This window comes from Coenobita brevimanus, chromosome 46 (genome assembly GCF_032717465.1).
Source record: "Coenobita brevimanus isolate Jiangsu-jjx chromosome 46, ASM3271746v2, whole genome shotgun sequence".
NCBI lineage: Eukaryota > Metazoa > Arthropoda > Malacostraca > Decapoda > Coenobitidae > Coenobita > Coenobita brevimanus.
In genome coordinates, this window is record NC_136999.1 from 37,392,042 (window position 1) to 37,464,130 (window position 72,089).

Consider the following 72,089-nt stretch of genomic DNA (forward strand, 5'->3'; position numbering starts at 1 on the left):
GATGAAATGAGAGATAAGCAGCAAGAAGAACCCATGTGGGATGAGTTAGCTTAGTACTTGTGTAGTGAGAAGCTCCCTGCTAAAAGACTATCGAAAGCTATGTTGAGCCAGTTCGCATTGATTGACGAACTATTATATTTTGCTCGTGAAACAAATGATGGTAGCATCCAATATTGTTTGGTGATTCCTAAGTCAATAACCAAAGAAGCTATAAAACACGCTCATGAAATCTCAGGGCATCTAGGTCAGAAAAAATCCATTAAGCCAAAGAACTATTCTATTGGCCAAATCTAAAGGTAGATGTATGCGAGTATGTGAAACAGTGTCTCACTTGTCAAAGATTCAAAGGTGAAACTGGGCTGCAGCAACCTTGGAAAGGTTTTCCGCCTGTAAGTAAACCATTGGAACATATCAGGATCGACTTGACTGATATGGCTGCTGGAGCTCAGGGCTACCGATATGTCCTTACTGTGATAGATCACTACAGTAGGTTTGTGAAATATTACCCACTCAGAGATAAACATACATCATACACTGTCTTGGGAAATACTTCACCGACTTTGGGATGCCACGAGGAATTGTGCTGGACAATGGAGGAGAGTTCACGAGTGGAGAGTTCAAGAAATTCTGCCGGAGGAACCAGGTGGACTTGTTCTACGTCACCCCTTATCATCCCCAGGGAAATTCCACCACTGAAAGGATGCATAGGACTATGAAAAGTATCCTAGCATCTCTCTGCAATGGACACCCCTTGCGTTGGCCTCAGCTGCTCCAGTCGTGCCAAACCGTCATAAATCAAGCGGTGCACTCGAGCACGGGACATCAGCCCTATTATGCCTTCTTCTCACGCCATCCCCCTCGCCTCATTGGTACCTTATTGCCTTCCGTGGATGCAGAGGAGGATGACCTGGCAATAGCACACATGCCATCAAGGGTATCCACCAGAAAATGACCAGGCGGTACCGGGAGGTGGCCAACAGGCGGAGGAGAGCGCAGAAGGTTGGAGTCAATAGCTTGGTGTGGGCGAAAAAAGAGACCATACAGCCGGGTACCTGTAGGAAACTGAATGCCAAATGGGATGGCCCGTATAAAGTGATGGAAGTGCTACTAAATGGAAGTGTTTATATCATTGAAAATGTATTTAGTGGAAAAAGAATACAAAGGGCTGCTGAAAAGGTAAAACCATATTACGGTACCGAGGAATGGCTCTTAGAACCGTTGCAACAGGAGCTCGCCCCGGAGCCCGAAGATGAGCGATTACCACCGCGAGTGAGGAATGCCCCTCGGAGGCTCATAGAGGAGTGTTAGTTAGAAAAGTAGATAAGTGCATGAGACGAATGTTGTGAAACATAACTGCTTAAAGTTATGTTCCGGGTGGACTCATCCCCGAGGAGAGGGTGTAAAAAGGAAAAGAGAGAAGAGTTCCTGTTGGAACCGGGAAGTGCCTTACTTCGAGGGGAGTGATCAATCCCCTCACCTTACAGTTAGCACAGTTTGTGAGGTAGTGGAGTCTTCAGGACAGAATGAGCGCTCACCTCTTGCGGGAGGAAAGCTGGAAACAAAAGAGTAGAGTGAATGCGAATGCGAATGGAAGAGTGGAAGGAAGTGCCTCCCGTGGTGATCTCACTCTCGAGAGACCCTGTCGAGCTCAGGTGAGCGACAAGCTATCCTCCAAAACCTGAGGCTGACTGGGGCATAAATTCCCTCATAACATCACGTGTAAGGAGTGATCATACCTCCTAATGAAGTGAGTAAGCGACCTTCCGAGGTACGCATCAGGTGTTTAATGTGGACCGACAGGTGCCACCGATTGTGGGGAAAGGTATTCCAATTCAAAGTGTTCATAGCAGTTATCAGAGTAACAACATTCCATCCATGCACATGTCATAGATGATTGACTTGGGTAAAATTTGTCTTCCGAACGTGGGAGCCGTGTAGTGCCACAAATTTAGTATTCATGTATGTGTTTAGAAGTACTGTAATTTCTAAGTTAGATAGGGTGTAACCTGAATACTAGTCTATAAATTCCTGTCCTAAGTAGTAATTCATATGTTAATAATTGATGTTGGGTTAACTTTATTTCTATATGTATACATATCTGTATCTATGCATGGGTGATGTAATTGTGAGTGTTGAGCTATGGGAATTCCTCCATCTGCTCGAGTAATGAATAACAGATGCGCGCAGCTTTTCTCCTTGTTTGTGCGTCGTTGTTGGGCGCCAAGTTTAAACCTTAAACAGAATAATGATGGGTATACAATTCTTTCCGTATCCTAGTTGTGAAATGCTTACTAATGAAGCTGCTAGAATCCAAATATGTAAGATTAACAGTCGAAAAGGCCTAAATAATGTCATTTGTGAGGATTTAATTGTCCCGCTTGCCTTAGCCATCACTAGATGGCATAAGCTGCCCCAAAATTCAAGGCAGGACAGTGGTAAATTCAGTATCTAAATTAAGTAAAGATTGAATCCCAAATTTTCCCCAATTCAATCAAAAGTCCTGGCGTCATGTGTACACTACTAAATGAATTGTGAAGAGAACTGAAACCCACCATATTCCAAAAACACCAACTCATTTGATCTGGCAGTGGCATCTCTGGCGTACCCGGGGAGCCCCATTCGCTGCTCAGACATCGTGTGTAATGGACGTTGGTTCAGGTGAGCTGTCCATATTCCCCTTTCCCCCCCCTTTTTCCTTGTTTAATCCTTACTTAGTGTGAACCATATGAAGTAATATTGTTAAAAGCTTAACGTAAGATTTGCTGCTCAGACATCGTGTGTAATGGACGTTGGTTCAGTCCCCAGACACCGGCGACGCTAGAGTGTGCATGAGGCCTTCTCGTGGTATTGCCCATAGGCTCTTTCATACACACATTACACTACCCATGAATTATTTTATAAACCAAATGTAGTTGAAATGGTATCATTGATCTATCAAGTGAACTTCTTTTTTTTTGTAGATAAGGAATAGAAATTTAAAAGTGATGTGATCTTGTAACGGAAAGGCGAAATTCAAATTCATTAACCGTTTTCTTTCTCTTATATGAATGTGTTAGAAAATTAGGAGCGTGGAAGGGAACTTAGTGGTCCTGAGCAATAATGTGATTTTTGAATTGTTCCTCGAAGCTAAACAAGCCCGAGTGATTATGTATTCTTGGTGATTATGCGATTTTGAACTGTTCCTCGAGGCTACACAAGACCGAGTGATTACGCATTTTTGGTGATTATGTAGTAATGATGATTATGAACTATTAATAATTATGAGTTAATAGTGTTTGTGGATTATAGAGAATTGCATGATGAGAGTATACTATACGGACGAAATAGAACACGAGTAATTATTTTTATTGGTTCGAGGCTATGCCAGCCCGAAAAGACAACCCAAGCTTGTAAAAAGGCTATTGTCGAGCCCAAGAATAACTGGCAAAAAAAAAGTAAGGTACGATGACCTCAGAAATCGCTTGTATGTACCAAATTGTTTTCGCCTGGTGACAAGTTGTAGGAATGATCACCCAAACCATGGTTTTAATGTACAACCTTCTTTCATATGACAAAAGGTCATTTAATTAAACATGTGTTTTGAAAACCAGTATAAAATTATTAAAGTAGAATAAAGTATATGTAATTTTTTTTTTCTTGTCACACCTAATCAAGGGAATTATGTCCTCGTGCCTAACTCACTCCCCTTCCAATTCAAGATTCCTTCGCTTAGGGAACGACGACCACACGTGGTACTGACTTGATCTAGACTCGGCCAAGAACTACAAACGCTACCAAAATTTTCTTAAACAATTATCAACTACCATACAAGTCAAAACACCACCCCCTCCCCCCTTTTGTTTTATTGAAGTGAATTTTCTATTAACCAAGGAGGGGAGACTAAGTCGAGTACCATCTGTATTATCAATAGGTAAGTTAACCAGTACCAACAACCGGTAAGATTATAAATCCTAACATTACACTGATTGAAAAATAATGGTAGATTATAAATTGCGACTGTTACACTGGTGTCAACCGGTGGGATAAAATCTCTGGTATTACAAGATGCCTTACAAAAAAAAAAAAAAAAAAAAAAAAAAACTGATCATTACATCCTCGACCCTAAATCCAGCTTGATCTTCTCTTAAAATTTTATCAATTACTGGCTTTATTCTGTTCAACAAGATTTTTGAGAAGACTTTTGCAACTACAGGTGTCAAAGTTATCCCCCACCAATTTCCACACACACTTAAATCTCCCTTTTTTTGGTATTTTGATAATGACTCCATTTTTCCACTCTTCTGGAATTCCACCATTATCCCAAGCCACATTAAAAAGTTTCAAAACCACATTCATCAACTCATCATTTTCTGCCTTAAGAATTTCAGGATATATTCCATCCTTTCATAGGGCCTTAAAATTCTGTAATTACTTTATAAAGGAATGAATGTTATATTTAGTACATTCCAAAATTCGATATTATATGAAAACGGAACTTTCATAACTTGTCTTTAGTTCCCGGTGCCTTGAAGTACTGAAATTAAAGAATTATACCCACATCAAGAGGGTCTAACATAGGCTGAAATAGTCGTATCTCCCTATTAAATAGCTTTTCCAAATTTGGGTATAATATTCTTTTCTTATAAATTTCTGTGGTGTCACCATGAAGTAAAAAATTATAATCTTTGTTAGATTACATCGTCTATAGTCGCAGCGCACGACTCTGAGGTTGTCATTATCGTACCCTGGCAACCTACCACTCAAAAGTGCGTCTGATTTCGTATCATATTATACAGAATCACATTATTATGCACGAATACATTATACACGAATATTATTATACACGAACATATACACGAATCACATGCGTCTCATATTACACACGAAATCAGACACACTTTTGAGTGGTAGGTTGCCAGGGCACGATAATAACAACCTCAGAATTTCGCGCCGCGACAATAGTACAGGAGACTAAATGTAAAATGGAGTTAGGGCGCTATAAATTTTTGTGCCAAAGTCAATGCAGAATATGAGCCATTTGGTAAGCATATAAGCCTAAACATAAATTGCAAATGATAATTAGCAACGTGCTAAAGGAGGTTTTTAATTAAACTGTCAAAATGGGGATCTTGGATCACTTTGCCACAGTGTAAAATCATAAGCAAATTTCCATATATTATCAAATATTACTTCATTAATACTGACAGTGATTATAGCTGTATTGAAGTTTTCTTTTGTTATCACTTTAGTCATCATGCTAACCCACTTTCCCATTAAATACATGCGATGAGAGTGATCCAGAAACAAAAGCAGTATAAGTGAAAAGCTATAAAATTCTCAGAGCTCCCGGAAAATGGACCACATATCTAATCACTAATCATTCAAGTCTCGAAATTATTGACATCACCTTACAGACTAAATGATTAACACAATACAATATTAACATTAACTGTATTTATTGGATAAAGATCAGATGAACTATGCGAGATACCATTATTTTGTTTCCTAATTGATGCTTGTTCCAGACCTGACCCAGTCAGTGGCAGAGTTTCATGCTGCACTTGACGCATTGTTGGCCACACAGTTATGCAGGCACTCCTCCGTGTTTGTGGTGACAGATGGCTCGTACTGGACCTCCCTCGTGTCCAGGGTGAGTTTAAATCATGCTTCCCGTGTTACTTCATTACTTATCGATCTAAAGCAGACGGCAATAATTAGTTGTACGCTAGAGAAGGACGAGCTAAAGAGGAAATTATAATGCAACACAGGATGTAGGCATTTGGTGCTGAATGGTTGCTCACTACTTAGCCTTATGCACTTTCACCAAGCTCTCATGTCCCTGTTCAGCTAGAACAGAGTAGGTACAGTACTATTGCCAACTAAAGTTTTGTATCTACTGTTTTTCTGTTTACAGTCTTTGAAAATTTGTCTTGAATCCGAAGCATATGACACAGATGACACTGATCTATGGCCAAATAATCCGTGTCAGTTGCTGTAGAATCACCAGACGGATTTTCATGGTCCATGGAGACCGAAGTACTGTAGGACTGCCGACAGAATTCGCTGCCAAATGTATATGGACATAAATCGACTGAGCGAATCGTAATAAGGGGGAAGAAACCATCGACTCCTGATATACGCAAACATAAGACTCTAATTCCCTCACATGGACATTGCCTTTTCCCCAAACACCCCTTCCCAGCCCAACTTAAGCCATGTGGGATGTTTTCTTGGCCGTAAGCCTCCTAAATGTGCAAGTCTAATCCTACAGTGAACAATAAAGAACTGGTCTTTGTACATTTTATTTATCATCATATTTAAAGAGAATTATTTGATAAAGAGAGAGATTAATTGTGGAATGCACTGCTCTGTTTTTTTATAGTCTGTTCTATAGTTGTCATTGTTGTTATTGTTGTTGCTGCTGTTGGTGTTGTAACTCCAGGCTCATCTGGACGGGAATCCAGGACAGAAGGATAGTGGCCACTACAACCGGTCACTCCCAAAGATCTTTTGTTAGTTATGCTGAACGACTAAATGGCTTGCTATGGTGTGGTGGATGTGGTGAATTTATTATGGTGTGGTGGGCCGTAATGCAGTGTAGGTATAATGGATTGTGAGTTGTATTTTAGTTCGGTATTGTGGCACATGCTTGCAGCATATTTAAATCAGAAAAGAAACTGTATGTCTGCAAATGGCATAGCGTATGATGAACGGTAATTACAATATTATATGACATAAGTTTATCCAACCCTCCTCTGGAGTAACTGGCAAATAGCCGCACTAGGATCTAGCAGGGCAGGTAGAAGTGAACGACAGGTCTAATAAGGTATTCCACTGGTACAGGATCTGCCCAGGCTGAGAGCACCCTGGGGTCTGGGAGTTTTCGAGGGCAAGATTCATGGTCAAGACCAGAACACAACTCAGGAACATTTTACCAAGACTGTTAATGAAGCTCAGCAGGTAGGTTGTGCAATAATATATTAATGGTTACCAAAACATAATCTCACTCGTAGCACTATCCTAGCAAGGACAATGAAACTTTTATACTTATACCAAGCACAACTGAGTGGAACTCGCATCCCTAATATAGTTTCCCCCGTACTTAAACCTACAGCAATTCAAGTCCAACTGCTGCAGATTTTTTTTCTTAGTGAATGGAGGACACTATATTTATATTTAACTTCTTTTCCTTTCACTGTTCATCTTTTGTATATGTAAAAATCAATGTGCCCTCATTACTAACAAAATCGTATTTTGTCTTTCTTTCCTTCAGCTTCTTTGGAAAAATAAGAGTATCTGCTAACTTTTGGCCTGGGGTTCGACTATTATTGAACTCGAGTCGTTTCCTTTAAGTTTCCCGTTTGTAGTTTACTGCACACACACACACACACACACACACACACACACACACACACACACACACACACACACACACACAGACTGATACATATTCATATACAATATATATATATATATATATATATATATATATATATATATATATATATATATATATATATATATATATATATATATACACACACCAGGAAACCATTTACTATGCTGGGTGGTAACCATATATCCAAGTTTTGGCATCTGGTGGTTTAGTGGGTAATTATTGCGCTCCAATCGCATTGAGCCAGAGAAGGTTTATATCCAAGGGATGGTTGGGGTTTATTGCTCATGTAATGCCACTCAGGGATGAGTGAGGCTGGGCACTCTCATCTTAAATGTCAGGACCTACTGCCTAGCCCCGGGCTTCTACGCTCCTCATGGGGCAAAGAAGGGTTGGATGATGGATATATATATATATATATATATATATATATATATATATATATATATATATATATATATATATATATATATATGTATATATATAAATATATATGTGTGTGTGTGTGTGTGTGTGTGTGTAAAATGACCCAGGATTGACTAAAAAAATTTCTGCATATAGTGTAAAATCGCAGACTGAAGTACACATTAGCTGGTGGTGAAATATTATGGAACCCCCAACGCATACTTTCTGATATGCACACCTAAATTCTTCATTTTGTATAAACTTACTATTTGTCTGTCTGTCTGTCTGTCTCTCTCTCTCTCTGTCTCTCTCTCTGTACACATGAACAACACTGGATCGACTTTTTTTTTATTTTTGCCTTACTTTCTTAACGCATGATTATAGTCTGCTTTTATGTGGTGACTTTGTGTACTGGTGTTGGAATGTTTACCTTGGTATGCCGCCAGCTCGAACTAGTAAGCCTAAAAAAAAAAAAAAAAAAAAAAAAGTCGGATCAGTTATTTGTTTTTTATTGGATTACTATAGAATTCTTTTATGCTGTGACTTAGTGGCATAAAATAATATCGTAGAGTAGTAGAGATAACTGGGTCGGTAATACGGACTACGAGTATGCAGTTCTTAAAGCTGCATGATAAAACCATAAAGGTTTTTGAAAAGAAAATATGAGTTCAGAGATAAAATGGTAAAATTACCCATGTACACGGCGTCGTAAGTTTAGAATAAAGCTTGAAAACCTATTCGTGTGCAGTGCAAAACTTAGTAAATTAGCAAGAAAGTATTAGCAACCAGTAAGAACAGTGTGATATCAAATAGCTCTTAACATCCTTCTAATATCTGACACCATCAATAGCTGAGTGAGGTGGTGTGGAGCTTGACTGTGGTGGTGGTGAGTGATGACCCAGACTTCCTGTCCACTTTCGCCAAGTCGTCCTTCAAGAGTCACCTGCTGATGATTCAGCGAACGAGGATGCTCGCCTTCACTCGCCTTCCACTGCACCGCCTCCACACCCTCCACCACCTTCACAGGACATTCTCCCGCACTGACTCACTCATCGCCATTATCAACGACGACGTGACAACATTCAGGTAATCATCATAATGTGATACTAACCCCTCCGCTACACGGGGTTAAGTCAGGTATTTTTTAAAAAGAAGTTAACCACCTTTAGTATATTATAAGGTGGTATATACTCGTGCATCATGCTATATAAGTAAATCCACTTCCTTGCCTTGTAGCCTCCATGAATTTTCTGGACATTTTCTGCACACCTAGCACTTCCTGCTAAATTACGTGTAACTGGTAACTCAAGCAAGCAATGTTACATTAGCTTGATAATCACCGAGATGCCCAATAATTGTGTAATAATAATATTAAAGCACAAATAATTTGGCTAAGTATTGTTTAGCGATACTAAAACAACTGAATCTAGGGAAGGCGGTGCCTCAATCGGTAGAGAGGCTGCCTGCAGTCCTAATGGACCCAGGATCGAATCCCGGCTGGGGCAGGGAACAGTTTGAGGGTTTGAATTTCATAGAAGCACACTTTACTGATCTACCAGAAGACTCGTCGACATGTCATACAATTACCCCCGCTAATACCAGTACACCAATCCTGTATGAGACAGCCCTAGCATGTATTCAATATGGACGGTGGGTGTTTTAGCGCTGAAGTGGTAACATGTAGAGGTGTATGGAATGTAGGAGGATTACTGGGCCTTGGGAGCAGGCTGTGAAGGCTATGCCCAGAGTCGGACACATAAAAAAAAAAAAAAAAACATTGTTATGCATCGAGCTCTCATTACATTTTAATAAAAGTTGCCAAAGATCATCCTTATTCATTATACAGTGTTGTTTTCAAATGACTCTAAGCTACGTATTAATAGTCACATTACAGGGATTCGTAGCTCCTTTTTTGCAATTTATTATAGATAATGATATTCAACATTCTCTTGTATGCTATTTATGTCATTTTAATATCGACATTCATTACATCAATAACATACAAGGAAATACTGAGGTGTAAGGAGCAGAACAATTCGCTGAGGAATAAGTGACCAAGCCAGCAAAACCCATTATGACCCCAAATGACTAGCGAACCAAATAATTTCCTATAACCCAGAAAACTACTTACTATGCTGGGTGGTTGCCATATTCCATAAAAAGATGCCTGATAGTTTGGTGGGTCTGGGCGCTCCAACTACAAGTGGTACTTGTATATAAAGGCTTACATCAGAGGAGTTATTAGGTGTTTATATGCTTTTCTTTCCTTCATTCTTTCCTCTTCCTTCTGTCTAAGGGTGACACTACACTGTGTGACAAGCCAGATGGTTTCCTGTACACCAAGTGACCAATTACTACGCTGGGTGGTAACCATGGTTTAGTGGGCAGTTAAGGGGCTCCAATCGGATTGAGCCGGTCAAGGTTTATATCCAAGGGATGATTGGGGTTTATTGCTCAAGTACTGCCACTCAGGGATGAGTGAGGCTGGTCACTCTCATCTTAAATGTCAAGACGAACTTACCTAGCCTCAGGCTCCGCTTCTCATGGGGTAACACTGGATTAGGTGATGAAAGAAACGAAAATTTGCTTATATGCCACTCAGGGGTTTTGCAACTATAACCTGTTTACTTTAACGACCTAAACTTGCCAGCTCTCAGTCTTGAAAGCTAAGATATAGCAATAGGACAATGCTAGAATATGATGCTAGTCACGAAGTGTAGTTCCCTAGTATGGTGTTATTCTGCTACTGATCAAGTTTGAAATAAGCTATAAAAGAACAAAACTCTAGACCAAGTTGAGGTAAAAGGACTACAGTAACTAAAAGAAAAGCCAGGACTAAGTACCCTAGCCTCGAGTTCCTACATTTCTGATGGGGGTAAAAGTGAAATGATGATGATGATGACGGGATTACCTCGACTTGAGTAGGTGAGGCAGCTTAAGAACCTCTATGCAGTACTGGAAAATCAAGGTAAATGTGCAGTGGGAGTAGAATGTGGGATGTTCCTGGAAAGATAGTACTGGAAAATCAAGGTAAATGTGCAGTGGGAGTAGAATGTGGGATGTTCCTGGAAAGATGGTGACCGATGCCATGATAAGCTTGATACTAAGATTGAGGCCTGGGTGTGAAGAGTATATGAGGAGTACTTGGAGGTGTGTTACTGCAGTGTTCAGATCAACATATGGGCGAGAGTATTTTGCTTTGCATGAGGAGAAGTCAAACGTAAGAGCATTGAAAATATAAATGAGGAATGTGTGTGCAGTGTATTCAGTGATTAGAATAAGAAATACTGTAGATATAAAGTGCTTATATCCGCTGTCAGGCAACTTGTTTCTTAAGCCCTGCCCCTCAACCACTGCCCAGAAAGTAGCAAGCCATCGACGTGGCCACGCTTCATGAAGGGAACGGGGTATACAAGACAAGTTGCCTGGTGGCAGGTATATTAACAAAGCAAGGGTATATATGTTTAAGTGGTCTGGATTATGGAGACAATGATTGCAGACAGGGTGATGGAAGGATAAATTTTAAGTATATGACTATAGTAAATGAGTGTTTAAGAAATCAAGGTATGGAAATGGGTGATACTATGGATCTGACAGGGTAATGGATACGTTTGACGAAATTTTAAGGATGAACTCATGATGTTGTTCTGGTAAACCTTTCTAACTTGACTGTCGCTATCTGGCAGGTGTATGAAAAACACATTTGTAATAATTGAATAAATATTTAAATACATACAAATAAAGGTAATGTCTGATGGTTAGGTCTGCAAGGTGGTGGATCCAGGATTCCGCGGCTTTGTGTGACGTGTAAATGAATGTCCGGACAACTTCACTGCGCATGGTGTTGAGTTCTTATGTCTTGGTTTTTCTTTCGTTGTGTTGTGGAGCCTACCCCATCCTATCTTCAGCTGGGAAAGATGGTCAGGGTAATGACAAACAATCAATAGTGTTGTGATTTAAAACATCCTCTCGAAATCATCATCATTGCCATCATTGTCATCTTTGCTGTCGATGTTGTTGTTACTGTTGTTGTTAATATGAAATGAACTTATTTAGATCACTTTTATTAAATGTTTTCAGAGTGAGCCTGTACTCGTTTTTGCCGTACAGCGAATCATTTATCCCGCCAAAACGAGTGGCCACCTGGACTGCTGACAGAGGCCTGGTTCTTGCCCCCACAACCCAGCTCTTCCCTTCGAAGTTTGTGAAGTAAGTGGTCTATATTTAAACAATGGGAAAGTTTGCCAATGCATAAGCTTATTTTTCCTAATAAAATACTATATTACTTAAATAAAATATTACATTATAAAAATACAGTACTGTACAAACGAACACAATATTATACAGAGAGGGAGAGAGAGAGAGAGAGAAACAGTTCAATACCTACACAAAACTTTCCTGACTTTCCTTTTCTTCTCATCTGTTGAAGCATTTGCACACACACACGAACACATTTACATTCCCATTTTTCTCTGAAAGTAGATAATTCTCAGCTTCATCATCTCAGAACCTTTTACAATATCCATTGATCTCTTTGCCAAGACATTTTCATCAATAGTATTCACGTCTTTCCCATATCTCATACTCCTACTGCCCCTCACCTCTGCCATTCATCTGTCTTCTAATTCCCTATCCACACGAGCGGGCAACGCCTGACGGGCTCTGCCCGCTGACCGTATATCCCGCTTTTTTAGCAGTGTTACCAGATCAAACAGTTTCTGGCGGCCATTGGTCACCACTGGGCACACTTGTTTTGTTGTCCACACGGCAAGCATTGCCTCAACAACGGGCAAGGGTGTTATAGATAGTTTGCCAGTGGTTTCCCTGCTTATGACGTCATCTACGATCGAGCCCGCCAGCCACTTTTAAAATGTTTGAATTGCAATGTGATTTGTTATCAATGTTTGCCCGTCGGGCACTGCCCGCTCGTGTGGACGGGCCCTTAGATATCCAGCCTCGGACTCATGTTCTTTCTTATAATTTCTCTCACATCAGACATTAAGTTTCACTGACAACCCTCATGCCTGATAACTTCTCTCCCTGGCTTTTATGTTCACCCGAACTCAGTGGAAGTTTTTTTTTTTTTTTTTTTTTTTTTTTTTTTTTTTTTTTTTGAAGTCTGTACTGTGTGGGAGTGATGTCAGGATTCTTGTGACATGCAGCAGTGTAAATAAGAATCGAGCGCTAGTGAATTCCTTAGGAGGAACTGAAAGCTTTTGAGAAACAAAAGACCAGATTATTATTATTATTAGTAGTAGTAGTAGCAGTAGTAGTAGTAATAGCAGCAGTATTACCAGATGCAATAGCGAATCTGGTATTGTTTTCAATTTGTCTGTGTCTGTTTCTGTTATCATGATAACTTCGAAAACGCTCAAGATATCATCACATAATTTTACACGTGCGTAGTAGGGAAACCAATAAATCACGAGTTCGAAACTGGTGAATGTAGGTGAAGGTCTGTGTGTCTGTTACCACGATAACTTCGCAACCGCTCAAGATATCATCACAAAATTATACAGGTGTCTAGTAGAGATGAAAATTTCATACGATTGTTTTCATTTTGTCTGTGTGTTTGTTAGCAGGATAACTTTACAACTGCTCAAGATGTCATCACACAGTTTTACACATCTGTAGTAGAGATGAAAATCTCCTATGAGTTCAAAACTGGTGAAAGTAGATCAAGGTTTGTGTGTCTGTTACCATGGTAACTTTGCAACCACTCAAGATATCGTTACATAATATTACAGGTGTGTAGTAGGGATGAAAATCTCCTACGAGTTCATAGTTCGTGAAAGTAGGACAAGGTCAAAGTCATATTTCGAGCCGCGCTAGATATGTATTGGCTCGTAGCCGGTGTTATTCCCCCCATGGGGAGTCCCTTGTTATTATTATTATTAGACTTTGTGTAAATTAAGTGCTTGGTATTCACTTTTCTCTTTATAGCACTTCCTCAGACTGTTAACAGTGACCGTACACAAGCCTGGACACCCCTTTGTTATACTGTGTTTGCTCATTCTTGGTCCAGGCTTTTGTCCTTTTGCAGCTTATTTCAGGTAGCTATGTGGCAGAAGGAGACAATGCCACTAATATACATACTCTCCATAGCACCTCGATGTGACCAGCATCATAATCTAGTGTCAATATATTCCTACATCTCAGCATTCACGTCGGGGAGACAGAATATTTAGGCCAAATATGAGAAAAAAGATTATACTAATTCCTGCTCTTAATGCAGTACCTACAATTACCAAATTTTAATGATATTGCAGTTTCTTAATACAACTTATATGCTTTCACTTTGAATCACTTAAATACAACAGAGAAAAGTAAAGGCTCCATCCCATCCCAGGTTCCCCCACCGTCCTCGCCTGGTGGTCTCGTCACAGTCGTACCCGACGCACGAAGCGCTGATGGTGGACGACCCAACGGCGCCTGGGGGTAAACGACTCACCTTCAGGGGACCCACGCATAATGTTGTTGAGTTCCTCGCAGCAAGGATTAATTTCAGGTACGTCGCACTGGGAGACTAGTTTAAAGAATTTAGTAATGGATTCATTTGCGATTTACATTATTTGTTTTCAGAAGGTAAGAAAAATGTACAGTATTTATAGATTTAGTTATAGGTATAATTGGACGTCCTGCATATTTAGAGCTACTGTATGTCGTGAAACAAACTTATAAGAATTTTAATCAGTCTGTATCACACTTTAACATATATAATATCGCCGTAGAATTTTAATTAGTCTGTATCATACTTTTAGCATACATAATACTGGCATACCATTAAACAATACAAATATTTCAGAATTACTGTAGGTGTCTTATGTCTCTTCCTTTTTACTTCATATCAAGTGGTAAAGCAGTTGGCTGTTGACTGGATAAATATGATCGATTCCCGACTGGGACTGAGAGCAGTTTTGGGATTTGAGGTAACTTATCATCCGCAAGACTGTTCTACTTGTCCCACTGACAGTCACTAGAAGATGTGCTTCAAACATCCTGATGATGTGACATGTAGACTATGACATCGTTAAGATATTGGAGGTATACCTCCCACCTGAGATCAGAGAGGCCGTGGAGCCATGAGTTATGCTGCAAGGGAGATTATTGAACTAATACAGTTTTTCACGGGGATATGCCATCCTGTGACAATTGCCAGTCAGGATTTACCTGACTGGAAGTTGCGGATCGAAAAGCCAATCCTGACTGGAAGTTGCGGATCGAAAAGCCAGTGCACATCAGACATCGGTGTAGGAAAAGGTTAATTCGGCTTTGATAGTGATAACCATCCTTCGCATATACAACTGAAAATTGCGGATAGGTGACTAAAGAGATCATAAGGACACCAAGATACTAAGCTGAGTTGTTTTAGAATATACCTTTGCTTCATATTTTCTTTTTACACCCGCATGCACTGAAATCGCGAATGGGTTAACATTTTTGCAAATTTGTTGAAGGGGAGTGACCAAAATAACTCGACCAACTTTCAACTGATTTTAAATATATCAAAGATGAAGGTCACAGGGCAAGATAAATATTTACCTAGCAAGGCCAATGTAATCAGTTTTCGAGCAATTTAGACCAATCTTTGTGACAGGGCTAAAGGCACAGCAGGAACGAAGATTCTGAAGTTTGTGGACAATCTGTCGATGATCAAGGTAACAAAGCAAGGGCAAAGTACGACTTTTATGTGTCTGTGAGTGAAATAAATGAACCGGTTTTGATCTGATTTAGACCAAACATGGTTGAACGGTTAATGGTCACCCGGTGGGTTGACCTTGTGCTATTTAGAACAATAGGTCAAAGATAAAGGTCACATGACAAGTTTAACTTGGACATTTTTGCTCCAACAAAGCGTAATGGAAGACGTAAGGGTCAGACAAGAATAATATAATTCCATTTTGAGAATACTCGATTAAAAGGCCAAGATTACTGAACGAAGTCAAATGTTCAACCTTTAGTTGTAAGGTGCGGGTGATGTCCTCGTGAGTGGTCTCATTTTCCTTCCTTATATTTTCTTCTGCATGGGGATGGGCGAATTGGTGGTCCACTGATCTCTTTGTAATACAAAACCATATAGGTCTCACCAAAGTCTTTGTTTGGTACCTGAATATTTTTGTCACCTTGGAGACAGGACTTTCTTAAGATGAAATATTCCACAATCATATATTGAACAACCTTGGCGATATCGTACGCCCTTGTCTCACCAATTCTGATACTAAACCAGTCACTCCCCCACCTGCATGTACTCTTAAACAGGATTTGCTGCTTTGAATATTTGTACAAAATTAAGTAATTTTCTTTCCAAACCACACATAGGAAACTCCTTTCAAAGAAGCTAAACATGACCTTTTTTTACCTGGTGTATTAACAATGGACCATGAGGCATTAACAACAAAATAATTTCAGGTACTGGTATGTGAGACCAGATGACAATGAGTTTGGCACCAAGCAGAAGGATGGCTCATGGTCTGGTATGGCTGGCCAAGTATTCAGGGAGGTAAGGGTTTAGAAACAGAGTTATCCACCATTATATATATATATATATATATATATATATATATATATATATATATATATATATATATATATAAAGAATAACTGATGATCCTGTGGTCTACAACGCGTGCAGGAATGGAAAATAATTAGTTTTGTGCATTAGATAAAATCCTCAAGGGATAGGGCGCTGTATGAGTAATGCCAACAGGGATGTAGGTCGATCACCCATACGTAACTGTTCTTATCTGTGGTTGCCTAGCCGTAGACAACTCTATCTTCCCAGTTGTGTGAAATATTGCGGTATCTGTTGCTGTTCCACACCAGATACAGACCTCCACAACCATCACATTACTCCACATTATTTTTTTTTTCTTCCGCACACTGAATAGGCAAAGCGTTATGTAATTACTGCATAAATACCCTGCCCCTCCAGCTCCTAGGGTGTGTGAAATATTGGAGTGATTTTTACTATTCCACTCTAGGTAATAGACCTCCACAACCATCACAGAACTCCACAGATTTTGGTGTTTTTCTTCCACACATTAGGTTAGTAAAGCATTAGGTAATTACTATATGAACACCTTGTTATGTGATTTTTCCAGGTCATCACATGTCATACATACCTAATGGTCATCATAACACTCCGTTCATTATTTAGTAGTTATTCTGGTGACTCACCTTTGTAGTCATTGTTTCCAATACGTTACTCACAAGTCACGATATTTGCTCCACGATTCTCTGTCCACGCTTTATTTTTTCTAGCATTTTTATATCAACTTAAGGACACCGCATTATTTCCTGTTCCACTGATAAATCCCTTATGTAGCCAACACTGTCTGACATGTTTTATAGAGACCATAGCACAATCCCTACAGAATTTGACAAGCTTTACATGTATCTCACTAATCTGTCATATCCCAGTTTTTTTTTTTTTTTTTTTTTTACGTACATAGTACGTGTAGTCATTGATTTATACTTAGGCACGTCAACTTTCTTTGTAAACCAACAACATCGATCACTTGTAAGGTAGAATTAGTGGAGATTAAAGTAGCAGCACTGATGATTAGCAAAAGGACATGGGGACTACACTAAGGACATACTGGTACTAAGGAACAGCTATGGATTGCCAGTCAGAGCAGGCCTTTTTTAGGGGTTGGGGAGGTGGGAGGACAGTTATATGCGCTAGGATTTTACCCCTGTCAAACTCCTTAATGATTCAGGGATAACTGATGCATGATTTATTCCGTGCCAGTGTAACGTGGTGTTTAGTGTCATTACCACAAATGACAACTCAATATGTGGCCGTGGCCTGTGTGAGAGGGTGGGGCTGGGACACAGGTGGAGGGACAAGGCTTGGTGGTGGTGAGACGGGAGGGAGGGAGAGAACAGGGATAACAGCAGGGGTGGTAGTTACATGGGAGTTGGTTTGTGGGAGCTAGGAGGTAGGCAGAGAAAAATATTAAGGTGAGAGAGTACATACAAAAGGATACTGCTTAGTTCCTTGTAATGTTGTTGCAGTAGTTGAAGTTGTTGGTCTGATGGGTGGGGCAGGGGGTGAGGGGGAGGGGAGGCATGATGTAGAACTGACAGCGGGAGGGTGTATCAGCTGATGATCAGGAGCAGGGGTGGCAGTGAGGGCAGGAGCAGGGGCAGGGCAGGCTGAGTGGTGACTTCAGCAATCCAGGTGCCAAGCAGTGACACCCACACCCACACACCGGGGGCACTGGAACTGCAGTGAATGTAGGAGACGAGTGTGGGCAGCCACGGGGTCAGTGAGGGCTGGTGGCGTGGGTGGTAGGGACAGTTCCGGGAACTCAGATGAGTGGGGGTCAAGTGCATGGGGACTGGAAGAGTGAACGGTGGCAGAGTGCCTGACGGGGCAGGTTGTGGTTGAATGAAGGCCACTGCACAGACCACACCATTCTGCAGACCGGCAGTAGCGTGAGATGTGGCTGGACTCATAACAGCGATAACACAAGGGCTGTGATGGCGTGGCCTCTCCAAAGGTACAGGGGGGAAGGAGTAGCTCATAGCAGTATCCTGGAGGGGGGGAGCCATCTCCCTCCCATACAACAATGGCACAGTTGATGGGTTCACACAAAGAGTTGTTCAGGCGACGTGCTCGCTTGACACCAAGTATGTTGTGTAGGACTGTAACAGAATAGTCAGTTGCCAGGCGTTCCATTAGGTATTCCAGCAATTTCTTCCTTCTAATTAGGGCATCATGGAATACAAATTTGACACCCAAAAGCCCCTCAGTTGTTAGGGTCTGGTTGAGATCGGGATAATTCCTGTGGACATAGATGTTAGGAGGTGCAGGAGACATAAGACGAACAGCTCCGGGGGGTTGAGTGATGAGGGAGTAAGTGGATGCACAAGACACCGCCGACAGCAGGTGTGCATGTGGAGGGGAATGCCAGGCGCACATATTGGTCTCGTGGTATGACAGGAGGGAGCCGGGGCTTGGTAGGGGTGTGTGGATCCACAGGAGGGATGCTGGTGGTAAGGGCAGAGGCAGATTCATCAGGGCTGGAGGGGTGTGAATTTATGGCAGAGGGTGTTCTGGGTGGTTGGCACTTGGCGCTTGGATGTTGGGGTCAGTGACCGCCATTTCAGCACTCTCCCTTGTTGGGAAGCGTGAGGCACTAGCATCATCATCTTCACCACTAGCACTATCAAGCCTGATGCATTTAATTGTTCCAGTAGTAGGTTCGTTGGACGCAGCAGGATCACCAACAGCAGAGGCTGAAGTGTGGGGGTCGTCAGTGTCTGGCAGAGAGTGTGTGTGACGGCGTACAGCAGTCAGTTGGGGCAGCACTGGGTGTAGTAGCAGTTTGTGCTGTACTATTGGGAGGTCTGGCACCCCGTTTTGATTTGGGTTTGCGCTTCCCCTTACCCATAACACTGACCTTGCCGGGTACTAATGTTATTAACACTGCACAACGAGTAGGAATGATAGCCCAGAATGCCACACAAATGCCTGGGGCAGGGGGTGCACACGTCTGCATGCCACCAAGACAGGGCTAGGAGTGTCGGCACATGTAGTATAATATTGGAATAAAATTACTCACCCACAAATTCTCTTGTTTTGGTCATTTTATCTACGTAGACTTTATTAAAGGAAATGGAGAAAGGCTAATACAAGAATTTCCCCTACATTCGTCAGCCATGCCGTAAATCTTGCGACTTTTCGTTGCCCGCACCATAGCGAGCAGCAGACGTATATTGTTTTATGGCTTATAAGAGAGTTAGGCCAATTTTACTGCTGGGAATGTGAAGTAGATGAACAAGCAATTGGTGGTGAAAACCAAATATCGATATCCTAGGCACATTTCGGTCGTAGAAAGACCTAAATGCTACATGTTCACACTCTCCCACTGCAAATTTCCCAACTTATGTCTGCCAACTGGCTCAAAGGTGGTTATTGTTTTGAGAAGGTCCAAGTGACTCTTTCAGCAATTTTTTTTGGTTTCCTTTTTAGGTTCTTTACTTACCATTCAGTACAAGCCCCAACACTCTGGGGAACACTGTCCTTCAAGGCCATGCAGAGAAAGGTGCATGAGAAGAAAAAAATACACTTATACCTTAGGGCATGGAAGGTATACAAGTAATTATCATTACAAGCACAATAATGAACAAAGACATGCAATGACACATACATGGCCAAAAGTTGTTGCAGTAATTATCATTACAAGTTTTGAGATGTGCAAAATGGTACATAGATACACACGTATGTGCACATGTATGCAAAGAGAGTCACATATGCACACATACATTTATGTATATATCTATGCATATATGTATATATTCAAGCACCTGTATGTACAGGTTACGTACGCATGTATAAAGATATGGGTATGTGTACAGGCGTGCATACATATACATATGCTACATGCACATATATATATGACATTCATATATACATAGACAGGGAGACATATAAATACATATACATCCTAAATAGATACATGTACAGTCGTGGTCATAAATAATCACCTATCTTCCAGTACCTCGTGCCTCAGACTGCCTCCTTTATGCGCGGCAAGTCACAGAGGGGAAGGAGGGGCTGAGAGGGAGGGGCCAGAGAGAGAAGGGAAGGTGGGGGGGGGGACGAGCGATGGTGCGGGGGTGAACTGAGGGAAGGGAGGGTGGGTAGGTAGGGGAGGGAGAATGAATGCGGAGTGGTGGTCATATTCTTTTTTTTTTTTTTTCATTCAGGGCGCGATATAAATAAGTTAATATTCGGTAGATAAGGATGCTTTAAACTTTATTACCGGCGTCAGATAACAAATTTTAGACAGGTGGTGATATCAACGGCTGGCTCGTAAGAGAAATATACTAACTTGACAGATCAAATACTAGTGCGGAGCCAGATATTTCTCTTTTATCAGTATCTTTTTGACTTCGGACGCAGAATGGAGTCTGGATGGCTTTGACTTCCGTAATGTTTAAGAAACGTCCTTTACCCTTACATGTAATTAATTTTGAAACTATATATCATATGCAACCTGTGACATGGCTGTGTCCACAGTAAATGTGATCATCCTCTCGATATACATTCCCTCTATACAGGCATATCATGTCAACTATTTTATGGCATCTTTCTGTTAGTCGAGGTATTTTTACCATTAGTGTAGGTCTAGCTATTTGTCTCTGTAGGATTTAGTATAGATTAGCGATTTGTCTGTTAGGTAATTAGTTTTAGGGTCTTTAGATTAGTTTGTCTTTATATTATAAGGTATAAAACATATAAAACCAAGAAAAAATTAAAAAAATAAAAATACAAAAAAATAAATAAGATTAAAAATATTATATATATATGTACGTTTGCATGAAAATGTGTCTGTATGTATGCATGGAAGTGTGTGTGTGTGTGTGTGTGTATGTATATATATATGTTTGTATATATATGTATATATATTTAAATGTATATACATATATATATACCCATGGCCTTAATAACCAGGGGCTTCGGCCCCGATGGTTGATAGGCCGGAAAAAATTAAAAAAAAAAAAAAAAAAAAAAAAAAAATATGGCATCTCTGTATGAAAAGGCTGTTTAAACTAAGTGTGCATAAAAGGTAAATATTTGATGTCTGTGCACATGAGTGGATATAATAACGATATCTCTCATAACATATTAGAAGGAAACTGAAACAAAATCCTACCCAAACTCCCAAAATATATCTACTTCAATGTTTACCGACATTGGTAAAGCCAAAGCAACCAGGAAAGCCTTAGTAAGTAATCCAGTGGCCTGCTGCCTCAATAACCTCTTGCTATCTTCACGGCACCGAGGAAACAATGTTGTCGATGGTTTGCTGGTTTCGTCTGAACAGCTCCCACTCGTCCTTGGTGTGCTGGGGGAGGCGGGCCTGTGTCATCTCGTTCTCTGGCACCCACGCGTTGACAATCTGGGCCCACACAGTCTCGATGGCTCTACAATGATTTTTGATCTGTCACGTCAGTATATTTCTCTCACAAGCCAGCCATTGATATCACCACCTGTCTAAAGATTATTATCGTACGCTTCTATACAAGATGTAATGCAGCATTATCTACCGAATATGAACTCCTGTATATCATGCCATGAATGAAAGAAAACAGACAAATAATGTGACCACCACTTCGCATTTCATTCTCCCTCTCCTACGTACCCTACCTCCCCTCCCTCACTCCACCCTTTCACAATCACTCCTCCCCCCACCCACCTTCCCTTCCTGGTTGCTTTGGCTTTACCTATCTATCTATCTATCTATTGCCAGACGCCTCAATCCCGTTTGGGGTGGCTACAAACAAATCGCCTCCAAGTCGCCCTGTCCCCCGCCATTTCACTGCCCTGCTCCCAACTCACACCCCCCTCTCTCATATACCTCTCCACCCCATCCCTCCATCTCATCCTCGGCCTCCCCCTCCCTCTTCCCCCCTCCACCTCACTCACATACACTCTCTTCGTCAGTCTTTCACCCTCCATCCTCTCCACATGGCTTTACCAATGTCGGTAAACATTGACATAGATAATATATTTTGGGAGTTTGGGTAGGATTTTGTTTCATTTTCCTTCTAACATTTTATGAGAGATATCGTTATTATATCCACTCATGTGCACAGACATCAAATATTTACCTTTTATGCACACTTAGTTTAAACAGCCTTTTCATACAGAGATGCCATAAAATAGTTGACATGATATGCCTGTATAGAGGGAATGTATATCGAGAGGATGATCACATTTACTGTGGACACAGCCATGTCACAGGTTGCATATGATATATAGTTTCAAAATTAATTACATGTAAGGGTAAAGGACGTTTCTTAAACATTACGGAAGTCAAAGCCATCCAGACTCCATTCTGCGTCCGAAGTCAAAAAGATACTGATAAAAGAGAAATATCTGGCTCCGCACTAGTATTTGATCTGTCAAGTTAGTATATTTCTCTTACGAGCCAGCCGTTGATATCACCACCTGTCTAAAATTTGTTATCTGACGCCGGTAATAAGGTTTAAAGCATCCTTATCTACCGAATATTAACTTATTTATATCGCGCCCTGAATGAAAAAAAAAATATATATATATGACCACCATTCCGCATTCATTCTCCCTCCCCTACCTACCCACCCTCCCTTCCCTCAGTTCACCCCCGCACCATCGCTCGTCCCCCCCCCACCTTCCCTTCTCTCTCTGGCCCCTCCCTCTCAGCCCCTCCTTCCCCTCTGTGACTTGCCGCGCATAAAGGAGGCAGCCTGAGGCACGGGGTACTGGAGGATAGGTGATTATTTATGACCACGACTGTACATAGTCATATACGGAGGTAGATAGATAGACAAAAGCGATACGCATTATAAAATTACCTCTTGAATCAAAATCCAAGCACAAGATGCTCATTTAGTGGATATGCTGTGGAAAAAAAAATCAACAGTGTCCATGACTCAGTTACATTTGTTTTATTTTCTCAATCACTTAGTTCTCAGTGAAGATAACTACCTCTGTCTTGTTTAAATAATTTGTCAAATCTTGTCGAATTAGGCTAATATGACTTCCATATCAACAGATATAAAATGTTGGCAAGCCTTATACAGCTCAGTATGAACAATACAGCACTACTTTTAAGTCTTGACCTAAACTCTTGATTTAAAGTGTACCAACTAATTGTAACTTTTTTATTGTTATGTTTTTTTCACAACAGGCCATTTTACTAAACCACCTTCATATCTGATTGATTTTAGCTGCGTACGCTTTTTTTATATTAATTCACTAAATTTCAGGAGGCTGATCTCAGCTGTGGGCCACATCCCATCTCATCCTACAAAATTAAGGATTTGTACTGCAGTCCTACCATCTTTATGGCGCAGTATAAAATTCTGGGTACCCGTGGACGCCCCGAGGTGGACCCGTGGGGCTTCCTGCTGCCTCTGTCACCATTAGTGTGGGTGGCTGTGGGGACGGCACTGCTGGCTGTGATCACTGTCATGATGGTCCTGCCCTCCTGCCTTCCCCCACACACCCACCTTACAGACAGACAAGACACCAACATCTTCAACTGTATTCGCGTCCTCCTCCAAGAAGGTTCCCTAAATGTCACGGTCCAAACTTCCTGATATCTATCTACCTATCTGTCTATCTGTCTATCTATCTATCTATCTATATTATGGTTCAGAATTGTAAGGACAAATGTTCAGGGTACAAGCATCGTAATTTGGAAGTATATCATTAATTAGATCAGGTTATTTAACTAATATACATAACATGGAGATTCAGTTTGGACAAAATTATCTGTCCAATCATTCGCACACTTTCTCCTCCCTTCTCACTCCCCTTAATTATCGTATGTGGGTTACCGAGGTGTCAGAATTGTAAGAAGTTTTTGCACTGTTTAGACTCTTGGAAATGAATGCATGATTCTGATTTTTCTTTTTTTATGTTAGGAAGAAGGAACCAAAGGCCACGAGCCCACGATAAGCGTTGCCTCCAAGAGAAAAACAAAATACAAGAGAGAGCCAAACTCAAGATCCGATCATTTTGAGATGTCTGGACACACTGCGTTTGAAAGACTGGAGATCATAGGAAGCAGGAAATATAGACAGAGAGAGACAGTTCTAGAGTTGACCTGTTGCACAAATGAAGGACTGGGAGTAACGGTTAACTCTTGCATTAGAGAGTTGGACAGAAAAGGGATGAGAGTTTGCTGCTAGACCAGTGCTACGCACCTGTCGTACAGGTAGAGGAATACATACAGACAGTTCACAGGAGCAGTGACCATTGAAACAGCGATAGAAAAGAGATAAAGATGCAACACTGCGGTGAAGAGACAGAGGTTGAAGGAAGTCAGTAAGAGGAAGAGAGTTAATGAGACGAGAAGCCTTTGACTCCACCCTATTGAGAAGGGCTGTATGTGGGGAACCTCCCCACACATGAGAGTTGTACTCCACACAGGGGCAGATAAAACCTGTGCATAGAGTCAACAATTGTGCAGGGGTAAAGAAGGAATGGAGTCGGCTTAGCACACCTAATCTCTTAGAAGCAGATTTTACAAGAGATGTAATATGATCTTTCCAAGACAAGTCCTAAGTAAATGAAACCCCAAGCATGTTCAAGGATGATGCAGGATTAAGTTGAATATTATTAAACATTAGTGGGTACACCTGTGGAAGATTTTGCCGGGTTGATAGGTGTAAGAACCTGAGTCATTGATGCATTAAAAACAGCAAGATTATTTTTACCCTAGTCAGAGATACGAGCCAAGTCAGACATTATGTGTGCCATAGCCTCATCCCTTGTTTGTTGAAGTAACTGCTGAGATGGACGTTGTGGGAACCAAATGGAAAGGTGAACAGTGGAGTCATCAGCTTATGAGTGGATAGGGTTAGATGTAGAGCTTAGAAAGTCACTGATGAATAAAAGGAAGAGACTTGGTGATAGGACACAGCTCTGAGGAACACCACTGTTGATACATCTAGGAAAACGATGGACGTCTACAACAGCAGCTATAGAACGACCAGAAAGGGAGTTAGAGATGAAGGCACAAATAGAAAGATAGAAACCGTAGGAGGGCAGTTTGGAAATTAAAGATTTGTGCCAGACTCAATCGAAAGGCTTTGAGATGTCAAGTGCAACGACAAAGCTTTCGCCAAATCCCGAAAGAAGGATGACCAGGAGCCTGAAAGGTAGGTGAGAAGATCGCCTGTGGAGCCTCCCTAACGGAACCCATACTGACAATTAGAATGAAAGTTGTGAGAGGAAAGAGACTTTAAAATTTTTCTATTAAGAATTGATTTGAAAACTTTTGAGATACAGGATGTTAAAGCAATTGGATGATAGTTAGAGGGTTGAGAATGGTCACTCTTCTTTGGGACTGGCTGAATGAGAGCAATCTTCCAGCAAGAAGGAAAGGTAGAAGTTGACAGACAAAGGCGAAAGAGTTTGCCTAGGCAGGGTGTAAGCACAGAAGCACAGTTCTTGAGAACAACAGGAGGGACTCCATCAGGCCCATATGCCATGTTAGTATTGAGGCCTGTGATGGCAGAAAATACATCAGCTGAAGAAATTTTAATGTCAGCCATGAGGAAGTCAGAGGGGGGAAGTGATGGAGGAACAGTGCTGGAATCGTCTAAGGTGGAATTGGAGGAGAAAGTCTGAGTGAAGAGATCTGCTTTATCAGTAGAAGAAAGAGCTACAGAGCCATCAGAGTAGAAAAGGGGAGGGAAGGATGATGAGGTAAAGTTGTTAGAAAGGTTTTTGGCAAGGTGCCAGAAGGAGCAAGAAGAACTTGAGTTAGACAGTTGAGAGCATTTAGTATGGATGAAATTATTTTTAGTACAACGGAGAACAGACTTAGCATGATTCCGGGCAGAAACGCATAAAAGACGTGATTCAGGGGTGGGTTGGCTCCCGTACCTTTTATAGGCCCTCTCCTTATTTCGGACAGCATTAGAACAAGTGTGATTAAACCAAGGCTTTCTTGCATTAGTCAAAGGATATGAGAAAGGAATGTATGCTTCCATGCCCGAGAGAATAACAAATGTAATGCACAAGGCACACCCAGATGGCTCCCGGCCATGGAAGCAATAATCATTCCATGGAAAAATCAAAGAAGTACTGCCTGAGGTCCTCCCAGTCAGCAGCTCCAAAGTACCACAGACGACGTTTCTTTGGAGGGTCCACAGGCCGTACCAGAGCGATAGGACAGGTTAAGGTGATAGGTTGTGATCGAAGGAGCCCAACGGAGAGATAAGATTAATAGTGTAAGCAGAAGGATTATTATTATTTTTTTTTTTAATAACAGAACAAAGGAAAGAGAAATCAATGAACCAAAAAAAAACAAATCCATGTACCAGATTACTGGTGTCCTCTGTTCATAAAATATCTGTCACAGTTGGACTTGAACAGCTGTAGGTTGCAGTTTCGAGGGAAACAACTCTGAGGAAGTGAGTTCCAGAGAGATGCAGTTCGGGGAATGAAAGAATTCTGATAGGCAGAAGTTCTGCAGTATGGCTGACTGACATTCCAGTCATGAGTTCTGCCAGATGCCCGTGTAGCACGAGTGAAGGCATGAACAGGTGGCACGATGGATGCAAGTTCGTCTGAGCATTGGCTACAAAAATATCTGTAAAATAACACAAGGGAGGCAACATTCCTTCTTACTTGTAGGGGAGGTAGTTTGTTAGTAATAGCAGGGTTATTAATAATTCTAACAGCTTTGTTCTGAATTTTGTCTAGTTGTTTTAATGCAACCTCTCCTCATCCATTCCACAAGGGTGAGCAGTATTCAAGCTGAGAGCGCACATGACCCTTATAAATTATAGCTAACTGCTCGTCAGTGAAGAAGTTACGGACTCTATATAATAATCCAAGTTTCTTTGAGGCGATTTTAGCAAGTGATCTGACATGAGAGGTCCAGCTAAGGGCATTGTTAAGCGAGACGCCGAGAATGTCAATACTTTGGGAAATGGGAATATTTGTAGCACTGAAGGTAATCTACGATTCTGGCAATACCTGTCTATTAGTAAACTGAATATATTTAGGTTTACTAGCATTAAGGTTATTTTGTCTCCATTCACTGATCGTGGATAAGTGTCGATTTAAAGAGATGGCCGTACTGAGTTGAGAGTTAAAGATATCAGACTTTGTAAATGGATGTCTGAGTGTGAATGAACTATGAAGTGTTGAGTCATCTGCATATGAATGGATGGGATTGTGGGTGACAGATAAGAGATCATTAATATGAACCAGGAACAGGGTTGGTGCCAGAACTGATCTCTGCAGCACGTCGGCGTTAACTGAGTGGAAATGGAATATACATCGTTTACTATTACTGTTATTTTTCTGTTGCTGAGGTATGAGGAAATCAAAGAAACAAAAAAGTTTAGTCCATAGCAAGGGAGTTTGGACAACAGGGAACGGTGCCACACTCTGTCAAAAGCTTTAGAAATATCCAGGGCTACTGCGTGAGTTTCTCCATGTACATCAACTGATTGATGGATGATATTAGTCAGGAGATTGAGTATGTCTATGGTGGATCTTTCTTGGCGAAAACCATATCGTCTACCAATAATTAAGTTGTTGGATTCAAGATGTTTAACTATGTGCTTATTAATTACAGTTTCAAAAACCTTACCAAGAGAAGATGGGACAGCTCTTGGTCTGTAATCAGAAGGGTCAGAGGAATTTCCTTTCTTTGGAATTGGATGGATATTGGCTTCTCTCCATGAATTAGGGAATGAAGAAGTACGTATGCATAGTCTGCATAATTTAGCAAGAACAGAGGCAAGTTCTGGGGAATACTTTTTCAAAACAATTCGCGGAATTCCATCTGGGCCTGGAGCTTTGTTGATAGGTAAATTGTCTAGGATGGATTTCACGTACCTTGTCTGTATTTTAAGTGGAACAATTTCGGGAGAGTTAAGTTCTAATGCTGGGACGTTCTGGCTGGCTTCCTCTAAGGTAGAATTTCTGGGAAATGTACTGGCAAAGATATCTGCTTTCCCACGCGGGTCATTTGTAATGTTACCATCTGGATATTTTAGTGGGGGAATGGATGATGACTTGTTAAAGTTATTATTGAAAGAATTAAGAGTTGACCAGAATATTCTATTGTCATTAGGGTTGTTAAATAGTTTTGATGCTTGGTTTTGAAGAAAGTTTGATTTAGCAAGATTTATTACAGCTTTTGCATGGGTTCTAGCAATTTTAAATTGAGAGAGTGATTCAGATGTTTTTTATTTTAAGTAATAGTTATATGCTGATGACTTTCGGGCTATTGCTTTGGCACAGTTGCTATCAAACCATTTTGGAGAGTTCGATCTTTTAGTGAATTGTTGACTTGGTATGAATAAATCCATACCAGCTAGTATTAAGTCACAAATGTGGAACTGGGTAGAATTGACATAATTAGAGAAGAAAGACTGCCACTGAATGTCAACAAGATAATTTCTAAATTCATCCCAGTTTGCCCTATCAAAGTGCCATCGGGTCACCCTGACAGGGGGGGCTAACTAATGAGGCTTTGATGAGATTTTGGTCAGAGGATCCAAGTGGAGACAATACCTCTATCCTGTACTGATCTGGATTATTTGTCAGGAATAGATCCAAAAGACGGGCATTATTGTCAGGATTATCTGGTATTTTTGTTTGTTGCTTTACCAGTTCCGTGAGATTAAACGATTCTGCAAACAGCTTGCACTCTAAACCAGCATTGTCAGTCCTGGCAGAATGCAATAATCATTCAACATAATGTATTAAAATCACCCAAAATGGTAATTTCGGTGCTAAGGGCAAGATTAAGGTTACTCAACTGTGTGGAAATGGAATCAAATACACTGGGTTCAGAAGTAAGCACTGGGGGAGCGGTATACTTTTTTTTTTTTTTTTTTTATGTGTCCGACTCTGGGCAAAGGCTTCAGGGCCTATATCTCAGGGGTAGTAGCCTATCCCAAGGCCCAGTAGTCCTCCTACACCTCCACCTCCACATGTCACCACTTCGGCGCTAACACCCACCGTCCATGCTGAATACATGCCAGGGCTGTCTCATACAGGACTGGTGTATTGGTATTAGCGGGGATATTTTTACGACATGTCGGCGGGTCATCTGGTAGATCAGGAAAGTCTGCCTTTTATGAAATTCAAATCCATAAACTGTTCCCTGCCCCAGCCGGGATTCGAACCTGGGTCCATCAGGACTGCAGGCCGCCTCTCTACCGATTCAGCCACGCCTCCCCCACACAGATATATTTGGTAATATTTTGACAGTTTAGTTTATACTATGAGTAATCAAAACTGTGTGAAATGAAGTATAAAATGGTGTCAACTCATAGTGGGATTTGATATAACAACACGTGCCACCCTTGTTATGGTAGTTTGTCAGGAGATGGTAACCGGGAAAACAATATGGGGATATATCAGTAGTCAGTGAGATTTGCGGTTCTGTGAGGAATAGGGTATGAGGGGATATGGACTGAAGGAAAAAATGGACTGAATTTAAGTTGGTACTAAGCCCAAGGATGTTGGTGATGAATAAGGCGGCATTTTCATTTCTCCGCTGACGAGCATGGCCGGAGTCAAGTATGTTGCAGCTCTCTCCAAGGCAGTCAGGGATACGAGTAGGGTGCTGTACAAGCTGCTCTAGGTCATTAAGGATAGAAAAGGTGTAGGCTTGTTCACCAGGTGGATTAGTGAAAGGAGAGGAGAGCCATAGGTGGTGGTGAACATTGAAATCTCCTAGAATTGAGATTTCAGAGAAAGGAGAAATGGATAGAATGTGTTCCATCGTAGAAGTAAGATAGTTGAAGAATTTTTGATAGTCAGTAGAATTAGGGGATAAGTAAACAACGTAGATATATTTAGTCAGAGAGTGACAGGAAAGCTGAAGCCCGAGTGTAGAGTATTCAGAAGAATCGATCTCAAGAACACCAGAGCAAGATATGTCGTTGCGTATACTGTATATACACAAGAGCCACCTTTGGCTTTGAAATGAGTATAGAAAAAGTAGGAGGATACAGAAAAGGGTTTGCTGTCAGTTGCCTCAGACGCTGAGTCTCAGTTAGGAAAAGAAGGTGAGGTTTAGAGGAGGAGAGGTGGTGCTCAACAGAGCAAAAGTTGGAGGAAAGGCCACAAATGTTGCAGAAATGAAGAAGTGGATCGTCACCGGGAGAGGGGCAGAAGGTGGGGGCATTTATGGTCCCCCCCTCCCGGGGACTCCAGGGCTGTGTTGTGACGCCATGATTTTTGAATTTTGGAAAAGGAAGTGTAGTGTGTACTGTGCATGTAGTTTGGTGTTGAAAGAGAAATTTGTGTTGGTGAGCATGCTGGCCTACTCTATGTGTTACTGAGACACTGAAAAAGTTCAGCAAAGAGGGATGGTCGGGAAATAGTCCCGAGGGCTGATGAAACGGGAGCTCCAGCTCTCCCTGTCATCAGCTTTCCATCCACCTTGAGAGTACTGCCCTGCTCGACTGGTGCTATGTCGAGCAGGGCAGTAATGCAAAGCTTATGTGCCTTAAAAAGCTAGGGGTAACTGGATAAATAAGTTGTAGGGAAATACAGTGTCGAATTACAAAACTAAAAGTAAAGAATCTCTGTACAGAACATTATTACTCACACTATTATACTAGTGAAGTCCAAAGAGCAATGACGAAGTATTATAGTAACACACAGCCTACATAGGATGTTCCATGTGCCTGGCCTTTACCTTCACACATACATTATATCGACGTGTAATGAAATGACTAACACGTTTGAATACCTCAAGTATATTGCTAATTCAGTCATAGACCTCCTGAATCTGTGCAAGTAAATGCTTCCTCTCAACTGGATCCTCAGACACACAGGTTTTCAAGTGACCCCATATGAAGAAGTCAACTAGATTCAGATCCAGAGATGGTGCTGGATATAGAATGGGAGTCACGCGCTCAATACACTGTTCACGTTATTTAACATCTAAATACATCTGCACCGTACAATTGCACTATTATGGGAAGATACTCTTTCGTGCATTGGCCACATTCTTCTGCGTGTAGCTAGAGGTACATTTTGTATATCTGGCAAACTGCTAAAGAAATTAAATACCGTTCTCTTAAAGGAGAGCCATGGAGTACACGAGAACCTACCAATAATCCATTATCCCATTTATTATCCCACACAATGCTAGCAGTTCTAAGTTGATATCCTGTACACCTCGGCACATGCGGGTTTTCCTCGTCCCAGAAAAGCTTATTAAGCGAGTTAAGGCTGCCTGTTGTGCTGAAAGTGGATTCAACATTATACAGTCCAAAAAAGGGTATTGCGCAGGGAGGGTGCTATGAAATCCTAAATGATTAATACTCGTACTGCTCGTGACATTCTAAGGTAATTAATCTGTTATCATCTGACTGTACTAATGATAACAGTACTAAGTGGTATGTGTCAAGCAGGCGATATAAATGGAATCCTTATGAAACCAAGCTTATTTACATGAAATAGATGAATCTGTGTTCTTAGAATAGCCATCGTGTGTGGCATCAGAACGTTTCACGTGAACTCGTAGTGTTACAAATGCTTTTGTAAAAAAGTGGATTTTACTTTACAGTACTAGGAACATCACCATTGTGAGATACCCGACTTATGAACAGCTGATAGAATATTAGACGTCTTTGATGATCAACAGGCTTTTTTTTATGTAAGGATAAAGGAACCAAAGGCATGTAGCCCGCAAACTGTTCCCTGCAAGAAAAACACAAAATCATTACAACAGAGAACCAAATTCAATATCTGTTCATTTCAAGATGTCTGGACACACACTGCATTTGGAAGACTGGAGATCATAGGAAGTACGAAATACATCCAGAGGGAGACAGTTCCAGAATTGACCTGTTGCATAAATGAAGGACTGGGAATAACGGTTAACTCTTGCATTAGAAAATTAGACAGATAAGGGATTAGAGTTTGATGCTAGACAGGTGCTACTCACTCGTCTTAATGGTGGAGGGGTGCAAGCAGATAGTTCAGAGGAGCAGTGACCATTGGAGTAGCGATAGAAAAGAGATAATAATGCAACAGTGTGTCGAAGAGACAGACGTTCAAGAGAGTTAGTACGAGGAGGACAGTTAATGAGACTAAAATCCTTTGATTCCACCTTGTTGAGAAAAGTTGTATGTGAGGACCCTCCTCACACATGAGAGTTGTACTTTAAACAGGGGCGAATAAAATCCGTATATAAAGTCAACAACTGTGTAGGGGTAAAGAAGGTACGGAGACGGCTTAATACACCTAATCTACTGAAAGCAGATTTTACAAGAGATGTAATATGATCTTTTCAAGATAAATCCCAAGAGAACAAAACCCAAAGTATGTTTAAAGATGCTGGAGGATTGAGATGGATATTATTAATATTCGTGGGTTCTCCTGTGGAACATTCTGAGGGTTTGATATATATTAAAACTGAGTTTTTAACGCATTAACCCCTTAACCACAGGGCATCACTTTCGTGACGCCCGGGAGCAAGGGATCATACTGCGGGGCGTCACTTTTGTGATTCTGTGTTATTTTAAATTCGCCCAGACTTTCAAGTGGTGGCTTGTATCATCTATCAGTACTACCAGTGTCCAGCTATACTCAGTTCTGCTAATGTCACCTGTACTCCCATCCACTGTTGACAATTTAGCCATTTTTCTCCTGTCCTTGACTCCCCCCCTCCTTACCTCCCCTCCATTACCCTCTCTTCTCACCTGACCAGCTGTGCTGCACTATACAAATGCTGGACGGATTTTTCCACTCATTTTATCCATTGAAATGTGCCCTTTGCCCTATTCTTATATAAAATAATATATAAAAGAAAGAGAAAAGGTAATTGATACTGCCATACATCTGGAATGGGATAATTATCACCTGGCAACACCTCACGTGCACTCATTTGCTAATTTTCCCTGTTTATTTCCCCTTGAAATATGCCGTATGACCTGTTCTCATAAAAAAATTATATATAAGAAAGGAAGGGAGAAGCCTAAGTGATATTTACATTCACCTGGAACCAGCTAATGTATTATGTATTGCCTAGATTTCCTGGCAATCAATTCATAACATATATATTAGCAGATGTCACCACGTTTACATTGGCAGCTCTTCACTGCCCCTAGGCCACAGCATTCAGTTTACTGTCGTCTTTCAATGTCCAATTCTGCCACTTTTTAGTCCCATGCAAAGGGCCCTGTGACCTCTACTCATACTAAACCTCGTGTGGAAAGGGGTAAAGGGCTAAGTGACTGTTGTGGAACGTGAACTGCCTAATTTATCAATGATAATGATGGACAGTGACTATGATCCTTCTGGTGACTCTAAAACAGTGCAAGTGGAAATGTAAATAATATGTAAATAATGTGTAAACAGCAAGTGAAAGCAATGAATGTAAATATAACTGAACAGTGGAAAATAGTTGTATAAGTTACTGTGACAGTCCATAACATAGTGTAAATAAAATAAAAATGTAAATAATGTAAATGAAATAGAGAATGTAAATAGAAATATTAATAAGTAGTAATATTAGAATATCAGTTTATATACTAGGAGTAATGAATATGAAAGTTTCACTCTAGCATGTATAAATACTGGGAATTATGAAAGTGAAAGTGACAGATTCGTTCTCCACGCTAGTATACAGGACGAGAAAGTGAATGCTACGTATTTTACTGAAAGAGAAATTGACAATAAATTACTATTACTGAAGGAAACTTATGGATAAAGACTGCAGATATATGTGAGTGTTATATAGTAATAGGAATATAAAGTGTGAGTGTTTTTATGAATAATAAATGACAGAATACCAGCGGGGAACGAGCGCAAGTGGGAAGCTCGTATACGCTCGTAATTTTCATTGCTTTCACAGTATTTTTTTTGGAGTATGGATTCCAAACTATTTGAAAATCATAGAATAGTGTTTCTAATGATAATATCAGGCTGTGGTAATCATATTATGGGGTGTTGGGAAGGGTGAAGTGGAGACTTCATTACCCAACTTCAGAAATCTCCACAAGTCCTACGGTATTCGACGAAGGCTCAACAAATATCCCAGGAGAAAGCAGAAGGTATGTGCTATGAGCATATATAATTATAATATTCTAGGACTAATAACTGATTTTTGGGAAATATTTTTACAAAGTCTGTTGGAGCGCAAATATTCTTGCGGGACACGCAAGGACCGCCAAAACGACCCCGCGGTTGAAGGGTTAAAAACGACAAGATTACTTTTACCCCAGTCAGAGATATGAGCCAAGTCAGACATTAGGTGTACCATAGCCTCGTCCCTTGTTTGTTGAAGTAACTGCTGAAAACTCTATACCCTTAAAAAATGATACTGATAGAGTGACTTTTCTTGTTATACCCTCCAGACTGGCGAGCGACTAAGCCCTGATTCATTTGCAGCTACAGGAGCACTAGTTATATGATAAGCTCCAGCAGCCTCTAAAACATCTACTTCTCTTTCTGTAGTGTATGAGTAAGCCATGGTCTCTTTTGACCCCTCTGTCAATGGCAGGATTAATCCTCGAGCTAGACCTCATCAGATCATCTAGCCCTGCTAGGGTCACAGGAGAGCTGTACCCCTCCCAGCACAGCAGCCACCGAGCGGGGTGCAAACTCGCAACCTCACGATTACGAGCCCGACACCCTACCACTAAACTACCGAGCAACCCATCAGTGGCAGGAAAAGTTGTGCGATGTGGATGAATTCACTTAGGAAAACGTGCTGCATACTCTCCCTGTTCTTCACGACCATTACCACGTGCGGCACCAAACGACAGATGCAGATTAGCCAGGTCTTGGAAGGTGAATCTCTCCATCCTATGTACCTGCAGTATTTGAGTAAATGAAGAGTTTGCAGTTTGCAACAACCAAGGCAACATGCCACATACATTCCTAGAATTAGAATATGAAATGACAATTGATGACGTGTAGGATTTTGTGTTCATATACCAGTGAATTCATTCGGAAAAGTAAAAAAAAAAAAAAAAAAAATCATCATACCGTGCTTTTAGGGAATGTGTTTTATTGATTAAAAAAAAAAAAAAAATAAAGGTGACATCGAGGATACAGACTTAATGTATGCTAGTTTATTATTAAGCTTACACTTCACATGACGATTAACCAACATAATCATGGGAGGTTGCATTAAAAATGCTTTTGATACGAAAAATACTTATTTCCATAATTAGCTAACTCTGTTCAATACAGTCGACATACCCAACGAACAGACTGAGCCTGTATGAACCTGCCTTGATGTTTTCTTGTAATGTGTCGACTCCTATTGGTGTAAAAGGTTGGCATTCGAAGGTTTGAAATTCGTACAGACATCACGACTATACATCGGTCGTAACTGCATCTCCAGTCATGACAGGAAAATTGTCATCATTCATACTATACCTTTTTTCTCATCGTCCGTTCTTGTTTTTACCACGTTATGAACTAAAACGTTTATATGGTTATCCTAAACTGAAATGGTAAGCTTCGGTTCTGGTGCACCCGATACTCAAAACGCACGCACCGAAACACTGCACTACTACCAAGGACTTAGGCTGTTTTCACACGAACGGTTTCTGCCGCGGCAGTATTACCTGCTCGCTTGGATGTGCGACTTTGGTCAGCCCTTCATACGGGTGGTTTTAGCCACTGCGAGTAGGTCTACTAGTGTCTCTTCATGATGGAGGACGTGAGGAAGAGAGCTGTGTGTGTTTATTTAATGAACAAGGTCATGGAAAAAAGAAACATTGAAAATTCTGTATCCATCCCTTGAACAGTACTCGACTCCTACACGGAGCATTTTACACTCTGTATGAGGAGCTGAAAGCTGGTGATACCATGACACAGTTCTGCAATTTAAAGTCATGAGTTCATAAAAGATATAGCTACTCACTCACAGTAACTCATAGTAGATTTCTGGAAGAAGGCTCTACCGAACCTGTTGCTCCAGCTCAAGACCCTCTAAATCATGGTCGATGTGTGAGATGGTTATACGTGCCTTACAATTGTATATAAATTCTTGACCCTGCCAGAACATGTCAAGTCTTCTTTCAGATTGGTTTACTGATGTAGCACTGATGTTCCACAATGGTAAATTATTCTAATTATTTATTACCCGTAGAGGAATTTATCCTGAGGTTTATCCTACCTCTCCTCTTGTCCACCCTCCACTCATGTCCTCTTGTAGTTGTTCTATCGCTTCTCATGGTAAACAGGCCTCCACTACATTCGTCATCATATATACCCTTAATGATCCTAAAAGCCTCAATTAAATCACCTCTTGCTATTCTGTAAGCCAAAGTTGGCAATTCGTGTTTCCTTAATCTTTCCTAATAAGGTAGATCCTTCAATCCTGGTATTAACGTGTTGGTCTTCTGTGTACTCTTTCTATTGATTCTATGTCTTTCATAAGATATGGTTTCCAAACCTGATTCGCGTACTCTAGATGTGGCCTTACCAGAGCCACATATAAATTTCTAATGTTTATGGGATCCAAAGCTGGAAAGGATCGTCGGATAAGACCCATAATCTTATTAGCCTTGTTGATTTTATTATAATTTCTGAAATTTTCAGCTTATTGTCAATTACTACTATATCTTTCTCCACTGTAGTTCTCCTTAGTTCATTATCAGTCTTGTATGTGTAATCCTCAACATTCGTGTTACCAACTCGCACTGACTTGCACTTATCTGAATGGGAGTTTAGTAGCCATTTCTCAGTCCATTGATGCATATTTGTTAGGTCCTTCTGCAAGTTTTGGGAATCCTCTGTGTTGTCAGTGATTTTGAATGTTTTGTTATCATCAGCATACAGGTATTCGTTACTGCCCTGGGTTGCGCATTCTGGGAAATCATTCATATACAGTATACTGCAAAAAGCAGAGGACCCAGTGCTGATCCTTGGGGAATGCTACTTTTAACTCCCATCCAAGGTGACTCTTTTCCATTAACTATTACCCTCTGCTTCCTCCCTTTTAAGAAATTTCCAATCCATGTCATTAATTGTCCTTCAATGCCAGAGCTAGTTAACTTGCTCATTAATCTCCTATGTGGAACCCTATCAAAAGCCTTGCAAAAATTGCAGTATACACATCTATAGCCTTGTTCTGGTCTAATGCCTCTGTCCATTCATTTATTACTTTTATCAGTTGTAGAGCAGTAGAATGCCCAGATATACGGTAAATCCATATTCCTTGGTACTGAATAGGATATTGGCTTTCTTATGTTCAATTATGTCCTACCTAATAATGGCTTCTAGGATTTTATAAACAACGCTAGCAAAGCTCACCGGTCTATAATTATCGGGGTCTCGTGGATCACCTTTTTTATGTACCGGGTATAGCTATAATATGGGCATTTTTCCAATCCTCTGGTATTTGTCCAGTAGCCAAAGAATAATTAAACATTACAGTTAGTGGTAATGCCAAAACCTCTGCTGCTTCTTTCAATATCCTCGGATGGTTATAATCAGTGTCAGTATTCACCAAAAAATTGCTAACCAGGTGGAATCCATCAAAGGAAAAATACTTGATGAAGTTCAGGAAGAAATGAGTCATGAAGTGAAAGAAGGTAATAAGACTGAACTCCATGTGTTAAGAATAATTTGTCTCGCACCTATAGAGATGTGGCACAGAAGGAAGCAAAGGAATTCAGTGTTCATCAAGCACAACCCCTGAAAGCTGGAAAAGATGTAATGGTTGAGAATAGGATGGATCGAATGAATAGTTTAGTACTGTTCAACATACCAGAGCAGGTAAAGGAAGGTATGAACATACAAATACGAAGAGAGATAATTGAGCATGATAAGATGGTATTTATTGAAATATGTGAGGAAGTGAATTTGTGAAGTATTGAGTGTAATATCATTGAAATAAGGAGGATTGGGTGATACGCTAAATCCAATGTGATGGAAGAAGAGAAAAAGCCTAGGCTCATGCTGGTGACCGTTCAGAGAGGCCTAAAAAACAGAATACTGTCAAGGGCATATAAGTTTTAAACTGCCAAGAATTTAATGTACCGGAAAGTGAGCATCACACATGACATGACGAAAGATGAAAGAAAGATTGATGCAAGGGATAAGAATGAGGTGGAAAGGAATTCGGGAAATTTTTTTATGTAGTTCGAGGAGATCCATGGAACCGCTACATCTTGCAGGTGAGGGGGAGGGAATTGGGTGACGCACCTCAGGATCGGGAGAGCAAAGAAGGAGTCAACAGTCCGTAAGAATTGAAAGTAATAATGTCACTAGATGTAATAATATCACAGTTATGTTTAGTAATGTAGGTATACTTTCTGTAGATAAGCTAAATGAACTAAAAACTAGGATTATGGGTATGGATTTTTCTCCACATGTGATTGCCTTTCAGGAGGTAAAACCTAAGAATTTTAGAGTTGAGAGACTATTAGTAGAATATCACATTGAAGGTAATGATATGCTTGATAAAAATCTTTCACGGAATAATGAAGGAAGAGGTCTATTATTCTCAGTACAACAAGGAATCTTTTATGCCTCTGCTGCTTGAGAAAAGTTTTTGTGAATATAGTGCGGTTAAATGAAAAGCGACAATGGTGATATGCATATTGTATCAATATATATATATAAGCCCAAATAGTGACACAGTTAACAATGGTAAGCTTCTGGAGCTTATGCATGAAATCAGCAACTATAAAGGTGCTAGAAACAAAGTTTTGATAGGAGATTTTAATGTGCTGAGAATGAATTGGGAAAATTGTGCTGTATCAGTTAATGGGGAAACCTTTTACCATGAACTAGTTGAAAAAGTAAGGGACTGCTACTTTACACAGCTTGTTCAGGATATAACGAGACTGTGTTCCCCCCGCCCCCAGTGGCAGGGGGGTCACAATCTGGCTGCACTATGGGGTGGTAATACTACTCTGCAGTCAGGTTGTGTTAGGAAGAATACTGCTACCTGTATTCTCTGCATGTCGTAAAAGGTGACTAAAAGGGGAAGGGTGAGGGGACTAGGGACCCCCACCTCTGGTTTTCAGTTCCTAAAAAGAGACAGCCCAGAGAAAGGGATGGGGAATTGAATTATCCCCATACCCTGAGGATTGGTTCTATGAATGTGTGTGGATGTAGTACGACTGAGGCTAACAGGGAGGAGACTGGGAGAATATTTGTGAGAAGAAAGTTGGATGTGTTAGCTTTGAGTGAAACAAAGATGATAGGGAAAGTTGAGTCTGAGTTTGGAAGTGTGAATTGAAGATTGTCAGGTGCTGATAGAGGAAGGGCAAGAGAAGGTGTGGCCTTGTTAGTGAATCCGGAAGTACAGCAGTGTGTGATTGAATGGAAGGTGTCATCGAGACTGATGTGGGTGAAAGCGAAATTTGAACGTGAGTTGTGGGTGTTTGTGAGTGCATATGGGCCTGGTAGTGAAAGGGATGAAGAGGAGAGGGAGTCTTTCTTGAATGATGTTGATGAGTGTCTGCAGAGTTTTGGCGAAAATTTGAATGTGGTAATGATGGGAGATCTGAATGCTAGAGTGGGAAATGTAGCAGTTGAAGGTGTATTTGGTACGCAAGGTGTGCCTAGCAGAAATGAAAATGGGGAACGAATGATAGGGATGTGTGTTGAGCGAGAGATGGTGATTGGAAATACCTTGTTTGAGAAGAAATATATTTATTAGTATACATGGGTGAAACATGAGGGTGGAAGGGTTGTAGATAGAGCATTGATTGACTATGTGGCTGTGTCCAAGAATGTAATAGGAAGATTGTTGGATGTGAGAGCTCTGAGAGGAGAGGTTAGAGGTATGTCTGACCACTACCTGGTGGAGGGAAAGTTAACACATTTGAGATTCAAATGACTATTTCGATCGTCATTTCAAATCCAACCTCAGAGATTCAGATGACTCGTTTAATCGTCATTTTAAGAATTTTTGTAAAATATTCACCATAAATTGCATTTACGCATCATAACAAAGAGGCTCGATCATGTTGTCACAGAATGGTTGCTCTATATGTGGGGGTACTGCACAGGTGGTCTGAATCATAGCTCTCTTTCTTTATAACTTTATTCTTGGTGAATATTTTTCTACAGCAAGGTATGTTTTTTTTTTTTTTTTTGCCTATTTTCAACTCGTCACTTTGACTTTTTATTTTCTTTATTTTGCTTTTATGAACATACTACGATAAAGTACAACTATTCAGCTTCAAAATAACACCACAACCAGCATCGTCTCATAAAAAGTGTATTTACATTGACCGATCAAAGAAAAACATCGCGAAGCGAAAATGTGGCCGAGACTAAAATAAAATTTTGCATCTCTTTCCTTTCGCTCTACTGCACAATGAAATGCAAAAATTACCATAATCCATATATCATTGTAAAGCTAATTTATTGTATTTTTGCATGGTTGAAACCAAATTTACATATCTTTACTCGTTATTTTTTGCCGAATATTTTTCTACGGCAAGATATAAAATTTTTGCTCATCGCCTAACTTCAACTCATCATTATGACATTTTATTTTCTTTGTTCTCCATTTTTTTAACATACTACGATAAAGTACAACTATTCAGCTTTCAAATGACACCAAAACCAACATTCTATCTCGAAAAGTGTATTTACACAGAGCGATCAAAGTATAATATTGGGACGCAAAGATGTGGGTCAGCGTGAGTGGCTGACTGACACAGACATAATCTGCCCGGCCCAAAAACCTGATAGGGTTAAGAGTAGATAAGAGATGGGTGAGAGCCAGGAGAGTTAAGTGTGGCAGGGAGGTTTTGAAAGTGAGTGAGTTGTATAAATGAGAGAAAATGATACAGTATCAGGAGAAATTGAAGGATGAGTGGAATGCAGTGAGAGATCAGGAAAATGGCAGTGTGGAGGAGGAATGGCAGTTGTTTAAGAGTGCTGTGGTGGGGCATGCGGAAGAGGTGTATGGTGTGAGACGAGTGGGTGGTGGTGTAAGACAAGGAAGTGAATGGTGGTGTGAGGAAGTAAGTATGGCTGTGGCTGAGAAGAGACGTGCATATGAAGTGTGGCTGCAGAGGAAGGATGTGTCATATGAGAAGTATAATGAAATGAGGAAGGGGGCGAGAAGGGCTGTGCATGATGCTAAAGTGGCAGCAGATGAGAGGTGGGGTAGGTGGTTGACTGACAATTTTCAACAGAATAAGAAAATGTTTTGGAAGGAGGTGAAAAGGGTGCGAAAGGGAGAGTCTGGGAAGGAAGAGCGAGTAAAAGCAGAGGATGGAAGGATGTTAATTGAGATTGATGCAGTAAGGAAGAGATGGGTGGACTATTTTGAAAGATTGTTAAACACAGAGGAGGAAATGCAGGCTGAGATTGTGGTGGATTGAAGGGTGTAAGGAGTAAATGTGTTGGGAGAGTTGAATGATTCTTTGATCACGAAGGAGGAAGTGCAGGAGGCAGTAAAGGAGATGAAAACTGGGATAGCTGCAGGAATTGATGGGTGTGCTGTGGAATGCCTGAACGGTGGTGGAGTGACTATTGTAGACTGGTTAGTAAGATTGTTGAATGTGTGCGTTGTGAAAGGTATAGTGCCAATTGACTGGGCAAGTGCTTGTATGGTCCCACTGTATAAAGGAAAGGATGATAAGAATGAATGTACAGTAGTCCCTTCAATATCTGATGTAATAGAGCCAACGGCATATCCGGATAGTGATCCCGTCTGGATATTGGGCCCCAGCCTTCCGGACTTGTACTTATGGACCCCAACTCAGAAAAACACCCATACAACTCCCTCTGGACATGCATAGCACCTATTTAAGACCCAAATCACACAAAAAGGGACATAAAAGACTGAAATAAATGCAAAAGAACCATAAAATGAGGTTTTTGACGTAGGTTTATACAATATTAAACATTCTGGGTACTTACAAGTCCCTGGCTCCTGGACTGGTAGTTATGGACCCTAACCTAGCCTAACTCAGAAAAACACCTCCCTACTGCACATGCATAGCACCTAACACACTATTCACACCAATAAGGGACATAAAAGAGTGAAATGAGGTGTTAGAGGTAAGTACAGAAAAAACAGTACAGTACAATATGAAACATTCTGGTTACTTACAGCAAGTCCCTGGCATCTAGATGAATAACCCGCCTCCTCTCAGACTCTGATAGTAAGAAGGAGTTCCTGAATCACTTGCAGTACACTGTTCATGAAGTCTTGCATAGAACTTGGTCATTTGCACTCAGAATTCCATCCTCTTAACACCGCTCACTCTTGTCTTACTTGCGCTCCATTGTACCTTAATGAAATAAGTGTTGCACTCTGCACTTTAAGTCTTTCCACTCTTAAAACAATTTTCTAAACAAAACACACTCAAGTTAATTTACGTTACGTTTACAGTCCATTAAATTTTTGTCTTTTCACTCACAACTCTAAATCCTTAACACTATGCACTGTTTTTTTCACTGCACAACATTGTAAATTCCCGTGTGGTCTAGTGTAGAGTAGCACATGCACTGTAAATTCCCGTGTGGTCTAGTCTGAGAGTAGCACATGCAGGTGACCTAGGGGTGCGTCATTGGGTCGTGGTGATGGCACACCCACTGCAGACGACTCTGAAGAGAGGCGCAAACTCACATCGAGTGGTGACTCCACCGTGCCTGATGTGCTGGCCTGTGGCTCGGAGCATGAGGGCCTGTCTTGGGGAGGCAATGGAGTGGAGCCAGGGCTAGGCACAGCGGGGGTCACGGGCCTGAAAAAGCTGTCAATTGTTGATTGACACAAGGAACGACGATTTTGACGATTAATGATGAGCTGCCTGAAAGCGTGCACTTCCTCCACAAGTCCCAAGGGTCCCAACTCCCTGTCGCAGTCCAGGTGCTCCAGGTAGTCCAGAACGAACTCTAGGTGTTCCCGGAGTGCGCTAAGCTTGGGGATGGCTGGAGTAGTGTCATGCTGAGAGGAGTCTGCATCATCGTCGCCATCCTTGTTGGAATCTTCAAGCTGGGTACTGATACCTGCAACTGAAGATACGATCTCGATATCAGACATGGTCTGATACCCAGGATCGCCCTTGTCATCATCCAACCACTCACACACTTCGTTCACATGAACATCATTACCATGCGCACATAGACATGCATGGAAGTTATCCACATCAAAACCTAGGAAATCATGCTCCACATCCGTTCCGAGAAGCAGACGAGACCAACCATTTTCTAGAGTCTTGACAGGGATTTCCTTCCATGCACTGGCCCAGTTGTAGATGGCAGACTTGATGTTGTAGCGGCGAATGTTTTCCTAAGTCCGCTGGCCTCGCATGTCCTGTCCCTCCCTGCGCTCGTCCTCGTCCTTGAAGACAATCATCACCTCGTCCAGGAACTTCCGCCGGTACAGCTTCTTCGTCGCCACGATCACTCCTTGGTCCGTTGGTTGAATGAGAGCATAGTATTAGGTGGCAGAAACATGCACCTAATGCGCCCATTCTCAGCCACCAACTCCTTGTTGCACGGGTGGGCAGGTGCATCGTCGAGGAGGAGGGCCTTTACCTGGTCGCGTGAGATTCCCAGTTTCTCCGTCTGGTAATAGATGACCTCCTTGACGAAATGGCTGTGGAATCAGTCTTTGATGATCTGGGCTGTGAACCATGCCTTCAAGGAATGGTGCCAGACGACAGGAAGGACGTCCATCACCCCACGAAGACACGGAGGCTGCTTTGCACAGCCAACAATAACGGGCTTGAACTGGTGCATGCAGATATCCATTGCTTGCAGAGCTTGTGGCCAGGCACACGTTTCTCTGTCTCCTCGGCTAGAGTGTTCGTAGGCAAAAAGCGATAGAATAAGCCAGTTTCGTTAGCGTTGTAGACTTGACCGAGAGTTAGGCCCTCCCTGTCGATCAAGCCCTTCACCTTGAGCCGAAACTCATCAACTCCATCCTCATTGGCATCCAAAGCTTCGCCATGAGACTTACTGTTGGTAAGGCCATGTCGTAACTTGAACACGAAGAGCCAACCTTCGGATGCCTCGAAGTCTAGGGCATCGTGAAGCCTTGCGAACTTCTCAGCAGCAGCCTTCAGCTCCGTGCCACGCACCATCACACCAGCAGCACATTGCTGTCGATACCAAATCAACATACAGCGGTGGACTTCTGCATACTTGGAAGTATACATCATCTTCCTCTCCACGTTGCGTTGTTTTTCGACGAGAAGTCAGCCGTGTACTGCATGAGTTTGTCACGGGATCTCTTGATATTAAACAAAGTAGACCGGGCCAGGTTGAATTCACAGAGGATACATGAGGTAGATCATCCCGCATCCACCTTGTCCAATATCTCCCTATTCTTCTACAGAGTCAAAACCACTCTCTTCCTCTTCTCAGGTGGCAGGGCCATCATCACACACATGAAGGAGAGGCATGAGAGCAGCAGGTAAGGCACCACCACAAAAGCGAGCACGTGGGCAGCCATGACGACGAGCATGCACACACAACAAGAGACGGGAAGTAATTGGGGAGGATGCAGGGGCGCTCTAGCGGACGTTGGCGGAACAACGCACCAAACACAGCTCGCCCGTGCCGCGTGCACCAACTTCAAATTACGGGTGGGAAAAAGTCGTTTTTTTTTTTTTCGATTTTTTTGTGGTTTTTGGCCCATTTTGGGAATATTGGATCCTGGGATGAAAATGTCCAGTTATTGGGGATGTCTGGAAAATGGGCGTCCGGATATTGGAGGGATTGCTAGGGGTATAAGTCTGTTCAGTGTTGTAGGTAAGGTGTATGGTAAAGTGTTAATTAAGAGACTTAGAGAGGGTACAGAGGGAGTGATTCGTGATGAGCAGTGTGTCTGTAGAAGAGGGAGGGGATGCGTGAATCAAGTGTTTGCTGTGAAACAGGTGTGTAAGAAGTATTACGCGAAAGGGAAGGATATGTTTTGGGCGTTAATGGATTTAAAAGAAAATGTATGATAGAACTGATAGGGAGGTTTTGTGGACTGTTTTAAGATTGTATGGACTTGATGATAGGTTACTGAAAGGAGTGAAAAGTTTTTATGTAAATAGTAGAGTATGTGTAAGAGTGGGAAATACTGTGTGTGATTGGTTTCCCATGAGAGTGGGGTTGCATCAGGGATGTGTGATGTTGCCTTGGTTGTTTAATATTTATATGGAAGGTGTTCTAAGGGAGGTGAATGCAAGAGTGCTAGGTGGAGGTCTGAGTCTGGTGAATGTTGATGGTAGAGAGTGGAATCTGAAGCAGCTGCTGTTTGCCGGTGATACTGCACTCGTGGCTGATTCAGAGGAGAGACTGAGACAGTTGGTAGAGGAGTTTGGAAAGGTGTATGAAAGGAGGAAATTGAAAGTAAATGAGAATAAGAGTAAAGTGATGAAGTGTACGAGGTTGGTAGATGGTAGGAGGATGAATATAGTTTGAATGATGAGTTGCTTGAGGAGGTAGTGTTTTAAGTATTTAGGATCACATGTTGCTGTGGGTGGAAGAATAGATGCAGAAGTGAAGTTTAGAATGAATGAAGTAGGAAAGGTGCTGGAACGACTGAAAAAGGTGTTTAGATGTCGTTTGCTTAGAATGGATGTAAAGAGGAGGCTCTATGAGGGTGTTGTGGTATCAACTGTGTTATAATGGGCTGAAATATGGAATATGGGTGTAACAAAGGAAAAGTTTGAATGTAATGGAGATGAGGTGTCTGAGGAGTATGTGTGGAGTGGCGCATATGGATCGACTGAGAAATGGTCAAGTATGAAGGAGAACTGGAGCTGTTCGGGAGATGGCTGATCGAGCTGAGCAGAGGGTGTTGCGATGGTTTGGGTATATGGAGAGAATGGATATTAAACGATTGGTGAAAAGATAACTAGATCTGATGTGAGAGGTGTAAGACTGAGAGGAAGACCACGAATAGGATGGATGAACAGTGGGAAGAGAGTGTTAGATGCGACAGGTATGTCCGTTGAGCAAGGAAGAGTGACTGTGCGTGATAGAAATGAATGGAGAGAAATTGTGAATGAATAAATGATGACGCAGCCCTGAGGGGATATTCTCCCACATTTGTCTGCTCAGCTGATCAAGTCAGGCGCGGGGAAGGGGATGGGTCTATTATGATGTGGCAGTGGTAAACCAGCTCTGCTGTCGGGCCCTGCTGCGGATGTCATTAATTGCACTGCGCAATTGACCGTCGTGCGATGTGGTGCAGTGAGGATCTGTCCCTTCTCCCCTTTGGGGCTAAGATGCGAATGAATGTGTTTGAGTGGATGAGTAAATTGGGCGTGTGTCGTCCTTTCTCGGATACTTCCTTTTCCTTGGGGGAAGCAGCCTAGGTATATGGATGGATAGATAGGTAGTAAAACAGAATTAGAGTGAATGTAAGAATGCTAGATATCTTTATGAGAAAGGAAATTATGAAGAACTGAACAGAAACTTGAATATAAATTGGACAGAATATTTAGATACACACAACATGGATGAGACGTGGAAAAGATTTCTATACAATTTTCAAGAGGCAGTCAGTGAATGCATACCATGCAGAGAATTTAAAGGTACATAGGAAGCGAAAAAACAGCGACTTACCCATCAGTGGAAAACTATGGAAAAAGATAAAAAGAAAGCAAAGGTTATGGGAAAGGCTGAAAAAAATGAGAAAGGACAATAGAGATATGGATAGAGAATATGGTGAAGTGCGACTGGAGTATAAAAGAACGAATAATCAGGTGAGGAACGAAACTAGAAAGGAGATGAAGAATAAAGGAACATAGCAAGGAACGTTAAGGAAAACCCAAGAGTATATTGGAAGTATGTCCAGTCCAAGACAAAATATAAATCAAACATAACTGACCTATATACTAATGAGGAGAAGGACAAAACTAGTGACCACAAGGAAATGGCAGATATCTTGGCCAAATACTTTAGCAGTGTCTTTACAAGAAATGCAGGGGATATCCCTACAGTAACAAGAAAGCAATTTCCAGTACTGGAAACTATGGATTTTAGAAAGGAGGATATAAAGAAAGAAATTAATAAATTTAAGCGAAATAAATCACCAGGGCCTGATGGAATACATCCCCGAATTGTTAAAGAGGTAGTGGAAACAATATTGAACTCACTAAAAATTACATTTGATCATTCAATGAGTAGTAGTCAAATCCCTCGAGATTGGAAGAGAGCGAATATTACTGCTATACAGTATATAGGAAAGGGGACAGGAGCGACCCAGGGAATTATAGACCAGTTAGTCTGACAAGTATCATCTGCAAAATCTTGGAGTCCTTGGTACGAGGAAAAATTATGAAGCATATGGAAGGAAACAAGCAATTTAGTGAAAAACAATATGGGTTTATATCTGAAAGATCAATAGTACTACAATTAATAAAAGTTACTGACGAATGGACAAGAATACTGGATGAAGGTGGGGCCAGAGACATTGCATTCTGTGACTTTATGAAAGCTTTTGATACAGTATGACATTGGCGACTATCGGAAAAAAATCAAAGGATATAATATTGCAGAAGATATACTCGGTTGGATAAAGGCATTTTTGAGTGACCGGCAACAGTGGGTGATAATTAATGGTGTGGCTTCTGCCTGGAGTGAAGTAGTGAGTGGTGTTCCAGAGGGATCTGTGCTGGGACCACTATTGTTTGTAATATTCATAAATGATTTGCCTGATGTAGTGAGGAACTGTGATGTCTGTGTCTATTGTGACGACACCAAGATTATTACAAAAATTTATGATGATGGCGATTGTAACAAGATGCAAGAGGATATAGTATTCAGAAAATGGTCTCAAGAATGGCTGTTGAAATTCCAGCCCCTAAAATGCAGTTATATTAGGATTGGAAGGACAAATGTTGAAAACAGAAAATATAAGATTTAGGAAGAAATGAAAGAAATACGATCCGAAAAAGACCTGGGTGTGGTGATTGATAGTGACTTAATTTTCTCAGAACATATGGCAGAGATATTAAACAAAGCCAACAAGATTGTGGGCCTAATAAGAACATTGTGCTCTGAATGAAGAAACCTTTAAACCTCTGTTTACTGCCTTAGTTAGACCACATACTGAATATGCTAATCAAGTTTAGTGTCCTTATAAGATGAAAGATATTGAGGTAATAGAAAATATACAGTGGAGGGCGACGAAGCTGATTCCTGCTCTAAGAGATCTGTCATATGAGGTGAGGTTAAAGAAGCTGGATTTACCCACTTTGGCTTATAAACGCATAAGAGGTGACATGATAGAGGTTTTTAAAATTTTATTGGGAGATTGTGTTTTTATCTGGCAAGACTCGGCAGCCGTGGCTCAGTGGGTTAGAGCACTCCACTCTGACCGAAGGGTCGGAGGAGCGAATCCATCCAAGGGTCACTGGTAGACATCAGGAAGGGCATCTGGTCATAAAATGCTACATGCTCCTGTTCAAAAGTCCTTTACCCAGGGGCAACGCCTTAGCCCTTCGGGGATTTTTAAGCTCCCTACGTGTCAAGTGGGTTGGTGGAGGGTTAGTGCCCCTCCCTGTAAAACAAATAACTCAGAGTCAAATGGCCACCCCATACAGGATTATGGCGTCTGGCAATAGATAGATAGATAGAAGACTCTGCTACAAGAATATTCTTTCTGTAACAGGGTAATTAATGTATGGAATGGTTTTCCTGATTCAGTGGTTAATACGGAGCCAGTGACAGATTTTGAACAGAATTGAGACAGGTTATGGGCCAATCAGGATAAAAAATATAATTATAGAGCTTGTTTGGAGTATAGCCGCCTCGACCAGCTGGCTGACATGACTAGCTTGAGCAGTAGTGAGCTGGACGTTCAGGCTTAGAAGAAGCCTCAAATCAGAAGACATCTGTGAGTATCTGTGATTATTCCTTCAGGACCTGGGGACTTGTTCACCTTGAGATTATTTAGTGCCTTCATTAAACTCCCTACACTTATTTGTACGTTATTCTTCAGGGCAATCTCCTGTGTTCATTCCCGGTACTACACAAAATGTCTTGCTGAAATGGTTTGCTAGGATCATTTTCCTTGTCCACTACTGTTGTTCCTGTCATGTCGTCACTGTTCTACAATTCCGCTGTATTCCCTTTTGATCTTATTCTGGTCTGTATATACTTCCAAAACAGTTTAGGATTACTCTTTGCCATACTTGCTACTCCCTTCTCCTTTGTTTTTACAGCTTTCTGTGTTTCCTGACCTGATTTCGAGTTCGTCTGCATTCCATTTCAGTTTTGGAAAGATCTTCATTGTCATCTCGTGAACACTGGGATTCTTTTAACTCTATCAGGTTTCTGGGCAGGGCAGATTGTCTGTCCTAGAGTCAGCCACTCACGCTGACCCACATCTTCGCGACCTGATATTTTAATTTGATCGCACCGTGTAAATACACTTTTCATGACAGAATGTTGGGTTTCGTGTAATTTTAAAGCCGAATAGTTGTACTTTATAGTAGTATGTTCAAGAATGGAGAACGAAGAAAATAAAATGTCAGAATGACGAGTTGAAGTTAGGTGAAATGCAATAAGTTTATACTTGCCGTAGAAAAATAATCGGCAAAAAATAATTAGGAAAGATATGTAAATCTGGTTTAAGCCATGCAAAAATACGATAAATTACCTTTACAATGATATATAGGTTATGGTAATACTTGCATTTTTTTGTGCAGTAAAGCCAAAGAAAAGAGATGCACAATTTTATTTCAGTCTCGGCCGCATATTCGCTTCGCGATGTTTTTCTTTGAGCGGTCAATGTAAATACACTTTTTATGAGAGGATGCTGGTTGTGGTGTTACTTTGAAGCTGAATAGTTGTACTTTATCGTAGTAAATTCATAAAAGGAAAACAAGGAAAACAAAATTTTATAATTTGCTGTACAAAAATATTTACCAAGAATAAAGTTATGAAGAAACAAAGCCATGAGTCAGACCAGCTGTGCAGTACCGCCACGTATAGAAAAACCATTCCGTGACTTCATGCTCGAGCCTCTATGTTATGATGAGTTAATGCGATTTGTGGTGAATATTTTACAAAAGTTTCGTCAAATGACGATGAAAAGCTTCATCGGAATCTCTAAGGTTGGATTTGAATGACCATGGAAATAATCATAAGAATCTCAAAGGGCTAACTGCTTTAGAATACTCCATAATCTCTATTTCCTTCTGATTTTTGCTTGTAATTTTTTTTTTTTAATTCCTGGGAAAGTTTTTATTTGGATGGCCAACATGACCTTTCGATCCACATTCTAACATCTTTCCTGGTACACATTCCTCCTTTGCCCTTATTACTGTATCCTTAAATACATTACATTTATCCTCGGTATCTCTTTCAGATGATAATTTTTCTTTCCACTGTTGGTCCAGCCTCATCCTGAGATCCTCATAATTACCTCTTTCATACATGTATACAGTTTTCTTACTTCCACTTCTGACTTCCTCCAGATCACAGGTAAAATAGATAACTGCATGTTCACTTTTACCAACTTTACATTGCATCATTATGTTACTGATTATTGTTTCATCATTTGACAGTAAAAGGTCTAGAACATTTCCCTTAGCAGTACTTCTAAACCTGGTTATATCATATACATGTTGGCTTAGGAAACCATCCCTTAACCCCTTAACCACGGGGGGGTCACTTTCGTGACGCTCGGCCACAATGGATCATACCGCAGGGCGTCACTTTGTGATTCTGTGTTACTTTGAATTATCCCGGGCTCTCAAGTGATGGCTTGTATCATCTATCAGTACTGCCAATGTCCAACACTAGTCACCACTCCAAATCTCATCTGTACTCCCATCCATTGTTGACATTTTAGCGATTTTACCCCCTTCGTGACTCCCCTCCCTACTTGCCCTCCATTACCGTGTCCTCTCACCTCCCACGCCGCGCTGTGCTACGCAAATTTCCCCCGGATTTTTCCACAGATTTCATCCATTGAAATAAGCCCTATGCTCTGTACTTATACAAAATAATATATACCAAAAAAAAAATAGGGTAAGTGATAGTGTTATACACCAGGAATTGGCTAATTATCACCTGACAACACCTCACGTGCATTCATTCGCTACATTACCATGGTAATTTCCCCTTTGAATTATGCCTTGTAATCGATGTCTGTAATAAAAATATATATCAGAAAGGAAGGGAGAAGCCTAAGTGACATTTACATCCACCTGGAACTACCTATTTCTTTATGTATTGCCGAGACTTTCTACCTATAAAAAATTAGCATGTAAGTTAGCAGCAGTCAGCCTCAGTGTCATTGTCAATTCTTGCCTTCTCAGATAAGCCGCGGCATTTAGGTCCTTGTCCTCCACTGTGGTCAAACCATGTCGCACTCGCGCCCCCCCATTTCTGCCGCTTCTGCGCCCATTGCGAAGGGCCCCGTGACCTCTACCCCCAAGAAAAGTAGTGAGGGAAGCAGGAAAGGACTTAGTGACTCTGCAGTGGCACGTGAACTAGCAGAATTGTCCATGGTGATGATGGACAGTGATTTTGACGATTTGAGTGAATTGTGTGATGAGCCGGGTGAGGTAATCATGCCAGAAAGTGCTAGTACGAGTGCTTCAGTGTCGGAAGTAGTCTCTAGCTCCAAGGGAAAGGAGCCGTTAGTGCAGCAATGCAAGGAATTTGGGAAGGGAGTGAAAAGGCGGCGTGTACAATGCCCCCGCGTGACCCAGCCCGCCGTGAGTCCCGACTCACCTCCCCGTTCCCGAAGCCCCACTTCACTCATTTCTTCCTCATCGTCGGCTGAGTTATCTCCGGAGTCTTCGTCCTCGGAGTCACCACCAGCATCAACAGTGAAGGCAGGCCGTAGAGGAAGAGGTAAATCCAGGACTTGTAAAAGTAGAGTTGGTAGTAGGGTAAGGGCTGCTAGTGCTGTATGGCAACCCAGGGTCAGTGCAGGTGACCTTGAACCTGATAAATCTGCCTCACAGCCACCCACCACCACCACCCACCCTACACCGCCACGACAGGGAATCCTGGACGCCTTCGCGTGGACGGAAGGGTCCAATTTTGTGCCTGAACATTTAGTGTTTGATGAGAACTCCTCAGGAGTTCAGCCTGCCTTCACTATTGACGATAATGCTGAGTGTGTGAACTACCTTTTGGCCTTCTTATATGACGAAGGCATGCAGCACATATGTGATGAGACCAACAGGTATGAATCACAATGTGCTGCAAGTGGTACAGGTGCAGCCAAGATGCAACAGTGGTCCATGCTGGGAGTGCAGGAGCTGTATGTGTTCTTTGCCCTGATGCTTCTCATGCCACACTCCAAGAAGCATGAGTTGGAAGAATACTGGTCCATGGACCCCTTACTACCCTCACCCACCTTCAATAAGTACATGGCCAGAGATCGCTTCCTGAACATCATGGAAAACCTGCACTTTGCCGACAACGATGTACCTTCCCAAACCGACCCACTCTGGAAGATCCGGTAGATTCTGAGCAGAATGAAGGATAAGTTTATGTCATTCTTCCACCCCTTTCAGAAGGCTGTCATTGACGAATCCTTGGTTTTGTTCAGAGGACGTCTTCGGTTTGTTCAGTACATTCCAAGCAAACGCCATCGCTTTGGAATTAAGTTCTTTGTACTGTGTGACTGTAAGACGGGGTACATCCTTGACGTCGTCATTTATTCAGCCAGCACTGTCGATCTGGATAAAACACACCCCCTTGGCTTCTCAGGCTGTGTAGTGAAAGTGCTCCTTGAAAAGTATTTTGGTGGGAATCATGTGCTGTATACACACAACTACTATACATCACCGAAACCTGCCAAATACCTTTCTGAGCACGGCATTGGCTCCTGCGGCACTGTCAAAAGTAATCGTGCCCACTTCCCTAAATTCACAGAGGCAGGAACCTCGAGGAGACGTGCACCTACGCAAGTCTGAGAAGATGCTGGCAACACGGTGGCATGACAAGAGGGTCGTGCACATGCTCACCACCGTACATAAGGGGGAGATGACAGACAGTGGGAAGGTCGACCGTAGGACAGGCGAACCTGTGATGAAACCTGATGCTGTGTTGGACTACAATATCAACATGCCCTGGTGGACAAGTCCGACATGATGATTGGTGAGATAGACTGCCTCAGGAAGAATACTAGGTGGTACAGGAAAGTTTTTCTGCATCTCATAGATATGACTATGCTGAACGCCTTCATCCTGTACAAGATGAAGGTCAAGCCACCCAAGTCCTTCTCCCTGAGGTTGTTCACCAGGACTTGCGTCCAGCAGCTGCTGGAAAGATATGGTAGGGTGACAGTAGCAACTCCAAGGTGCCATCCAGTAACACTTCCCGACCGACTTGAGCAGAGGGCGTATATGGATCGGCACAGACTGGAGCTAATGCCTGCCACAGGGAAAAGGAAGGCTGCAATTTGCAGGTGTCAGGTGTGTGCACGTACCACCCGCCGCACACCTGAGCACAAACGCACCTCTTGGCAGTGCACTAAGTGCCAGGTTCCCCTCTGTGTTACCTGCTTCTTTGATTACCACAGCCAGAAGCAGTTCTAACAGTGCAAGTGTGAAAGGAGAATAATGTGGAAATAATGTGTAAATAGCAAGTGAAAGCAATGGATGTTCAGTACATATGATTGAACAGTGCATTATAGTTTTATCTTACTGAAAGTGACAGTGAATAACATAGTGTAAGTAAAATAGAAGGGTAAATATTGAAAATAGAATAGAAAATGTAAATAGTAATGTAAGTAATTAGTAATATAAGAATATGAGTACAAATACTTTATGTTACAACAGTGAAAGTGAATCCGTGGCTCTCTACGTATTTTACTGAATGAAAAATTGAATGAATTCAGTGACAATAAACTAATACTACTGAAGGAAACTTATGGAGAAAGACTCCAGATATATATAGGTGTGATATAGTAATAGAAATATAAAGTGTGAGGGGTTTTATGAATAATAAATGACAGAGTACCAAGAGCGAACTAGCGCAAGTGCGACGATCAGACGCGCTCGTAATTTCCATTGCTTTCACAGTGTTTTTTTTTTGGAGTATGGATCCCAGATTACTTGAAAATCATAGAGTAGTGTTTATAGTGTTAATATCTGGCTGTGGTAATCATATTACAGGTTGTCGGGAAGTGTAAAGTGGAGACTTCATTACCCAACTTCAGAGGTCTCCACAAGTCCTACGGTAACCGACGAAGGCTCAACAAACATTCCAGGAGAAAGCTGAAGGTATGTGCCATAAGCATATGTAATTTTAATATTCTAGGACTAATAACTGATTTTTGGCAAATATTTTTTGAGAGTCCATTGGAGCCCAAATAACCCCGCGGGACATGCAAAACATTGGTAAACGTGCCCGCGGTGTAGAGGTTAATATTTCTATAAATTCTCTTGCACAGAGAGCATTTGGTGTTCCATCCTCCATACTCCAGTTGCTCTAGTCAATGTTTGGTCGGTTGAAGTCTCCGGCTACCACTTTATATCTTACTCTCATTTCAAATATTTCAACCAATAGTTTTAATACGTCTTCATTATTATCCACAATTGAACTTGGACCCCGATATATAGATGCAAAGAGCACATCACTATCATATCCCAGTAATTCAATTCATAGATATTCAGTATACTTGGACTCCAGACCTACTATCCTGAATTTTATAATTTTATAAACCTTTACTTGTGTCACTGAATACATTCTTCTCAACACACACATATCCATTAATTAGGTACTCTTCCATGCTCTTCTCATAACTTTGGTTACTAACCTTGACTTCCTGAATGGCAAATACTGTTGGCTTATTTTTCATTGCACTAATTCTATTTCATAATTCATCTAGCTCATCTGAGCTTAACACATCTGCATTTGTAGACATAAATAACTTATTTACACTATTTACAATATTCTTCTCCTTGATTATTCCTGATTGACCTCTCCTTCTCCCCTCGTCTTTGTGACTCTCCTTCTCCAAGATGGCCCCGTGACCACGTACCCTGTTCATTTAAGAAGATTGTAACCTTCTCTCCTCCGCTCTTTGGGTCCCAGTTAAATCGTGAGAAATTCTTACTCCTGCCCATTCTTGTTTCCGTTTTAAATTTCATACATTCTTAATTATATTCATTTTGGCTGATGTACTTCTCAGGCCCACAAGTATAGGTCATCTTTCCCTGCAGCTGTAAGACCAATCCGTGAAACTCTTGCAATATTATCAACATCAGTATTACAGGATCTAATTAACCTTTCAGATGCTTCCTGATCATGGTGAAATCTCTCTTGGGGCTCAGTAGAATTGCATTCCTTAATATTATAGACCACAATGTTGTGTTCCCGTGCTTTTCTTTCATTCATCTCGTGAATCAAATCTAAGCCTTCAAGTGACTGTTTCTCCTGAGACTGACCTTCAGGCGCTGATCCCTTTTTATCCAGTCTCACATTAACCCGCGGCATCCCATCGACGTTCTTTAACGTCTACACGTTTTGTCACTGCTAATCCCGTTGACGTACATAAACGCGAATCAATTGCAAGGTCCCAAATTTGCAAAATTTTCAATTTTTGCGAGTGATTTTTGGTACGTATACACGTGACACCTTCCTCTACAAGATGCCAGGCAGGGACAATGCCTTACCCAGCATGACCTCCTCCCCCCCCTGCACACCATTGTCTCAGCAATTCACCTGTTATACACGTGACACCTTCCTCTACAAGATGCCAGGCAGGGACAATGCCTTATCCAGCATGACCTCCTCCCCCCCCTGCACACCATTGTCTCAGCAATTCACCTGTTATCAGTGACCTGGCCAGTAAAGCCATATCATGCCACGGTACGAAATTCAGGGCCAGATTGATTCCCCAATCAATGACAATGTGGAGGACAAACTTTACATAGCATTAGAGGAAGAAACAGTCAGAAATGATGATCAGGTAATTTGGCAAAAAAAGGTCAGGTATGGTAATGAGTTAGTGAGTGAAACAATGCTTATAATGCCTATATTACTGCTTGAAAACCAATATACTCTCGTACTACATATAAATTCGTACCAAGTAAATAAAGAAATACCGTTTATGAGTGGTGTGAAATAGTTATCCTCCCATAGAACTCGTTTTCTTTGATGCCATTCTGTTAGAAAACCCAGTAAGGTAAGGAGCTACTCCTACCTGTATCGAGTATTTTAAACCTCAGGTGAGCGATTTCTCTATGAATTTTCGATGTTTCACACCAAAAGCGGAGGTTTGAACCCCCCCAAAAAAATTCCAAAAATGGTCGGGATTGGGGGGAGTCAGTGGTGGAAAAGTGGTCGGGATGGGGCGGGTTAAATACAGAAATTTTATCCTCCATCTCCTTAAACTTAACAGAAGTGTTATCTTCCATCTCCTTGATTTTGACAAATGTTTCACTCCGTAGTAATTGATTAGTCTGAGTCATGTTCTTAACCTCAGTTACAAATTTATCATTCTTTTCATTGAGCTCTACTTACATCCTTTCTATCCTCATAACATGCATGTATATTCTGTCATACCTGACATCACATAACCTGCATATCCAGTGAAACTATTCAGAGGACTGCTTATTAACCATATAATTGTAAACAGACTTAGGAATATTTTCACAGGTGATGTGAAACCAAAAGCTACATACCTCACAGCACATAACTTTATCCTCTGTATCCACTTCAGAGCAGCATTTCCGACAATAATAATGATCACTGTCCTTATCTTTATTAACTACTTCCCTCTTTGTTGATCCTGAGATGTCCGTACTGCTTTTGTCCATATGCTCCCGTCCTCCTGTGAATCCCGTCGCCATATTGAGAGATCCTCAATATATTTGTTTATATTTGCAAAATTTGTACTATACAGCTCTCTTTAATATATTACTTTGCTGATATAAATCAACATTTTTTTTTCTATTTCCTTGTTTTTCTATATCTTGCTATTAAACACAATGTTAGTTCATATTGCTGTTAGTGTGTGTGTGTGCACGTACTTGTTACAGTCCGAGTGGTGACGTCATCGGAAGGGTTTTACGGTATGCAAACGGAGCCCGTGCACTTGGAAGTGTGAGGCCGGTGAGTTCGGTTGTTTTGCATCCTAACATTGGTAGCAGAGCGTAGTTAGAGCATAATGGCATCGCACTCAACTAAGTAGCCTCCAAAACTTGAAAATGATTCTGACTATGAGAATTGGAAGAAGGACATCGACATATGGTGCGAACTGACGGACTTACCGAAAAAGAAGCAAGCTCTTGCTATTCACCTTTCATTGACAGGAAGAGCGAGGGTGGCGTCTTCAGAAATTGACGCTGCTGATCTGAAAGATGATAATGGTGTTCAGATGTTGCTGAACAAACTAGACGGTTTATTTCTCGTGGACAGAGGACTTCGGCAGTTTGCAGCTTTTCATGAATTGTACAACTTCAGAAGACCTGGTGATATGAACATTCGTAAGTTCGTGGCAGAATTCGAGCATGTTTATTTTAAATTTATGAAGCAGGACATGCAACTACCTAATTCTGTGATGGCTTTTATGCTTCTGGCTTCATGCAAACTTTCAGATAGTGAGCAACAACTAGTGATGTCTGCGATAACTGAGGTAACTTACGAAAATATGAAATCTGCCCTGAATCGTATTTTCGCTGGGGAAATTTGCGAGCAGAACGATGCACCGGTGTCTGCCAATGAGGTGAAGAGTGAACCAGTTTTTTGGAGTGACGAAATCGGGGATGAGGAAACGTTTTACGTTAGGAATACTCGATGAGGAAGGACAAGGTTTCGGGGTGGTGCAGTACGTGATCGAGGTCGTGGTGATGGCCATTCAACTGTGTCTGCTAGAATTTCCAAACGCTCATTCACCGGCAGGAGGCAGAACCCTCTTGGGCCTGATGGTTAGTATGTGATTCTCGATTTCATTGGGCACGTGACTGTCTGGATGCATACGAAAATAAAGGCAGTCAAGAAAAAAATTATGAAACAGTGCATCTGTCATTATTTATGGGCTATGCAGATGATACAGCTAGTAAAGGTAAATTACAGACGCTAGTAGAAGAATCTAAGGGATGTGTTGTTCTAGACACAGGGTGTTCTACAACTGTACGTGGGGTTCAATGGATCAGTTGCTATCTAAGTGAGCTCAGTCATTACGAACATGAAGCTATAATAGAAGAAAAGTCATCCTCAATGTTTACTTTCGCTGATGGTGTCACAGTATCTTCCCTCAAACGTGTTACTCTGTCCTGCTACATTGGAAATATGCGTGCAACCATTGTGACTGATGTGGTGAGCTGCAATATTCCCTTGCTGCTGAGCAAATGTTCCATGAAAAAGCAAAAATGGTGATTAATTTTGAGAGTGACCAGGTCAAAATTTGTGCAACTATCGTTAATTTGAAGTCCTCATCTTCAAGCCATTACTTGCTTCCAATTTCTTTGTGACTAGGCCGAGAGTTTTGTGACACTATCGCACTGGCATCTCTTGGGGGTGATGTAGACAAAATGGCTTTGAAGCTTCACAGGCAGTTTGGACACCCAACGTTGGCTAGACTAATCAGATGCTGGAATTGAAAGTTGAGAACTGGAGCAAGCTATCAAGGATGTATCTGATGCATGTACAGTCTGTTGTAGGCACAAGAGAGCTAAGCCTCGACCCGCAGTCAGTTTGCCCATGGCATCTAAGTTTAACGAAGCCATATCTATGGATTTGAAAGCTTGGGGAAGGCATTATTTCTTAGTCCTTGTTGATTTGGCGACCAAGTACTGCACCACGATAGTAATTGCGGACAAATGTGTGACCATCATTATCAAAGGAGTATTTTGGAGCTGGATTGTTCTGTTTGGCGCACCTGGAAAAATTCTCACAGATAATGGGTGTCAATTCAACAATGCTGAAATACGAGCATTGGGAGAGCCCTTTAATATCAAGATCATGACGACGTCTGCAGAGAGTTGATGGAGCAATTGAGTATGTGAGCGTCAAAATGCAGTCATAGGTGACATTGTTAGGAAGATAATGGCTGATAGCCAGTGTGACTTGGATGTGGCCTTGGCCTGGGCAGTATTGGCAAGAAATGCTCTCACCAACTATGCAGGTTTTTCTCCTAACCAACTTGTTTTTGGTCAAAACCCTGGCCTGCCTAATATGTATGCAAATGATCCTCCAGCCTTGGAACCTACATCACCATCAAAAATTGTGCGGGACAATTTGAACGCTCTTCATTTAGCAAGGCAAGAGTTTATAAACACTGAATCTGGTGAACGTTTGGCTAGGGCACTGCGGGACAACATACGTTCGAATGACTTAAACGACATCCGAAATGGAGATGAGGTCTTCTACAAAAGAAATGACAGTCGTGAATGGCATGGTCCTGGAATCGTAATAGGCAGAGATGGAAAACAAATTCTGGTGAGACACGATGGTGTCTACATGCGAGTGCACGTGTGTCGTCTAGCACGTGTTCCAGAACGAAATACTACAGTTTGAGACGGCGTCAGTAGTTCTGAGAAGAACAATGTAGTCCAAGAGAAGCCTAATGACGATCCTTTGGAAGTATTGAATGACTATCCACCGGATGATGAGTTGTAAAATGGTGCAGTTCTGGATGATCAGCCTCCCACAGTTTCTCTTCCGGTTAAGGAGCCTCCCAAGGTTTCTGTTGGTCAGTGTATAAAGGGAATACATTCAGAAACTGGAGAGTTGGTGACTGGAAGGATTGTGAGTCAGGCGGGAAAAGCCACTGGAAAGTACAAACACTGCTACAATTTGAAGAGGGACTCTGATGGCAATATTGATTGGGTGGATCTGCAAAATGATTTCAGCACATGGGAAGTAGTTGATGATGAAGCAGAGATGCTTGTTCTTTTCAACTCTGAGGACATTATATGCCAAGGAAAAAGAAATTCCAAACTGGCAGAATAATGACGTGTATGAAGAAGTAGATGATGTTGGGAAAGACTCCATAATGGTTCGATGGGTTGTGACGGAAAAATTGAAAAACGAGAAGCCGATTGTTAAAGCCCGTTTAGTCGCCAGAGGATTTGAGGAAGACACCGTGGATTTCTGGAAAGACTCTCCTACATGCTCAAAAGAGGCTGTGCGTTTGGCACTTTCTTTTGTCTCCACCAACCAATGGGTTTGCCACGCTATGGACGTGAAAGCTGCTTATCTGCAAGGTAACGAGATTGAGCGAGTCGTTCATTTACGTCCTCCACCTGAATATCCAAACGGTAAGCTGTGGAGACTAAAGAAAACGGTTTACGGCCTTTGTGATGCTGCTAGGCATTGGTACCTTCGTGTTAAAGATCAGTTGTTGAGTCTCGGAGCTAAAGTGTCATCACTGGATTCAGCACTGTTCTCTTGGAGTAATAGGGGCAAGATCGAAGGCAATATACACATTTATGTCGATGATTTCCTTTGGGCTGGTACACGTGAGTTCGAGCAGCAAGTGATAAACAGTTTGAGCCAAATATTCCTCATCGGCAGTTCGGAATCAAAAGCTTTAAAATACGTTGGTCTAAATGTCATCTTCAACAGCGATTGCAGCATAAAGCTTGACCAGTTCCAGTATGCTTCGTCTTTGAAACCAGTCATGCTGAGCAGGCATCGTGCAGCAGTAAAATCAGGAGAGCTGTGTGAATCTGAGAAAACTGAGTACCGAGCGTTAATTGGACAACTCAATTGGATTGCCACACATACTCGACCAGATATTGCCTTTGATGTGTGTGAGTTGAGTATCACTAGCAACCGAGCTACCGTAGCAGATTTGCTTAGGCTCAACAAGATGATCACAAGGGTGAAGACTGACAACATGAAGCTATACATTCCAAGAATGGGGCCACTCGATGAATGTTATATAGAGTGCTTTTCAGATGCCTCTTTTGCCAACCTTGTAGGCAATGGGTCTCAGGGAGGCTTTGTGATCTTCCTACGAGATGCTAGTGGGGCGAGATGTCCCTTATTCTGGCCGACCAGAAAGATCAGGCGGGTCGTCAAATCGACTTTATCTTCTGAAATGTTGGCGCTGCTTGAGTGTGCTGAAACTGCTGTATATCTCACCAACATATTGCGTGAGGTTTCTGGATGTGGAGATTTCAAGATCAAGTGTTTCATGGATAACAAGAGTCTGGTGGACGCCCTTTACTCCTGTAGTAGTGTAGAAGACAGAAGATTGCGCATTGATATTGATGTATTACAAGACATGTTGGAGCAAGGGAGATTGATGAAGTGTCTTGGGTGGATACATCACAACAACTGGCTGACTGTCTCACCAAGAAAGGTGGCTCGACCAAGTGGCTGAGTGCAGCAGTCAGCTGGGACTAGAAGGATTATAATACTTCAAGGGACACCACATATCTGTATGTGGTTACAGACTGGGTCTTAAAGGTGCTTAAACAAAAGTCTATGTATTGCATACATAATGTGTATAGGACACCAATAAACCATTCAGTTTCATCCTTGGGATCTTTCATCAAATTAAGAAGAGAGGACGAGAGTGTTAGTGCATATTGCTGTTAGTGTGTGTGTGTGTGTGTGTGTGTGTGTGCACGCACTTGTTACGGTCCGAGTGGTGACGTCATCGGAAGGGTCTTAAGGTATGCAAACGGAGCCCGCGCACTTGGAAGTGTGAGGCTGGTAAGTTCGGTTGTTTAGCATCCTAACACACAATGCTTACAGGAGCAGCCTCTGGCACGTCCACCTTACACCACACACACACAAAAAAGCGCGATTATAGTACATGCCAGCTATTGATATTGCAGAGCAGTTGGTTGGGTGTTGTTTGTCCCAGAGCTGAAACCAAACTGCCGCCGTAGAAAAAATTGCTTGTGTGAATGGACATATAGCAATGCGTGGCCTTCCATCCTGACCAGCAGTTTTTTTGCTGCCGCGGTTTAGCTATCCATACGGTTGGTGGCAGCTGCCTTACTGGCTATTTTGCCACTCCCGCCTTGTGCAAACAGTTCCAATTGACTCATTGTATTTGTAAACTGCGCAACAAGAACCCCCGTGGGAGAAACAGCTTGAGTGAAAGCAGCCTTAGTGAGAGTAGGGGGTGTGGTGTGTGTATGGGGAAGGGAAGAAGGGGAAAACAGGGATATAAGTTTTCAGATGGCGACCTCGACATCGGTTACCATGTTTCGACACACACCACAAAGCCAGCCAGGAGACAGGATGTGTGTGCTGGGCAATCCCCAGGTCCTGCCCTCCCCTCTTACAGTTTTTTAACCAGCCCATACCCCACTGACCAGGCTAATGTATGGCCCGGCCTCCATTATAGGTGGAAGGAATCTTTAAACAAACAAACAAACTCATCATTGCCAATTCTCGAGATGTTGGTTGTTAAAGTTGTTAAGGTAGACTGATAACACGTTCCTAACTCTTGACGTCTCCAATATGTATTTATCATAATGTTAAAGTTTACCATTTCTGTAGTCTAGCATTATATCTTAAGAAAGGGTTAACCCCTTAACCGTGAGGGGTCACTTTCGTGACGCTCAGGAGCAATGGATCATACTGCGGTGCATCACTTTTGCAATTCTGTGTTATTTTGAATTCTCCCGGGCTTTTAAGTGGTGGCTTGTATCATTCATCAGTACTGCCAGTGTCCAGCAATAGTCAGCACTGCTATTGTCATCTGTACTCCTATCCATTGTTGACAATTTAGCTATTTATCCCCGTTCTTGACTCCCCTCCCTACCTCCCCTCCATTACCCTCTCCTCTCACCTGCCGGCTGCACTGTGCTAAGCAAATATTCCCCAGAATTTTCCACTGATTTCACCCATTGAAATAAACCCTATGCCCTATTCTCATACAAAATAATATATATACCCCAATAAAATAAGATAACTGATAGTGCCATACACATGGAGTTGACTAATTATCGCCTGGCAACACCCCACATGCACTTGTTCGCTAATTTTCCCTGGTAATTTCCCCTCGAAATATGCCGTATTATCTATTCTCGTAATAAAAATATATATAAAAAAGAAGGGAGAAGCTTAAGTGATATTTACATTCACCTGTAACTACCTAATTTCCTGCCAATCATTTTACAGCATATAAATCAGTAGCTGTCACCTCGCTGATGTTGTCAACCCTTGGGGGCCACATATCCACCTAGTCATTTAGTTCAGTGTTGTTTCTTGAGATGAAAGCACGTAGCACTCGCGCCCCTTCATTTCCGCCGCTTCTAGAGGGCCCTGTGACCTCTACCCCTACTAAACCTCGTGTGGGAAGGGGTAAAAGACTAAATGACTCTGCTGTGGAGCGTGAACTGGCTAATTTATCCATGATAATGATGGACAGTGACTACAATCTTTCTGGTGAATCGTGTGATGAGCCAGTGGAGGAAATGGTGATAAACTACGAGTGCTTCAGTGTCCCAAGTTCATCCTGGCTCCAAGGGAAAGGAGCCCTTGTTTACTGGAAGTGACAGTGTATAACATAGTGTAAATAAAATAGAAATGTAAATAATTACTAATATAAGTGAGTACAAAAAACATGGAGTAATGACAGTCAAAGGTTTGCTCTCTAAGCTAGTTTACTGAACGAGAATGAAAATAAACTAGTATTACTGAAGGAAACTTATTGATATATATATATATATATATATATATATATATATATATGTGTGTGTGTGTGTGTGTGTGTGTAATAAAGTAATAGGAATATGAAGTGAGAGTGTGTTTATGAATAATATATGACAGAATACCAGCGGGGAACGAGCGCAAGTGGGAAGCTCTTATGCACTCTTAATTTTCATTGCTTTCACAGGTTTTTTTTTTTTTTTTTGATGTATGGATTCCAAACTATTTGAAAATCATAGTACAGTGTTTCTAGTGATAATATCTGGCTGGGGTAATCATATTACTGAGTGTTGGGAAGTGTAAAGTGGAGACTTCATTACCCAACTTCAGAATTCTCCACAAGTCCTACGGTACTCGATCGATGAAGGCTCAAAAAACATCCCAGAAGAAAGCTGAAGGTATGTGCCATATGCATATGTAATTATAATATTCTAGGACTAATAACTGATATTTGGCAACTATTTTTACAAAGTCTGTTGGAGCGCAAATATTCTCGCGACACACAAGGAGCGCCAAAACAACCTCACGGTTTAGGGGTTAAGAGTTTTTCCAAAGCATTATATCTGTATAGAGGCTTGTAACTTATTGCTGAGTTTTCAATATTGCTAGAGTTTTTCATTTACTGTGAATATCTTCAGTGTTACAGATATATTTCTCACTAGCAGGGTTACCCGGCTTTATCCGGGTAAAACCCAATAGTTGTGCAATACCGGCATTGCCAGGGACTCTGATAACCACTTCCCTTGTGGGAGAAGACACTTGAGACTCCATTTTACCCACTGAACATATGTCCTTCCTCGGGCCCATTTCCCCAGGGATATACTCCCCATGAACCTATTCCTACCATGGACCTATTTTCTCTCTATCCACCCTGCTCATCCACTCACCCACCAACCCACCTACCATACCCATCAACCCATCAACCTTCCCACTCACCTTTCCTACCCACGTTCTCACCACACCTACTCATCTGTGCCCACCTGCCCACCCATCCTGCACTTCCACATGCACCTATCCACTCAACCCTTTGCACCCACCCCACCAACTAGTCCACCTATCTAACCTGTTGTAGCTAATAATGGCATGGGTGTAAAATTAAAACCTCTGTGGTAACTGACTACTATATTTCCACCATGCTGACTTGAAGATTTTTAATTAGTTCTAAAATTGTCCATCACGTGTGTCATTTTAGTAACTGTAATGTACACATTTATTTTCGTCATGCAAAGTTTCACCTGTTAGAAATGTTTGAAGAGCTCTGCATGCATCCTCCTCGATTTCCAAAGAGGATAGAAGTACAGAGAGACAGCCAAACAGACTATATATATATATATATATATATATATATATATATATATATATATATAAATTGCTGAACATTTTCAGTCTCAGTAACACAGACAGTAGGCCAGCACGCTCTCCAATAAAAGTTTCTCTAACTATCAACACCAACTTACATGCACAGTAAACACTACACGTCCTTTTCGAAATTTAAAAAAAAAAAATCATGGCACCACATCACTTGGATCCTGAGTCCCCAGGGGAGGGGGGACCATAAATGCTCCCACTTCCCGCCCCTCTCCCGGTGATGAGTCGAGCTGCCTGGAACCACTGTGTCATTCTCTTTTTCTTCATTTCTGCAACATTCGTTGCTTTTCCTCCAACTTTCACTCTATTGAGCACCACCTCTCCTTCTCTAAACCTCAGCTTCTTTTTCTGACTGAGACTCAGCTGTCTGAGGCAACTAACGGCAGACCTTTTTCTGTATCCTCCTACTTTCTCTATACTCATTTCAAAGCCAAAGGTGGCTGTTGTGTGTATATATGCAACGACTTATCTTGCTCTCGTGTTCCTGAAGTCGATTCTTCTGAATTCTCTACACTCCGGCTTCGGCTTTCCTGTCATTCTCTGACTAAATATATCTGTGCTATTTACTTATCTCCTAATTCTACTGAGTATCAAAAATTCTTTGACTATACTTCTACGATGGAACACATTCTATCCATTGCTCCTTTCTCTGAAATCTCCATTCAAGGAGATTTCAACGTTCACCACCACCTTTGGGTCTCCTATCCTTTCACTGAACCACCTGGTGTAAAAGCCTACACATTTTCTATCCTTAATGATGTAGAGCAGCTTGTACAGCACCCTACCTGTATCCCTAACCACCTTGGAGAGAGCTCCAACATACTTGACCTCTTCCTTACAACTAATACTTCTGCTTACACTGTTAATCTTTTCTCTCCATTGGGCTCCTCTGATCACAACCTTATCACCTTAACCTGTCCTATCGTTCCAGTATGGCCTGTGGACCCTCCAAAGAAACATCGTCTGTGGCACTTTGGAGCTGCGGATTGGGAGGCCATCAGGCAGTACTGCTTTGATTTTCCCTAGACTGATTATTGCTTCCATGGCCGGGAGCCATCTGAGTTTGCTTTGCTCATTACGGTGGTTATTCTCTCGCAGCATGAAAGCATACAATCCTTTCTCATTTCCTTTGACTAATGCAAGAAAGCCTTGGTTTAATCACACTTGTTCTAATGCTGTCTGCAACAAGGAGAGGGCTTATAAAAGGTACTGGAGCCAACCCATCCCTGATTCACATCTTTTATACGTTTCTGCCCGAAATCGTGCTAAGTCTGTTCTTCGCTCTGCTAAAAATAATTTCATCCGTACTAAATGCTCTCAACTCTCCAGCTCGAATTCTCCCTTCTTCTTCTGGCACTTTACCAAAAACCTTTCTAACAACTTTACCTCATCATCCTTCTCTCCTCTTTTCTATTCTGATGGCTCTGTAGCTCTTTCTTCTATTGATAAAGCTGATCTCTTTGCTCAGACTCTTTCATCCAGTTTCACCTTAAACGATTCCAGTGCTGTTTCTTCATCACTTCCCCTCTCTGAGTTCCTCATGGCTGACATTAAAATTTCTTCAGCTGATGTATTTTCTGCCATCACAGGCCTCAATACTAATAAGGCAGATGGGCCTGATGAAGTCCCTCTTGTTGTTCTCAAGAACTGTGCTTCTGTGTTTACACCCTGCCTAGGCAAACTCTTTTGCCTTTCTCTGTCAACTTGTACCTTTCCTTCTTGCTGGAAGTTTGCTCTCATTCATCCAGTCCCAAAGAAGGGTGACCATTCCCAACCCTCTAACTATCGTCCAAGTGATTTAACATCCTGCTTCTCAAAGGTTTTCAAGTTAACTCTTGATAGAAACATTTTAAAGCATCTTCCCTATAACAACCTTCTTTCTGATCGTCAGTATGAGTTCCGTCAGGGAGGCTCCACTGGTGATTTCACCTACCTTTCAGACTCCTGGTCATCTTCTTTTTGGGACTTTGGCGAGAGCTTTGCCATTGCACTTGACATCTCAAAGGCTTTCGATCGAGTCTGGCATAGATCTTTATTTTCCAAACTGCCCTCTTACAGTTTCTATCCTTCTTTCTGTGCCATCATATCTAGCTTCCTTTCTGGTCGTTCTATAGCCGCTGTTGTAGACGGCCATCGTTCTTCTCCTCGATCTATGAACAGTGGTGTTCAACAGGGCTCTCTCCTATCACCAACTCTCTTCCTTTTATTCATCATTGACCTTTTAAGCTGTACATCTAACCCTATCCACGCTTATGCTGATGACTCCACCGTTAACCTTTCCATTCGGTTCCTGCAACGTCCATCTCAGCAGTTACTTCAACAACCATGGGATGAGGCTAATGGTTCGCCTAATGTCTTACTTGACTCTTATCTCTGACTGGGGTGAAATTAATTTGGTTGTTTTTAATGTATCAAAGACTCAGTTTTTACACCTGTCAACCCGACAAAATCTTCCACAGGCATACCCACTAACATTTAATAATATTCATCTTAATCCTGCACCATCCTTGTACATGCTTGGGGTCTCATTTACTTGTGACTTATCTTAGAAAGATCATATCACATCTCTTGTAAAATCTGCTTCCAAGAGATTAGGTGTGCTAAGCCAACACGGTTACACCTTTACCCCTGACAATTGTTGACTCTATACAGGGGTTTTATCCGTCCCTGTGTGAAGTACAAATCTCATGTGTGAGGAGGCTCCTCACATACAGCTCTTCTCAACAGGGTAGAGTCAAAGGCTTTTCGTCTCATTAACTCTCCTCCTCTTACTGACTCCCTTCAACCTCTGTCTCTTCGCCTCACTATTGCATCTTTACCTCTTTTCTATCGTTACTTGAATGGTCACTGCTCCTCTGAACTCTTTGCATGCATTCCTCCACCTCTGCAATGGGCGCATAGCACTCGTCTAGCTGCAAACTCTCATCCCTTTTCTGTCCAACTCTCTAATGCAACAGTTAACTGTTACTCCCAGTCCTTCATTTATGCAACGGGTCAGCTCTGTAACTGTCTCCCTCTGTCTGTATTTCCTGATTCCTATGATCGCCAGTCTTTCAAACGCAGTGTGTCCAGTTATCTCGAAATGATCGGATCTTGATTTTGGCTCTCTCATATATTTTGTTTTCCTCTTGGAAGGAGCATTTGCAGGCCCGCGGCCTTTGGTTCATTCCTCCTCGCAAAAAAAAAAAAATTACACACACACACGCACACACACACACACACACACACACACACATATATATATATATATATATATATCTATATATATATATGTATATATATATATATATATATATACATACGGATTACTTTTTCATGCTCTGCTATGGCAAATATTTGTCGGTGCAGAGTACTGTATGTTACTTTCAACAGACATAACGAGGCCGTCTGGGTGGTGGTGGTGGGAGAGGGTGATGCAGGAAGGTGTGGATGCTGATGATGGTGGTGTTAACGCAAAGCTACGTGGGCAACCTCATGTCCCTCCTGGCCGTCAGACACATAGACCATCCCTACCAGACCCTAAGAGACTTCCTGGATGATCAGAACATCAAATTGCTGATCACTGCTTTTGCCACAAAATCAACATTTTTCAAAGTAAGCATAATCCAACTCCTACTACAGTCAACAGTATTAAACTGTACTTTTTGGCAGTACTAACATGAAGTATATCGATATCTGTACATACCTATCTGTCTATCTTTCTGTCTGCCTATTAATCTATTTATCTATTTGATATTTACGGATAATCCACTATTATAAAAACAACAATTAGCAGCTTTCCTCCCACTCCATAAATACATAAAACCTTCCCTATTCCTTTCCTACTAAGTTTTCTTATAATATTTTCAGACCCACAATTCCATAACTACCTAACAGTCTTTTACGTGGTTTCCGCACTATAAAAAAATATCCGAGCGTCCCTTACCACTGTTACCACCGCTCACTTCGTTACTTATTGTTATTTCGTTAGTCCCCAGCCATTGATATATTCCTAACCTCCTCTTTAATTATTCTGTCACATTCCTTTCATTTAACCACTCGGCCTTGTTTTGTAAGATTTTTTGTACTCACTTCCCATACCTGCACTTCATTTTGAAAAAGAGTCGCATTACTTTGATTTCGATTTGCTTCCTGAGATTCGAAGTATCGTAACATTTATATTTCTATTTGCTTCATGAGATTCAAAGTATTGCAGCCAGAGATTCAAAGTACTGGAACATTTTGCTTCGTATGTGGTTCCTAAGATTCAAAGCATTGCAGCATTTGTATTTCTTTTTGGTTCCTGAGGTATCACAAGAGTGTTATTCCTATTTGGTTCACGGGTTTTAAAGTATTGCAACATTTTGATATGTCAATGGTTCCTGAGATTCACAGTATTGGAACATTTTGATTCCTCATTGGTTCTTGAGATTCAGTGTATTGCAGTATTTTGATTTCGACTTGCAACTTAACATTCAAAGTACACTATCCAAAGATTCAGTGTAGTGCAACATTTTTATTCCTTTTTGGTTCCTGCGAGTCACTCCTTTTTCAGACTGTGCAAACTGGGATGTGGCGTGAGTTTGCAGACATGTTTGACACCGAGCGTGTGACAACTACCACATACAACAACCTACTGCCAGACATGATCAGATATGTGAAACCTGGCACTCATGCCGCCTTTAATGTCGATATAAACTTTTGGAATTTCATGGCTGCAGACTTTTCTCAAACAGGTCTCGGTTCTTTTAATATTTTTTATGATAATATATAAACTCTGAAACAGGTGAGGGTGAATGCTACTTTTTTTTTTTCGTCATTTGGAGTCAAGATTCCAGGGGCTTGGATGGAGAATGAATGGGAGCGTGGCTTATTCTACTGGGTAATTTTTGGTTAGTGTTTCATGAGACTGTTTTGGCTGTCTCTCTGGACCCTACCTCACCCCACCTTGGCGTGGAAAGGTCTGGAAACAGCGCTTTAGAAGAATTGCCGTTTGATCATTGGAAGATGTGGGTTGTCTTTCAGGCAATACAGATCATTTAAGAAATTTCATTTTTCCTAACAACCATTTAGATTCAGTCTTGTTAGTGAACAGAGGTTATTTTCCCGCTAGTTTAATTCATATTTGGGTATATTTAATTACGTTTGTCATATGTACTTATATGTAATATAAATGTGAATGTAGGTGAATGTAGGGAAGGGTAAAGTTTTTGTCACAGAGAGAAATTAAGTCACTGAATGTACAGTGAGGTTGGATGAGGAGGAAATGGATGATGTGAGTGCGCCTAAATACTTGGGTTGTGTGATGAGTAAGGTTGCAAGTTTACAGGGTGGAGTGCTTGAAAGTGTACAACAAGGAAGAAAGGTTCCTGGTTCTTTGAAAGCAGTGATAAGGAACAGGAAAGTGAGCATGGAAGTAAAAAAGTCGCTGCATGACAGTATTGTGATGCCAACTCTAACGTATGGAAGTGAAGCTTGGACCTTGTGGAGGGACACAAGTGAAGAGTGAAAGGAGTGGAAATGAGTTTTTTGAGAGGACCATGTGGAGTCACATAGAGAGACAGACTGACAAATGAGGAAGTGATGGAGCATTGTGGTGCGGGTGTGGATGTGATAAAAAGCTGTAGGAGAAACGCACTGAGGTGGTTTGGCCATATGGAGAGGATGGAGAACGAGAGACTGACGAGGAGAGTGTGTGTGAGTGAGGTGGAGAGAGGGAGAGGGAGGGGGAGGCCAAGGATGAGATGGAGGGATGGAGTGGAGAGGTATATGAGAGAGGCGGGTGTCAGCTGGGAGCAGGACAGTGAAATGGGGAGGGACAGGGCGATATGGAGGCGATTTGTTTGTGGCCACCCCTCACGGCATTAAGGCATCTGACAATACATAGAAAAGAATGTAGTTAAATTATATCAGATCACTTTATGTCTTTTCACATTAGCTCACGTCCAGTCAGTACATATCTTGAAAGGATTCATTTTCTGTTTCTCCTTGTTTTTCATGTTGTTCTTTTTCCCTACACTTAAATTTCATACCCTCTCGCCTTTAAAACTGTTTGTAGAACGATGTTGTTATGGAACGAGGAGCAAGCTCTCTATGGCCACTAGAATAATCTTCAGTATTAAAGATACGAGGATTAGCCAAGAGTCTGGAATGAGTGTGTTATGGCACGTTACCTCCTAAGTTACTGGGTAAGAAACGTCTATATGTGGAGTCCAAGCTACTCGTTTATACTTTCTGAAAGTAGAATATAACTCTACATACCGGTGAATGACAGCGTGAAGGGTTATAATGGGAGAGTAGCTTGTGAATAATAGGGTATCTTCAGATAGGAGAAAGACTTTGGTCGATAAAGTGTTCGTAGCTAATTTTTTAAAGTGGATGCGAGACTTGTAACATCTTTTGGTGTGGAAGAAGACATCAAATAGGACAGACGAGAATGTGTTATTGAGGAATCTGAGAGCATTGCAGAATATGCCTCTGAAAACTGTTATTTAATGCTCAGCCAGTGCGGATCTGCCATGGTTATAATTCCCTATATCGGTTGATTACTGGATGCTGAAATCGATTCTCATGAAAGAGGCCCGGAAACATAAACTCACTTACGATCAATCTCCTGTCCAACCTCAGGTACTGATTTGCAGGAAGGACAGGGAGGCTGTGGAATATTTCTCTGTGTCTTGTTCTAACTTGATAAATCTTAGATGCGACACGAATATTACTGCAGATTATAACTGTTTTCTGCAGGAAGATCAGGGAAAACAATGCAAAATCTTATCATAGTAGTTCTTACTGTAAAACTATATCTAAATTACGACGGGGAATCGATCGTAAATATGTTTATCACATACCAGAATAGTAATGGGCCCGTATTCTCGTCAATTAAGGAAGCTACCTAGCACCTTTTTTTAAGCGACTAATTTTGCTTATTACACATTATTGTCCTGGTGCGCGTTACATAAATCTTTCTAATATCGCCATTGTCTGCATGGA

At 41.5% G+C, this 72,089-nt stretch overlaps 1 protein-coding gene across 1 annotated transcript; it reads left to right on the plus strand.

The window, feature by feature from the left end:
• Positions 1-8,389: 8,389 nt before the first annotated feature.
• On the plus strand, positions 8,390-58,735 carry LOC145398696 (uncharacterized). The gene is made up of 8 exons (XM_080271497.1): positions 8,390-8,425; positions 8,631-8,866; positions 11,861-11,989; positions 14,130-14,288; positions 16,190-16,280; positions 23,546-23,846; positions 57,446-57,619; positions 58,611-58,735. Exons 1-8 carry the CDS (start codon positions 8,390-8,392, stop codon positions 58,733-58,735), a joined length of 1,251 nt encoding a protein of 416 aa, XP_080127623.1.
• The last annotated feature ends 13,354 nt before the right edge of the window (positions 58,736-72,089 follow it).

Excerpts from the sequence above, each read along its gene's own strand:
- LOC145398696 (XM_080271497.1), top strand. The coding sequence starts at position 8,390 with ATGCAGTTCTTAAAGCTGCATGATAAAACCATAAAG. Across the intron at positions 11,990-14,129 it reads TTCCCTTCGAAGTTTGTGAA|GTTCCCCCACCGTCCTCGCC; the intron begins GTAAGTGGTCTA and ends ATCCCATCCCAG. Across the intron at positions 23,847-57,445 it reads TCGCGTCCTCCTCCAAGAAG|GAAGAGCGAGGGTGGCGTCT; the intron begins GTTCCCTAAATG and ends TTTCATTGACAG.